Genomic DNA, 72,089 nt, shown 5'->3' with positions numbered 1-72,089 from the left:
TTCTATTTTGAACAGAAAAGAGTATTAAAAAAAGGTAGCATTCATGTGGCATGGATAATCATATTTGTGTACTTGCCTCCAGGGCCATGTTCACTTTCTTGCATCTGGCATAATATTATCTGAACAGATCTAGAGTCTCAGAACCTGCAGAAGACATCGTACTGATTCATTATATCAAGAGCATCATGCTGATGGGACCAGGCGAACATGAGTTGGTTAGTTCATTAGAGGTCTTATAAGGAGATACACACTCCAAGCTTAAGAGATAAACCTTACAAAGATTCAGGGACAGTTCACATTACTGGAGTATTTAGGGTTACAGTGGTGTAGGTCATGTTCAGGCATACCCCGAGTTTAAGGGAAATTGCTTCATGGTGCCTTCCCTACCACAAGGAATGTGATGGCTGATATATATGTCGCTTTGGGTTATTGAAGCAAACATTTCACACCTATGAATACGAGCTGGATGATAATGAAGTGGGAACACAAGGCAAGAAAGGGCCTTGCTTTCTTGCTAGCCTGTGTAAGCAGAAGCCATAATTTGGGCCATAAAGTCTGGCACGGCTGATGTCTTTGACCCTGTGGGAAACTGGTGGTAGGGGTAAAGATGTGGTGTGGAATCTGTGGCAGGCCCCAAAGGAGAATCACAACGTAGGCCATAGGGTTTTGAAACAAGGCCATGCCATCTATGTCATGGAGACTATGGAGAAACAGCTCTCAGTGCGTTAGGGGAACCTGAGCAAAGTGAGCTTTTAGTCCATGTGGCCCCATATGAGCACGTGTCCTGAATCATTGTGTATCAGCTAGGTTTCTCTGGGCCTGGCAATCCATAAAATCAGATGGATCTGGCAGCAATTCACAGAAAACTCAAAATAGAACATCCAATACCAAGCTCATACAAGAGGAGAAGACGTGTACGTTGTATGAGCAGGTATTTGAAGTCATCATATCACTCACCATGGTTTCACCAGTCACTTCACTCACCTTCCATATATGCCCACATGGGGGTTTTGTTCAGTCAGCTAAATGAGGAATAAAATGCCTGACTTTGGTGTATGGATGGGTGGGCTTGGTACGTGGGTTCAAACCAAACATGGAAGATGACTGCATAACATTCCTCTTCAAGGATGACTCTAAAAAGAGAGAAATAAAAAATCATATTATTGGGCAGTTTTATGCCTAGTACCTTGATCGTCTACCCTACGTGGAAGGTTTCTAATTAGACTACTTCAGGTGGCGAAGAGCCTGATGAGCTGGTCAGGGCCTGGAATAAAAAGGACTAGAGCATCAGAGAAAAGGTGTTCTGCGATAGAGCTCTGTGGCTGCTCATATAGCTTTAGTCAGGAAGTGTGAAGATTTTCTTTTTTAAGTATAGTTGATTTACAATATTGTATTAGTTTCATTTGTATAGCAAAATGATTCAGATATATATCTCTCTATAACTGTATCTCTCTATCGCTATACAGTGCAGATTATTTTCCATTATAGGTTTTTAGAAGATATTGAATAGATTTCCCTGTGCTATACAATAAATCCTTTTTGTTTATCTATTTTGTGTACAGCAGTTTGTATCTCTTAATCCCAAACTCCTAATTTATCCCCCTATTCCCACCCTTCCCCCTTTGGTAACCGTACATTTGTTTTCTATGTCTGTGAGTCTGTTTCTGTTTTGTATATAGATTCATTTGTATTATTTTTTAGACTCCACGTATAAGTGATATCATATAACATTTGTCTTTCTCTGTCTGATGTACTTAGTGTGATATTCTTTAGTTCCATCCATGTTGTTGCAAATGGCAGTATTTCATTTTTTATGGCTGACTACGATTCCAGTGTGTGCACGTGTGTGTGTGTGTGTGTGTGTGTGTGTATATATATATATATATATATATATATATATATATATATTACATCTTCTTAAACCAATTATCTGTAGATGGGCACATGGGTTGTTTCCATGTCTTGGCTATTGTAAATAGTGCTGCTATGAACATCGGGTTGAGTGTATATTTTTGACTTAGTGTTTTTGGTTTTTGCGGGTATATACCCAGGAGTGGAATTGCTGAATCTTATGGTAGTTCTATTTTTTTTTTTTTTTTTTTTCAGTACGCAGGCCTCTCACTGTTGTGGCCTCTCCCGTTGTGGAGCAACAGGCTCCGGATGCGCAGGCTCAGAGGCCATGGCTCATGGGCCCAGCTGCTCTGCGGCATGTGGGATATTCCCAGACTGGGGCACAAACCCGTGTCCCCTGCATCGGCAGGCGGACTCTCAACAACTGCGCCACCAGGGAAGCCCTATTTTTAGATCTTTAAGGAACATCCATACTGCTTTCCAGGGTGACTGCACCAATTTACATTCCCATTAATAGTGTACGAGAGTTCTGTTTCTCCCACATCTTCTCCAGCATTTATAATGTGCAGATTTTTGATATAGCTATTCTGACATTTGTGAGGTGATACCTCACTGTGGTTTTGACTTGCATTTCTCTAATAATTAGTGATGTTGAGCATCTTTTCATGTGCCTGTTGGCCATCTGCATGTCTTCTATGGAGAAATGTCCATGTTGGTCTTCTGCCCATTTTTGATTGGATTTTTGTAACACAGGTTCATGCCTATCAAGAAGCATCCATCCTGGAAAAGGTCTTGAACAACCAGGCAGAGAAAATGACTCGGCCAATCAACATTAGACAATCTTCACCGTTGACCCACCATGGAACTGGCACAATGGGCACATGAACAGAGTGGCCATGGTGGCAGAGGTAGTGGCTACACTGAGCTCAATAGCATAGACTCCCACTTGCCAAGAAAGTCAGTCCAGGTACTACCGTCTCTAAATGTCCAACTTGCCAACAACAAAGATCATTGCTGAAGTCCTGAGAAGTCATTATTTCTCAAGAAGACCTAGCAGTTAATTGGTGGGAAGTCAACTACCGTGGGCCCCTTCCAATCTGGAAGGGCCAGCATTTGGTCCTCGCAAGAATAGATAGCAATTCTAGATGTGATAAGTAGCCTTTTGTGCCTGCAGAGCCACAGCCAGCATCAGTATTGGGGGCTTGCTTATGAAATGTGTGATCTTTAACCATGGAATCCCACGTGGCTTAGGATGTGAACAGAGACCTCAGCCTTCAGTGAATGAGGTAAAGGAATGGGCCCATCCCAATGGAATCCATTGTTTGCACCACATCAAATATTCACTGGCAACCACCCGCACACTGCACTGCAATGAGCTACTGAAGGCACGGCCGAAACATCAGCTCAGAAACAATATCCTGGAAGGATAGAGTGCCATCCTTCAGGGTACAGTGTGTATGTTCAATCAAAGACTGCTACATGGTACTGTATATCCATTATGAGGAATATATGGGACCGGGAAGCAAGGAGTAGAAGTTGGGTGGCCCTACTTACCATGACTCTTAATGATCCACTGGTGGTTTTTCTGCTTGTCCTCCCAGCAACTGTGTATTCTCCAGGGCTGTAGGTAGGTCTTGGTCTACAGAGAATGCACTTTTGCCAGGGATACAGCATGAATGCCATGGAACTGCAAGGTACAGTGGCCATCAAGGCCCCTCAGTCATCATATGTCAAAGACTAGCTTGTGAGAGCAGGAGTCACCATTATGGATGGAGTCATTGACCCGGAGTAGCAGGGGAGTTAAGGCTGCTATTCCTCAGTAGAGGCTTGGAGGATTACCTTTGGAACCCAGGTGATACTCTTGCCAGACTCCTGGAACTCCCTTGCTTGGGCAATGGTAACTGGAATGGACTTGTGCAACAATCTTGGCCTGAGAGGTCTCAGACTCCTTGAGGATAAAGATGCAAAATTTTTTAACAAACAATATAGAGAGTCTCCTGTTTTTCCTGTATGTTGTACTCTTCCCCATCTACTTTCTCCTTTCTTATATTCATACCCCATGAGTATCTAAAACTACCACAAGGCTTGCAGAAACAGTTCTCAGCAATAGTGTTCTGTTGGTTATCGGGACTCCTTCAAGGGGCAGGATAACAGGAAAGAGCCTCATGCACTCGTCTTGGTTAAAGGTGAAACTGCTGCTAAAGTTAAAATATAGGACAGTTCCTCCGATTCTTCCTCTTACAGAAACCCTGAGCCTGCTTCAGCTGTGAAGCCACCTGGTCTGCCATTGTTCTCTGATACGCCTCAACTCAATGAAGATTTACCCTCTATTGGAGTCACATAAATCTTAAAAAAAAATAATGTGGTGCCATTGCTTGGGGAGAGGGTAGAAAAATTTCCAACACTGCCTGATGGGGTCAAAAACAGAACCGATCAAAGAACCCTAATTTTCTTTGGTGTGGAGGTAAGTCCTCCTCCTGTTCTCATTTTGTTTTTGTTTGTTTGTTTATTTGTTTTTTCATAGTTTGGAGTTGCAGGGCTGTGGATCTCTTGAAGGTCAAACTTTTGTCAGACTGAGGTCAGTATTCTTCTTTTGCTTTCTGGAGATCTTTGGACGAGCAGAAACTTAGGCATTTTTCCTGAGGTAGGTCATGTCCCTCTTTCTACCTCAGACTTCTTTTACCTGGGAAAACTCCTATTTTACCCAAACTGCTGGTCAGATTTGCTCTAGAAATATGGTCTGCCAGAAAGACCTTTACTCTGTCAATTTCTTCTCAAAGTAGCATGTGTTCATTGAGTACCATCTCAAATTTAGTGGCCCTATAGTTTCTTGGGTGTGTCAGACTTGTGAGTGTGGCACCTTAGAAGAAAGGGCATTAGAATAGCCATCGCACCATGGGCAGCCTACCTCAGTTGGTACAAAGAAGACAAGAAAGGAAATACATTAAACAGATTCCAATATTTTGAGGCCTCTTTAAACGTCAACCTTCTTCTCCTCTCAAAGCCTTTGACCTTCTCTCTACCTCTGTTTATGTCTCTCATAACCCCACTCCTTCCTAACATCGTTACTAGCCTGATCTCTCCTTTCTTTTAAGCTCCCTTGCTTTTCTGCCCTTGTTGGATTGGGAGTAATCCAACCATGTTAACTAGGCTATACTTAATCTATCTCACAGGTCTGGCACCAGTTAGAAACTGCTTTTTAGGAATATTCATCTTAGGCCTTAACATGAGATAGCCACCTTTCCAAAAAGTGTGGCCTAAACCTGAAACATCAAATGTTATTTAGAAGTACAAAATGGACTGACAGACCACATGCATCCTCACAGTGCCCAATTCTGAGGACTTCCAAGCAAAAGATGCTGGAAGCATTGCTGTTGCCCTTGTTTACACTGCACATTTGGTATCCATGATTTCCTTTTTCCTACAAGTGCCCCTCAGATATCCTATAACTTTAAGGGATCTATCAACAGTCAAAGATAATATTAATGACAAGTTGAAAAGGAGGGAGAGTTTCCATTACACCCAAAAGGAGGGGAGAAGTGGCTGTTTGATTACAGTGTCTATCTTCTGAACAAAAATATAGCACAGCTAAGATATCAACATGGACTAGGGACTCCAGACTTGAGGCAAACCCTCCCCAACCTGAAAAACTTCATGGAGCACGGACTAGTGGTCAGGTGCGACAGACATCACACCTCCAGTGCAACCCCTGTTCCAAAGATACAAAGCTCCATATTTGGGGGTGCAGATGTAGGCTTTTCTGGGGGATCCCTTCACCGGACAAAGGACACCGGAAACGGGCTAGCTCAGGGAATGAGAGAAGCGAGTACAAAACCCCTCCCCCCAGTTAGAACTCGGTATTTGCCCAGCCTGTGACCACCATCCCCTCCATGGGAGAATCTGAAAGACAATGTCTCTGTCTTCCTCCTTAGACATCTCCAAAGAAAACAAGAAAAAAGGGGTAGATCTGGGAGACAGATTACATGGAGGCCAAGTGAGTGTGAACACTAGCCAGGAACAGGGACAAGCCCTCTCGGGGTCTCCAGCCAGTCAGCGGCACCCTCCTGCCCAGCGAGCAGGCCGGCTCCTCCAGCACCCTGCTTCCGGAGACGGGGGTGGGAGGGGATTTCCACCCTGGGTCTGAAGCCGAGCTCTGCTGTGCCATGGAGCAAGGGGAAGAGTTCATCGGTATGAAAGCCACAGGCTTCACCTCAGGCAACCAGCTGAAAGCATTTAACTGCATCCCCGTGGACAGTGCCGGGGCAGTGGAGTGTGATGAACAAGTTCTGGGAGAATTTGAAGAGTTCTCCCCAAGGATCTATGCACTGAATGAAAACATATCCAGCTTCCACTGGCCATGCAGGAGTTCTGATAAGTGAAGCGAGAGGACAGACAGTAGGACCAGGGTAGAGTCACTGCTTGAAATGAGGATAAAGCTGCACTGGTCACCCTTTGTAATAATTATGACACAAAATGAATATTAATGAAGGGTATTCCTCAGAAAAATAGACTTTGTGAATCGAGGAGGAACTCAGGATCACTGTGTATCAGTGGGCCAAAGTTAGATTTTGCTTGCAAGATTTGCTCTTCAGGCCTGACAATTGTTTAAAGGCAAAAGTCACTCTCTAGCTCGAGTCACTTTATAGGCATTTGTCTGCTTTCATATTTACACTTCTATGTTATCCTCAGAGGGAAGATGATAATATATAAATAATATAGTGAACTCGCTTTTAGTTTCTCATGAGCATTTGCCCTCACCACAGTTTAGGAAACTTTGGGGAAATCAAATATTCAGTAAAGGTCTCCAGGATCTTTGGCCATCCATTAAGTTGATGAATAAGAAGAACAATGTTCTTCTTATACACAGGCCCACCTGCCCCCGCTCCTGCCCCCAGGCTCCACAGTCAACCTAGCTGTCGTCCCATCTGCACAGTAGATGCTTGTGCATCCTGAGCGACTGAGAACACCACATTCACTTGTTCTTTAATGCCCTCACCATGAACTTTCAGCTCTTCCAGTCAGCCATACCCTTGATGCAGCCCTCAGATTAGATGAAAAACCTCACCTCTGGTGGATCCCAGGGGACCCCCAAGGACCACAAGGTTACTATAGTCAGATGGCATCCAGTTCCACCTGGGAGTCAAAGTTTTATGTGTGCAGATGCTGTTGTCAAAAGCTGGGTGTGTTTTCTGGCAATGCACTCATCATATAGAAATCCCTATATGTAAATCCCATGTTAATTTATCACATTTCAGTTGGAAAGGAAGGCATTGTATATGATGAAATATATGTGGAGAGTCAGGCTGTCCAATGTGCAAACCGCAAGGCAGTTGGATTAAGAGACTAGATGAGGCATAGAATACTACTGGTATGTGTGCAATGGAAGAAATATTAAGTTATGTTTTTGAGGTCCATTTTCATTCCTGGAGCTCAGATTTCATTTGCTATTGCTATGTACTTTATATACCCAAGGACATTGCCTCAGGCTTCCAAGCTCTTTAAGGAAATTTTGTGCTTATATCCATGTATTGTATAGAAGAACACAAATTGAGTTTTCCTCAAAAAAAAAAAGCAGTCCAAGATTTTAGAGATAGCATAATAACCAAAGAGAAAATCACATACACTCAAATGTATGAGACTATAAATTTCATAGCTTGAGGGAAAAGAAAGTCCTTCACAAATACAAACAGATCCATAATGATACCAGCAGTTAATGGAAAAATGGAAGAGAGAAAAAAGGCTACAGGGACCACAGTTATCATGCTTTGGCAAATGGACTGCTCAATTCGAAACCAAAGTGCTCTACTTCTGGGAAGACACAGTTTAGTTTCAACAAGTCCCTTTGGATCAGCAAGAAATAACAGTGTTTGAGATTGGTTCAAGATGGTAGAGAAGGATGTGCACTCATTTCCTCTTGTGAGAGCAATGGAATCACAACTAACTGTTGAACGATCATCGACAGGAAGACACTGAAACTCACCAAAAAAGATACCCCACATCCAAAGACAAAGGAGAAGCCACAATGACACATTAGGAGGGGTGCAATCACAATAAAATCAAATCCCATAACTGCTGGATGGGTGACTCACAAACTGGAGAACACTTATACCACAGAAGTCCACCAACTGGAGTGAAGGTTCTGGGCCCCACGTTAGGCCACCCAACCTGGGGGTCCGGCAACGGGAGGAGGAATTCCTAGAGAATCAGACGTTGAAGGCTAGTGGGATTTGATAGCAGGACTTTGACAGGACTGGGGGAAACAGAGACTCCACTCGTGGAGGGCACACACAAAGTAGTGTGCACATCGGGACCCAGGGGAAGGAGCAGTGACCACATAGGAGACTGAACCAGACCTACCTGCTAGTGTTGGAGGGTCTCCTGCAGCGGTGTGTGGTGGCTGTGGCTCACTATGAGGACAAGGACACTGGCAGCAGAAGTTCTGGGAAGTACTCCTTGGCTTGAGCCCTACGAGAGTCCACCATTAGCCCCACCAAAGAGCCTGGTAGGCTCCAGTGTTGGGTCACCTCAAGCCAAACAACCAACAGGGAGGGAACCCAGCCCAATCCATCAGCAGACAAGCAGATTAAAGTTTTACTGAGCTCTGCCCACCAGAGCAACAGCCAGCTCTACCCACCACCCGTCCCTCCCATCAGGAAACCTACACAAGCCTCTTAGATAGCCTCATCCACCAGAGGGCAGAAGCAGAAGCAAGAACTAGAATCCTGCAGCCTGCAGAACAAAAACCACATTTCACAGAAAGATAGACAAGATGAAAAGGCACAGGGCTATGTATCAGATGAAGGAACAAGATAAAACCCTAGAAAAAGAACTAAATGAAGTGGAGATAGGCAAAATTCCAGAAAAAGAATTCAGAATAATGATAGTGAAGGTGAGCCAGGTTCTCGGAAAAAGAATGGAGATAAAGATCGAGAAGATGCAAAAAATGTTTAACAAAGACCTAGAAGAATTAAAGAACAAACAAACTGATGAACAATACAATAACTGAAATGAAAAATACACCAGAAGGAATCAATAGCAGAATAACTGAGGTAGAAGAACGGATAAGTGACCTGGAAGACAGAATGCTGGAATTCTCTGCTGTGGAATAGAATAAAGAAAAAAGAATGAAAAGAAATGAAGACAGCCTAAGAGACTTCTGGGACAACAGTAAACACAACAATGTTCGCATTATAGGGGTCCCAGAAGGAGAAGAGAGAGAGAAAGGACATGAGAAAATATTTGAAGAGATTATAGTGGAAAATTTCCCTAACATGGGAAAGGAAATAGCCACCCAAGTCCAGGAAGTGCAGAGTCCCAGGTAGGATAAACCCAAGGAGGAACACACTGAGACACATAGTAATCAAAGTGACAAAAATTAAAGACAAAGAAAAATTATTGAGAGCAACAAGGGAAAAAGGACAAATAACATACAAGGCAATTCCCATAAGGTTAACAGATGTTTTCTCAGCAGAAACTCTACAAGCCAGAAGGGAGTGGCATGACATATTTAAAGTGATGAAAGGGAAGAACCTACAACCAAGATTACTCTACCCCGCAAGGATCTCATTCAGATTTGATGGAGAAATCAAAAGCTTTACAGACAAGCAAAAGCTAAGAGAATTCAGCACCACCAAACCAGCTCTACAACAAATGCTAAAGGAACTTCTCTAAGTGGGAAACACAAGAGAAGAAAAGGACCTACAAAAACAAATGCATAACAATTAAGAAAATGGTAATAGAAACATACATATCGATAATCACCTTAAACATGAATAGATTAAATGCTCCAACCAAAAGACACAAGCCCACTGAATGGATACAAAAACAAGACCCATATATATATACGCTGTCAACAAGAGACCCACTTCACACCTAGGGCCTCATACAGACTGAAGGTGAGGGGATGGAAAAAGATATTCCATGCAAATGGAAATCAAAAGAAAGCTGGAGTAGCAATACTCATATCAGATAAGATAGAGCTTAAAATAAAGAATGTTACAAGAGACAAGGAAGGACACTACATAATGATCAACAAGAGACCCACTTCACACCTAGGGCCTCATACAGACTGAAGGTGAGGGGATGGAAAAAGATATTCCATGCAAATGGAAATCAAAAGAAAGCTGGAGTAGCAATACTCATATCAGATAAGATAGAGTTTAAAATAAAGAATGTTACAAGAGACAAGGAAGGACACTACATAATGATCAAGGGATCAATGCAAGAAGAAGATATAACAATAACAAATATATATGCACCCAACATAGGAGCACCTCAATATATAAAGCAACTGCTAACAGCTATGAAAGAGGAAATCGACAGTAACATAATAATACTGGGGGACTTTAACACCTCATTTACAATTATGGACAGGTCATCCAAACAGAAAATTATATAGAAACACAAGCTTTAAATGACACAATACACCAGATAGATTTAATTGATATTTATAGGACAGTCCATCCAAAAACAGCAGATTACACTTTCTTCTCAAGTGCATACGGAACATTCTCCAGGATAGATCACATCTTAGGTCACAAATCAAACCTCAGTAAATTTAAGAAAATTGAAATCATCTCAAGCATCTTTTCTGACAACAATGCTATGAGATTAGAAATCAATTACAGAGAAAAAAAAGTAAAAAAAAAAAAAACACATGGAGGCTAAACAATACATTACTAAATAAGCAAGAGATCACTGAAATCAAAGAGGAAATAAAAAAATACCTAGAGACAAATGACAACGAAAACACAATGATCCAAAACCTATGGGATGCAGCAAAAACAATTCTAAGAGGGAAGTTTATAGCAACACAAGCCTACCTCAAGAAACAAGAAAAATCTCAAATAAAGAATTTAACCTTACACCTACAGGAACTAGAGAAAGAAGAACAAACAAAATCCAAAATTACTAGAAGGAAGGGAATCATAAAGATCAGAGCAGAAATAAATGAAATAGAAACAAAGAAAACAATAGCAAAGATCAATAAAACTAAAAGTTGGTTCTTTAAGAAGATAAAAAAATTGATAAACCATTAGGCAGACTCATCAAGAAAAAGAGGGAGGCGCAGTGGTTCCCTATTGGTGGGGTGGTTGAGAGTTCGCCTGCTGATGCAGGGGACACGGGTTCGTGCCCCAGTCCGGGAAGATCCCACATGCCGTGGAGCGGCTGGGCCTGTGAGCCACGGCCGCTGAGCCTGCGCGTCCGGAGCCTGTGCTCCGCAACGGGAGAGGCCACAACAGTGAGAGGCCCGTGTACCGCAAAAACAAAAAAAAAAAAGAGGGAGAGAGCACAAACTAATAAAATTAGAAATGAAAAAGGAGAAGTTACAACAGACATGGCAGAAATACAAATTATCCTAAGAGACTACTACAAGCAACTCTATGCCAATAAAATGGACAACCTGGAAGAAATGGACAAATTCTTAGAAAGATATAACATACCAAGGCTGAACCAGGAAGAAATAGAAAATATGAACACCCCAATCACAAGTAAGGAAATTGAAACTGTGATTAAAGATCTTCTGACAAACAAAAGTCCACGACCAGATGGCTTCACAGGTGAATTCTTTCAAACATTTAGAGAAGAGCTAACACCCATCCTTCTCAAACTCTTCCAAAAATTGCAGAGGAAGTAACACTCCCAAACTCATTCTACGATGCCAGCATCACCCTGATCCCAAAACCAGACAAGGATACTAAAAAATAAAGAAAATTACAGACCAATATCAGTGATGAATGTAGATGCAAATATCCTCAACAAAATACTAGCAAACAGAATCCAACAACACATTAAAAAGATCATACACCATGATCAAGTGGGATTTATCCCAGGGATGCAAGGATTCTACAATATACGCAAATCAATCAATGTGATACATCATACTAAGAAATTGAAAAATAAAAACCATATGATCGTCTCAACAGATGTAGAAAAACATTTTGACAAAACTTAATACCTATTTATGCTAAATACTCTCCAGAAAGTGGGCATAGTGAGAACCTACCTCAACACAATAAAGACCATATATGACAAACCCACAGCAAACATCATTCTCAATGGTGAAAAACTGAATGCATTTACTCTAAGATCAGGAATAGGACAAGGATGTCCACTCTCACCACTATAATTCAACATAGTTTTGGAAGTCGTAGCCACAGCAATCAGAGAAGGAAAAGAAATAAAAGGAATTCAAATTGGAAAAGAAGAAGTAAAACTGTCACTATTTGCAGATGACATGATACTATACACAGAGAATCCTAAAGATGCCACCAGAAAACTACTAGACCTAATCAATGAATTTGGTAACGTTGTGGGATACAAAAGTAACGCACAGAAATCTCTTGCATTCCTATACACTAATGATGAAAATTCTGAAAGAGAAATTAAGGAAATACTCCCATTTACCATTGCAACAAAAAGAATAAAATACCTAGGAATAAACCTACCTAGGGAGACAGAAGACCTGTATGCAGAAAACTATAAACACTGATGAAAGAAATTAAAGATGATACCAACAGATGGAGAGATATACCATGTTCTTGGATTGGAAGAATCAATATTGTGAAAGTGACTATACCACCCAAAGCAATCTACAGATTCAGTGCAATCCCTATCAAATTACCAATGACATTTTTTACAGAACTAGAACAAAAAATCTTAAAATTTGTATGGAGACACAAAAGACCCCGAACAGCCAAAGCAGTCTTGAGGGAAAAAAATGGAGCTGGAGGAATCAGACTCCCTGACTTCAGACTATACTACAAAGCTACAGTAATCAAGGCAATATGGTACTGGCACAAAGACAGAAATATAGATATAGAACAGGACAGAAAGCCCAAAGATAAATCCACACACCTATGGTCAACTAATCTATGACAAAGGAGGCAAGGATATACAATGAAGAAAAGACAGTCTCGTTAACAAGTGGTGCTGGGAAAACTGGACAGCTACATGTAAAATAACGAAATTAGAATACTCCCTAACACCATACACAAAAATAAACTCAAAATGGATTTGAGACCTAAATGTAAGAGTGGACACTATAAAACTCTTAGAGGAAAACAGGAAGAACACTTGTTGACATAAATCACAGCAAGATCTTTTTTGATCCACCTCCTAGAGTAATGGAAATAAAAACAAAAATAAACAAATGGAACCTAATGAAACGTCAAAGCTTTTGTAAAGCTAAGGAAACCATAAACAAGATGAAAAGACAACCCTCAGAATGGGAGAAAATATTTGCAAATGAATCAACAAAGGATTAATCTCTAAAATATATAAACAGCTCATGCAGCTCAATGTTAAAAACACAAACAACCCAATCAAAAAATGGGCAGAAGACCTAAATAGACACTTCTCCAAAGAAGATATACAGATGGCCATGAAGCACATGAAAAGCTGCTCAACATCACTAATTATTAGAGAAATGCAAATCAAAACTACAATGAGGTATCACCTCACACCAGTTAGAATGGGCATCATCAGAAAATGTACAAACAACAAATGCTGGAGAAGGTGTGCAGAAAAGGGAATGCTCTTGCACTGTTGGTGGGAATGTAAATTGATACAGCCACTATGGAGAACACTATGGAGGTTCCTTAAAAAACTAAAAATAGAATTACCATTGACCCAGCAATCCCACTACTGGGCATATACTCAGAGAAAACTATAATTCAAAAAGACACATGCACCCCAATGTTCAGCGCAGCACTATTTACAATAGCCAGGACATAGAAGCAAGCTAAATGCCCATGGACAGATGAATGGATAAATAAGATGTGGTACATATATACAATGGAATATTACTCAGCCATAAAAAGGAATGAAATTGGGTCATTTGTAGAGACGTGGATGGATCTAGAGACTGTCATACAGAGTGAAGCAAGGCAGAAAGAGAAAAAGAAACACTGTATGCTAACATATATATATGGAACCTAGGAAGAAAAAAAAAATGTCATGAAGAACCTAGGGGTAAGACGGGAATAAAGACACAGACCTACTAGAGAATGAACTTGAGGATATGGGGAGGGGGAAGTGTAAGCTGTGACAAAGTGAGAGAGGGGCATGGACATATATACACTACCAAACATAAAATAGATAGCTAGTGGGAAGCAGCCACATAGCACAGGGAGATCAGCTTGGTGGTTTGTGACCACCTAGAGGGGTGGGATAGGAAGGGTGGGAGGGAGGAAAACGCAAGAGGGAAGAGATACGGGAACATATGTATATGTATAACTGATTCACTTTTTTATAAAGCAGAAACTAACACACCATTGTAAAGCAATTATACTCCAATGAAGATGTTAAAAAAAAAATCAGATGTTCAAATTTGGAAGAAGCCTCCAGTGGTTTGATTTCGTAAGTGAAGTCATCCACCTGCAGCATGCCATGCAGACCCCCATAGCAGGTGTCCAGTGTGCCCATGGACCCAGGAACCCCTTCCAGGTAGCTAAAGTAGTAACAGTCTCGGGGGATAAAAGGGTAGTCCTCCTGCATGGCGCCTTGGTCGTTATCGGTGATTAACAGGAAAATGCCTGGGCAGCAAGCTCTTCTTGACTCTCATGTGAAGCACGTGTCTTTGGCCACTGAAGCGAACCATGTAGGAGAGCTGGCCTTGTGTTGCGGCTCCACGCACTCTGTGGGACACCTTCCTGGGGATCACAATTTCAGAGGAAGTGAAGCGCCAACCTGGGGGGTCATGGGAGCAGCAGGTCGGAAACAGGAGTAGCCAGAGCAGAGGCAGCCAGAGATCACCTGCCAGGTGGGCCTGGGCCCAGGCAGGCCCCATGAGTGAAGAAGCCTGTGACCAAAGAAATCCACTCCAGCGGGAGGCAGGCAAGACTATCCCTGCAACAGCAACTGCTAAACAGCAGTCTAGTCCTGAGGAGAGCAGAGAGAGGCTGGAGGCTGGGCCTCCCCAGAGAGGTGGAGGAGGGAGAGGGAAGCTCTTACATAACAATGGTGTATTCATAAGGGGGAGGGGCTGTGCTAAGTGATCCTGGGGATCCTGGCACAGGGCTCTTAGAGAGGAGGAAACATGGGAGAAATTAGGAAAAACGGAGTGTATAGCTTGGGCTGAGTGGTCCCGTGGCCTCTTGGAGAAGTCACAGGGGAAGAATCAGTGGGTGTCGTGCAATTTTAAGACAGTGATTGACATTTTTTTCCTGAAACCAAAATGAGACAAGGCTTCAATTTGTAATTAAGAAATTACAAAATGGAGAGGAGAATGGAAGCTTCTTTGTGTAAGAATTTTGAGGAAAGAATCAGATTCTCTCATACTTTATAAAAATGGAATGTGTTGGGGGTGATTAACAGAATGAAAGAATAAATAGTGTCACGAGTAGAAAAGGTAGGGTGGATAATAATAGTTTCTAATAAAGTTAAACTTATACTTGCCCTACGTCTCAGTGATTCCAGCCATAGGACGTTCCCCACAGTGGTATGTGGATATTTATAGCAGCATTATTCACAAGTTTATTCCAGAGACTGGAAACAAACAACCAGTACTGAATAGATGAATGGCAAACTGGCATATTCATTTAGTATGATAATCCTCAGTAAATATGAACAAGTTTCCAACATGTGTAAGAACATGGATGTATCTATCTCATAGATATTATGATGATAAAGAAATCAGACCAAAGAAACTTCATACAGGACTTCATGTGTATGAAGTTCTGGAATAGTCCAAAAAATAATATAGGGGAACAGAAATAAAATCACTGTTTTCGTGATGTGAGGGAAGGGAGGGATGGAGGGAAGTTTCTGGAGTGATGGGAAACTTCTGAATCTTGATTGGGGTGTTCTCAAGATGTACGTTTTAAATCCTAACCCCCAAGGTGGTGGTATTAGCAGGTGGGGTCTTTGGAAGGTGATTAGTGCTTTTATAGAAGAGGACTCAGAGAGATTCTTCACCCCTTCTGCCCTGTGTGGTTACAGTGAGAAGGAGTCATCTATGAGCCAGGAAGTGATTCTCACCAGACACTAAATCTGCTGGTGCCTTGATCTTGGACTTACTAGCCTTCAGAACTGTGAGAAATTAAGTATTCTTGTTTATAAGACACCGAGTCTAAGGTATTTTATTATAGCAGTCCAAACAGACTAAGACAGGATGGTGCTTACAAGTCAAAACTCATCAAGCTGCATCCTTAAATCTGTGCATTTTATTGTATGCTGAGTATACCTCAAAAGAATTGATTTATAAAAAAATTCTGACCTTAGCTTCTTTTTAGCTTTTTCCAGAAGAGTGCATCACTATCATGATCATCACTGTTTCCTACTTCCTTTTCCTTGTCTTTCCAAAAATCATTTCTACATAGAACTGCTTGTAAATTGAATCAACTCAAAATAAGGAAGTTACCATGAACAGCTTATCTCACTTGACTAATCCTCTTGTGGATCATATTAACACACACATTAATATTTAGAAAAGAAGAATGTACCACTGTGTAAATGTGTTGTATGCAATACTGGAGGATTTTTTAAAAATCAGTGCACCCAGGAATATTCAAAAAGATACAAGTATGATTTAACTCAGCCTGAAGAGAATTCACCATGAGAAAAAACGTGATTTCTTTTCTTATTTTTAAACTGAAGTATAGTTGATTTACAATATTATATTGTTTTCAGGTGTACAACACAGTGATTCAATATATTTATAGATTATACTCATTTAAGTTTACTACACTTTAAATATATGATGCCAGATGCCATTCTCTTCTGGCCTCTAGCATTTCCACAGAAACTTCAGCTGTTGGCCTTCTGAATTAGTGTTTTCCTTTTCTTTTTATATATACCCAGGTGTGGAATTGCTGGATAATATGGTAGTTTTACTTTTAGCTTTTGATAAATCTCCATACTATTTTCCATAGTGGCTGCACCAATTTACATTCCTACCAACAGTGCATGACGGTTCCCTTTTCTCCACATCTTCGCTGACACTCGTTGTTCCTTGTCTTTTTGATAATAACCATTCTGAAAGTTGTGAGGTCGTATCTCATTGTATCTTTGATTTGCATTTCTCTAATGATTAGTGATGTTGAGCATCTTTTCATGTGCCTGTTGGCCATCTATATGTCTTCTTTGGAAACTCTTCAGGTCCTCTGCCCATGTTTTAATCGGCTTATTGGTTTTTTTTTTCATGTTTAGTTGTATATTGCGGATATTAACCCCTCATCAGATATATCATTTGCAAATATCTGTTCCCATTCATTAGGCGGCCTTTTCACTTTGTCAATAGTTTCTGCCACTGTGCAAAACCTTTTTAGTTTGATTAGGTTCCATTTGTTTATGTTTTCTTTTGTTTCCTTTGTCAAAGGAGACATATCCAAAAATATATTGCTAAGAAGAATGTCAAAGAATGCACTCTCTGTTTCCTTCTAGATGTTTTATGATTTCAGGTCTTACATTTGAGTCTTTAATCCATTATGAGTTTATTTATACATAAGGGATGAGAAAGTTGTCCTGTTTGATTCTTTTCTATGTTCCTGTCCAGTTTTCCCGACACAATTTACCAAAAAGGTTATCTGTTCCCCATTGTATTTTCTTGCCTCCTTTGTTGTAGGTTAATTTCTGTATAAATGTGGGTTTTTCACTACTGTAGTTTTGTAGTATAGTTTGAATTCAGGAAGTGTGATACTTCCAGCTTTGTTCTCTCTCAAGATTGCTTTGGATATTTAGGGTCTTTTGTATTTCCATGGAAATTTCAGAATTATTTGTTATAGTTCTGTGAAAAATGCTATTGGTATTTTCATAAGGATTGCACTGAATCTGTAGACTGCCCTGGGTAGTAAGTTCATTTTAACAATATTAATTTTTCCAATCCATGAGCATGGTATATCTTTCCATTTGTTTGTATTGTCTTCAATTTTTTTCATTAATTTCTTATAGTTTTCTGAGTACAGTCATTTTACCTCGTTAGATTTTATCCTAGGTATTTCATTCTTTGCATGTGATTGTAAATGGGATTGTTTTCTTATTTTCTCTGATAGTTTGTTGTTAGTGTATTGAAATGCAACAAATTTTTGTATATTAATTTTGTATTATTCAACTTTACTGTATTCATTGATGAGTTCTAGTAGTTTTCCAGTGGTGTCTTTAGGATTTTCTATGTATAGTATCATGTCATCTGCAAACAATGACAGCTTTACTTCTTCAATTTGGATTCCTTTTGTTTCTATTTCTTGTCTCATTGCCGTGGCTAGGACTTCCAATACTATGTTGAATAAAAGTGGTGATAGTGGTCATCCTTGTCTTGTTCCTGATCTTCGAGCCTCTTTCACTTTAAGTCTGGGTGTGATTGGCTGATGGATGAGCTGAGCCCTGGTGCTCTTCTCAGTGCATGGGCCCTTTAAGAAATGTCTCCCAGATTACTACAGTCTTGTGGGTCCCGTTAGTTTTCAAAGATGTTGGGGGTCATCTCTCTGGTGCAGGTCCTAAAAGTTGAGGTTACTGATGTGGAAATAAAACCCTTTGCTCCTCAGGGAGAAGCTTCAGGTTTTGAGTTTTCTCTGGGTTGTGTGCCACTGTGCTGGGGATGGGGTTTATGGCCAAGATTGTATCCCAGCCTCCCGCCCAGTTTGAGGTGGTTTTCCTCGTTTGCCTGATGTGGTCATCACTTAGCCAGTCTTTAGGTTTTTTTAAGAGAAAATTGTTCTGTAGGTAGCTGTAGACTCAGTGTGTGAGAAGAAGTGAGATCAGGGTTTTCCTATGTTGTCATCTTGAACCAGAACCCTCTGTTGTTGTTTTGCTTCCTTCCTTGTTCTTGGCTATTTTCTAGATAGTTCTGATTACCTTTGGCTATCTCAGCCATTTCTGTAGGTTTGGGAGTAAAGGCAGAAATTAGAGGGACAGAGATCCCACTATAGTAGTAGTGGCAGTGTAACCAGTGTTTTTTATCTTCTGTATTTTGATGCTTTGATATCTGGGGCCTTCCTGACCCTGAATGGACTACTCCTCCCAGTGTTAGTCAATTTCTAGAGATAGTAAACAACTCTCCCATGAGCGCAGTTTTCAAATACAAACCAGACAATCCAGAGCCCACATTCCAACTACCTCCTTTCTCAGCTCTCACACTTAGGGCCATTATCCACATGCCCTAATCACCCCCAAGGCCAGGTACCAGATAGCTAGGGACAGCCCCTATGACACAGAGACCATTGACATTATTCAAACTAGCCAATCCTAAGCCTGCTTACCTGGCCTTGTCTGTTCCTTCTCATGGAAACCACAATAAAGTCTCTTGCCCACAGTTCCTCCCTCTCCCTCTGCTTTGTGACCAGCATCAGTGCTTCCCTGTGTGGCCCCCATGGCACAGTGTGTCCTCTTTTCTTGGAAACTGTGAGTAACAAACTATCTTTTCAATGTCAGTTTTCTCCTGATCTTTTGGCCTTACTATACCTCAAGTATTCTATTAATGCACAATATTTAAAACAGGTAGGAGAAAACTACCAATCCTTTCTTATTCCCTATCTTTTTTCTGCATCTGAAGAGACACTATTGTGTGTGTGTGTGTGTGTGTGTGTGACTAGTACCAAATAATTTTTCCAGTAAGTTATTTTTCTACACAGATTACTTTCCTCCAAACTCAAAAGGCAAGGACAATGTGGTGGAGTATAAGGAGCCAGAAAATATTCTGGTTCTGGTTTCAAACCTTGACTGTTTAGGTTTTAACATTAACAATGATATTAACTAGAGACAGTTAACTTCACAACTCCAAAGTTCTATCTTTCCATCTTTATCATAGGGTAATAATTTCAATCTAATAACATTATTTAAGCATGGAATGAAATAACTTCCATAAAGTGCCTGGTGAGTTCTTAATATTGTTATAACTTTTATGTAAATCCTTGAATTTTGGATGGTATCCTGGCTATGATGGGTGCTTCATGAAGTCTGACAATGGTCACTCTTCAATTCATTTCCAAAATTACAGCAGGGGAAATTTTCATTCAACTTTCCCTGGCTTCTCTTTCTTGTAGGATAAGAGATTCTTAAAAAGAGCCTTTCCTAGGAAATGTGTCAATGCTCCTCAATTTGGGACTCCAAGGGATCAACATTTGGGAGCTTTCTTCTCTCGTTTTCACTCTTAGAAGTCTATCTCAACCTGCGATAGTCTTTGGCAGCAGTCCTCAAACTATAGTGTAGCAGGACCTCAGTTTTTGTAAATAAAGTTTTACTGGAAAACAGCCACACCCTTTTGCATATATATATTGTCTATGGTTGCTTTCATACCAAAACTGCAAAGACCCAAGGCCTGCAAGCCTAAAATATTTACTATCTTGTTGTTTGAGAAAAAATTTGCTGAACCCTGGTCTTCGCTGTTTGAAGTTGGGTTTCTTCCTCTGTGGATTAAAAATGACCACAAATTCTTTGCACTGCTTCCAGCAAGAGGTGGCGTTTAGGTCCCATCCGACAATGACTCTAGGCTTGGCCATGGCCTGGTCTGGCCAATAAAACATCAGCAAGTGTGACAAGTACAAAGGCTTGACTAGCGCTTTCCACATTGGGACTTGCCTTCTTAGAACAATTCCCTGAGAACCCCCCCTTCCACTGCTATGAAGAGCCCAATCTAGTCTATTGGAAAATGAGAGGCCATGTGGAGAAAAAGCAAGGCACCCTTGGCTATAGCTAGCACTAAGTACCAGACAGGAGGGAGAGGCCATCTTGGACTACTTACCGTTCTTCTGCCATCAGATGAATGCTGTTCCATGTGACTCTAGGTGGTAGCAGAAGAAACAGTCAATTCATAGAATCTCTTTGAAAAGAATTTTTAAAAACTTAAGCCATTAAGTTTTGCAGTGGTTTGTTATGTAATTGATAACTTACATACCTTCTTTGCCCATCAAGGGAGAAAATGGCCATTCTGTACACATTACTGTTAGACACTAGCACTTAGACTCCAGGTCTGGTCTTTGCTTAAGTCATATGACGCAGCAATAATGACTTTTCATATCAGAGTCAGCTATATACAAGGTAACTTGGGCAAAAGTCAATATCCAGTTCTGACAAGTCCTTTCACATCCTGTGGCACAAACTCCTTTCTGTATTCTATGTATCTTGTAAGGTTTTGGGGGATGGAGGGAAGACAAGTCAGATAGCAAATGTTGGTAATTGTTTTCAAACTTTGTATAATGGTACTACTACTGCTATTGTGGTAGAACATTTAACCTAATGCAGTCAATTCCCTATTATCCATAATGGAAGGCTATGCTAGCATGGTTGAACCAAATTCAGTATAATAAACTTTAATTTCCTGGAATGATGGAAGAGAAATGAGACTCCTCACTGGCTTGAAGGAAATTCCCACGTCTGGCGCTAATTAGCAATGTATCTTGAGCAAGTTATTAACTTCTTTAGGCCTTGAGTTACCCTATCTATAAAAATAGAATTATTGATACTGACTCACATAGTTGTGAGAATTCACTGACATTTATAAGTTATGGAAAAGGATGGCCCAATGTAGTGCCTGGAACCATGGAGAGTAGAGACAGCATAGTGTAATGGTTATGTATGTAGGTTCTGGAGCTAAACCGCCTGAGTTTAAATCCCAGCTCTGGCACTTAATAGCTGTGTACTTCAGGCAAATTAATCTATGTCTGACGCTTATCTCATCTGTAAAATGGGGATAACAGCAGCAGTTATAGAGTTGTTGTGAGGCTTAAATAAACACATGTAAAGGGCTTAGCACAGTAGCTAAAATAAGATTAAGATAGAAATAAATTGATGAGAGCTTAATAATTGTTAGCCAATTATTATCAGCAGTACATGATAGAGCCCTTATCCTTATCTCCTAATCTTCTATGTCAAAGCTAAGCCTCAAACTGATCATTTAGATTTCTTTCTTTTCTCTTTCCATTGCTCTGTCAGAGTGTTACCCCAGGAAGTTGGTGGTTAAATAAGGAGATATTTATTCAACAATCCCCAAAATAAGGTGGAAAAGATTGTAAAGATTTACTGACAAATGCAACAAGTTTTTGTTGAATGTCAATACTAAGTTAGGCACAGTTAGATACACTATTATTTCATGTACTGTATCTGGTATCAAATAGAAAAGCTTAAGAGAGATTATTATCTGTTTTGATGGCATCATTAACATATTTAATTTATAATGGTATTCCTTAGAAAATATGGTTTTATCTCCTTATGTCTTCCAAGTTGCTATAGGGCATCTATTTGATCTGAGAAACTGACTGCTCTTTAGATCCAGGCATGCAATATGACGTTACGATCAAAGTAGAAAGGAAGCAAAACAAAATAAGGTTCATAAGGAAAATAATCTTATAAAGACTAACATGTCTTGGGGGTAAAATGCGCATGTATTTCACACAATAAAAACAACGTTCAACGTCAAAAACAGTAATAAGAAACTCATTCAAATCAGCATTGCCAATACAGAATTAAAATGGGATTCAATTTTGTGATTCCATTCGCAAATCTGCAAAGTAGGAAGGATCACCCATTTTCTTGTGACTGGTCAAGCAATTTAATGATTACAGTAAATACAAAGTTCTTTTGTAAATGACTCTGTTTATGATTGACTTGCATTTGAAACCACATTTCAGCTCTCTCCCTTTCCCCCTTTCCCCTGCAAAAAGAAAGAGAATATGAACAGTAAGGAAAACATTTAGAAACAAGACCTAGTGGTTGCTATAATTTGATTCTTTAGACACAACAATGCTTTCTTATCATATAGGTTATTACAGTATCGTCAAGTATATCAGGTAAGCAGATCAAGTGCTTTGGAGTCTCTCTATAAATATCAACATCAGGCAAGAGACTATGGCTGTTAAGGACTTGGTTCTGATCAGAACAGAATTCCTTAAAATACTGTCTTCCTTTTGGTAGCAATTGCCCTTTTGGATGTGAGTGCTTGTCTCAAAAAGATTTGCAGATAAAAACAGAAACAGCAAAAGGGGCTTACCCCAGGATACCAACCAACTGTAAACCTATTATAAATGAGAGGTAAAGAGCTTCACAACTCAATCTACTATTTCTAGGTGATATCAGAAAAATACTTTAACATCAAGATCACCAACAAATACTCCCCCACTTTCAGATAGAGCTATTTCAGCTTAGAGTGACCATATTTAATTTATATTATCAGCACCTAGCACATAGTAGGCACTCATTTGTTGAATGAGGAAAAAAACTCTCATCTGTCCAAAGATAAATTTCAACTAAAATAGTTATAATAAAATGTTTATTGTCTTCACATGAAATTACATGAACTCTACTCCCCCACATAGTTGAGAACCTTATGTTTCATTTTAAAAAATATTTTAAAAATTGCTTATCTACACAACAAAAACAATGTCCAATGTAAAAAAAATACTTTTCTAGTTTTGAACTATTGGAATTAGTCTCAGAAGAACTCATCTGATTGAATTTGATACAAGGTCTTTCTCAGATTACTCTGTGTAATCTCCCAATTCTGCATGATGCTTGCAATACCCTTCAGCTGTCAGTTCTTCTGATCTTTATTCAAGGCCCAAAGAAAGAAGATGGAAGTGGACTGAGATAAAAAGGATAGCTTTGTCTATGTTCATATAGTGGATACATTCAAGACATATATATGAGACAGAAAGGGCACCTCTGCCACAGACTAAGTCTTTGGTCTGGGTTAAGTTAGTTCACATCTCTGAACCTTGATTTTCTCATCTTTAAGACAGATTCATCCTAGAATCTTTTAGCTCCAATGTTCTATGATTTGGTTTTAATTTAATAGAGGCACACACTGACACGCTAATACATTTTGCTGGAGTTTGGTCAGTCCTTAGCAAATCAGAAGCCAAATACTGCTCCACTTCTTATTCCACATCTATACTTGAGGCAGAAGCTAATGAGAGCTGGGCTCCAAAAAGGCCCAAGTGCAATTCTCATTTTTGGCTGGAGCAATGCCCGTATGTAATTCAATAATTTAAATAGTGTCTAGGTTTAAATGCCAGAGCGTTTTTGTTTTTGTTTTTCCTGACACTGCACACTGGAATTACATGAACTCTGTTCTACTGCTGCCCTATTCCCACCCCTAGAGATTCTGCTTAACTGATCTAGGTGCAGCCTGGGCATCAGAATTTTTATCAGCTCTCTGGGTGATTCTAACCTGAGAAAAAGGTGACTATTGGCATAGAGCAGTGATTCTCAAACTTTAATGTGCATCAGTCACCTGGAGGGAGTATTAAAACAGATTGCTGGGTGCCCTACTCAATTTCTGATTCAGTAGGTCTAGGGTAGAGCCCAAGAATTTGCTTTCCTAACAAGTTCCCAGGTAGTGCTGATGTTTTTTTTTGTCCAGAGACCTCACTTTGAGAACCACTGCCAGTAAGGAAATATTGGTGGTGGCACCTGAAGTCCTGAGTTTAAATCCTGATTCTACTATTACCACCTATGTAATCTTAGTAGAACAATTTATTCTCTTTTCTTTAGTGTCTTTTTAACAATACTTAGACTTCAGAGTTGTGAGGCATGAAGAAACAGTGTTACCAATCAGGGTTTAGTTTAGTACCTGGCACAGAATGTAGTAACAGGTATTAATTTCCTTTTTCTATTATACATTCTAGATGGTGTGATTAAGTTAAATCAATAGCATTGGTTAAAACTTGGCAGGAAAAGAGAGACGACTGAAGCAAACAATGTCTTATTAGAATTGTATGTATAATATAGGATGATAAATGTAGCAAAGTGTTTTAAGTAAATGTCTTAAAAAAGATTTTCATTCAATTTTTAAAACTTTGAACATAGTAATTTAGGTGGGAAGAATATTACCTACAATCGATAAAGTGATAGAAATGTTAGTCAATCTATAAATAGGATGCATTTTTTAATGACCTACAATGGACTCCAATACTTCATCTATGATAATAATTTAATTTTCTAGAGAATCAGAAATAAGAATATAATTGAAGTAGCATACTTGCCTAAACCTTTACTATATTGATCTTTAAATGCTATTTAATTCCAGAGAAAACCTGAATTATTAAAGTGCATTGGAATCCCTATTATCAACCAAAGCAAAACTCTCTACCAATGATGGGATAGGTGTTTTTATTTACATATACCAACAAACAAAAAACAAAATAGCTTTCCTTCCTGCTTGCCATTTGCTTCCTTTTGTATGTCTCAAGGTCCTCTCAGGAGTTAATGTCCAAACCCCGAAAGGAATCCTGGGAGGAAAGCAGGCCCACTGCAGAAGCTGCTGCACATTCCTCCAGATACAGGGAGGGCACCCGAGGTTGTGCCTCCACAGAGGGGCTGGTTGAGGTGAGAACTGGAATACTGAATGCAGTTGTCTAAGTGAGTCTCAGAGGTACTGAACAGTTCAGGTCTGAAGGCAGAAATCCTCTTAGGATTGTTTACAGCAAGTTTCTTCTTATACCAATAGGTGACCCAGAGGCAAGGTCTTAACTGGGGTTTTTATTTTTAAAAGCCTTCCCTTTCCACTCTGGCCTGATGCCATTACGTGACAGCTTTCTTTTTCTGAATTCCTAAAAAAAAAAAAAGAAAATGTGTCTGCACATCTTTGTAGCTGCATCATACTCTGAAAAGTACCATTTCTTTTATTATTGTTCTCAACTATTACTTAACGTGATGATATACTTTTAACTTCTCATCTATTTATGAATTCTCTTGACTGTGAGCTCCTCAAGGGTCCTTAACTTGTTCCCTTCCTCCATGCAACTTTCTCAAGTGCCTCTATTCTCAGTAACCGTTCCCTTTGGTTTGCAATATAAATTTGACACTAACTTACATTGCCTTGCCTATGGAGGTAATTGTTTATTATGTGTAAAGGTGTTCTATTCCCAACTGGAACCAAAAAAAAAAAAAAACCCTTTAGGAATGGAGGCTAAGTATTTTGCTTCTTTGTAAAAGTCATAACAAAGCTGATGTCCAATCAACATTTATAAAATTCTTACCAGATGGTCCATGCTAAAAATTGGACACAACTGACTGCCTGAGGGAAAGTCTTCATACTCTTGCTGTCAAGATTATATAAAGCCTATAGCCTGGCCAGTATATTTAGAGGATGGAAATGATTTTCTTTAAGCCAGAAAATTAGTCTTGGTTCAGCTCTCCTTAGTGCTTTAAAACCAACCTTCAATACCACACGAACAGGAGGGTTCCCACCTCATTTATCTCCTTGGTATTCCCTAACATCCATTCATCCGTAAGGCTTCTCCTTGAAACATCCACCAAACTTCCCTAGCCGCTAAAACAAACAAAACTCTTTTCTAAGCCTTCCCCGCAAAATGATTTATTCATTAAAAGCCATAACCAGTGTTCAGAACCTTTCAAAAAACAGTAGCAATCCAAATCCTTTCAACTTAACTGAATTGAAGCAGAGCTGATTTCATGCCCATCCTGCTGGCAGCAGTCCCTTTCTCAGATTTTGCCTGTTAGTCGAAACAAGACTGGTAGATAGCCTGAGTTTTTTCACTGGGTTGGTTTGGCCCCATCGTCATAGTTATAGCTCTGACCACAGTCATTCCAGCTGATCCTTTATCAGGTCTGTAAGGTACCAAAACAGTCACTAGGGTAGCCCAGAGATTAGTAAGGTTTATATTTACATCTCCCGAGTTTTTTAAACAGACTGACTTGCACAAAGCTGGATTATGTCATTTTACCTCAACTTCACCGCAGCTATTATGAGAGGAAATATTGTTCTAAGATTTTTAATTAGCTGCATCCTCTCTTAAGGCTCACTCTCTCACTCCTGCTATGTATCGAATTCTTCAATTAAGATTATCCCTTAATTCTTACATCAGAAACCCAGAAACCAGAGTTATTTCTCTTTAATTCTCCATAAGGCATCACTATTATACTATCATATATGAATATGTGTATGTATGTGTGTGTGTGTGTATTTTTTTTGCTTTCTTAAAAAAGTAGAAATTCTCTCTTCATTCACCTCTGTTTGATACAAAGTAGGTGCCCAAGTAGGTAGTTAGAAATTAAATAAAGGACACAAAAACTTCCCAATGAAGATCATTAAAGAGAAAAATCCTTTCTTCCTCTTATTACAGCTGATCTTTGACACATGCCAGGTAAGAAAAAAGGAATCACGCATGGTGATGGGAAGACTGGACCTCTCCCTCTCTGGGTTGCAGCTGAACTTCTATTGGTGGTCCTAGTAAAATATATAACTCTTCATTTGTTCTAAGCAAGTCCTTCTTTCAGCATTCCTTCAAACAATGCCTTTACTCTCCCACCAGAGTATGAGGATTTAGAGATTTTGAGCAGCAAGGTTCTGGTTGGGTAGCAGTCTCTTTAAATTGTGTGTTGGCTATGTAGAGAGAGGGAAAGTTATGGGAGAATGGCAGGGGAGGAGGGTGAGAGAAAGAGAGAAATGTATCTTCTTCTCCGGGAGCACTGGAAGAAAGTAAGCCTTTCAAAGTCGTTGCCGGTATCTCATGAAGGCCCAGGCTGCTACCATGATGAGGGCAAACACGGGCACCAGCACCACAGTTATGGGAATACCACTTGGCTCCCCTTCACCGTGATGTCCTAGAGGCCCATTCTGCACCTGTAACTGGAAGGGGAAGAAAAATGTTAACTGTAGTGACCAATGTGTGTTTACCACAACTGAAATGTCCAAGTTGACACATTACCTGGGTCTACAGTCTCTATACCACCCAAAGCTGCAAACCCCAAGCACTATCGAACAGGAGTCCTCTCTGTTTGTCCTGAGTTGATACAACAATCTCACCAATTCTTTGGAAACAAAATAAATCTGATGGGGAGGCATTTAACCTTGCTGTGCTACTGACCTAAAGGGACCCCTGAAATAACCTCTTTCTATTTCTGTACTGTCTCCACCAAGCTATATGTGTATCATACCAGGAAAATGAAGATATGAGGTGAAGCCTGTTGATCCTATAGGGAGCCTGGAAATTACTGGCCAGGGGCAGGGTGTGTCCATCTTTCTAGAAAGATTATCAGTCATCAGAGTGCAATAAGAGCAGATCTGAGCAATGTTAACACAGGTGCAATGCCATTATTTAGAAATACTTCCAATTCCCAAAAGGTACCCACTCCTTCCGAAGGTGGGGTCCTGTCCTTCATCCCCTATTCTGTAATACTAGGCAAAGATAAAGGTGAAACCTATATGGAACGGAAGTAAAAGACTCAAAGGTAAATAAGTAAAAATAAATCATATCCTAACAGTTATAATTTTTCATTGCCTAAGCATTCCATTTTGAGGCTGGTGGTCTTTCTTTATTTCAATCAATTTTGTAAAAGGTAGCCTTTCTTAACATTACCTTTTTTTTAAACTGTTTTTTAAAACTGAAGTATAGTTAATTTACAATGTTGTGTTAGTTTCAGGTGTACAGCAAGGCGATTCACTTATATACATATTCTTTTTCAGATTCTTTTCCATTATAGTTATTACACGATATTGAATATAGTTCCCTGTGCTATACAGTAGGTTCTTGTTTATCTATTTTATACATAGTACTGTGTATATGCTAATCCCAAACTCCTAATTTATCTCTCCCCCCTCTGCCCCCGCTATCCCCTCTGGTAACCATAAGTTTGTTTTCTATGTCTATGAGTCTATTTCTGTTTCATAAATAAGTTCATTTGTATCACTTTTTAAGATTCCACATATAAGTGATATCATACAGTATTTGTCTTTGTCTGACTTACTTCACTTAATATGATAATCTCTAAGTCCATCCATGTTCCTGCAAATGGCAATATTTCATTCTTTTTTTACAGCTGAGTAATATTCCATTACACACACACACACACACACACACACCCATCTTCTTTATCCATTCATCTGGACACTTAGGTTGCTTCCATGTCCTGGCTATTGTAAATAGTGCTATGAACATTGGGGTACATGTATCTTTTCGAATTAGATTAACATTAACTTTTAATAGGTAAGTGGCAGCAACTGTGATGCCATCTTTAATTAGATTTAATCTCCTCATTACAATCCATGAAACTCTGATGCCCTCAATCTGAAAGACAAGACTGAACAAACTACCTTTTCTATCCTCTATCCCACCTCTACATCTTTCATTCATTTCCTGATGAGATGTCCTGAGAGAACACACTCAGTAGAAAGACATGGTTTTTAGGGCTAGGCCAATTCCTTGACCAGAAGAATCTGTTTTGTTTGGAGTTATTTATGGAAGTTTCCTAAAAAATGAACCTTGGAAATCACTTCTCACATGCCTTCAAAAAGAACTCTAATCGTATCTAAAGCGTATGCCTATATTTGCTTGCCTTTACCTATTGCATACATTCTCCCATGCTTTCGAAACAAAGAAGAGCCAAGGCAGAAGCAGCTGAATACCAATGTCTCCTATCAACCTGTTTTCTAATCCAGCACGCTGAGATTCTGCTTGCAACCCCAGCTGTTTTCTCAGATATCTTTCGTGCCTTGCCCTCTCCACTTTTTTTTAACTATCTCCTGTTGAACTTTGAAGTCTCACTCAGGAGTTAATGAAGCAAAGACAGCATCAGTTCAAGAGGGAGTAACTTTAAAGGTACAACTAAACTGTGTTGTAAATGCATTCCAAAGTCCTTCGTGCTATGGGAGGAATTATGTCCACTCAGGCTTCTCTTCTCATTATCCAAATTATAAAACACTAGGAACTAAGGAATGGATGTAGAATAGGTGCTAACTTGACTGAATTCTGAATCCCATTTCCTTTTTCCTGGAGCTCCCCTTTGAGCACTAGAACTTTGGTCAAGAGGATCCCCAAGTTGATAAGAAAAGGGTTCGTTGTGGTGATAGGGAAAAGCACATAGTGGGTATCAAAAAACCCACCATCGTTGCACTTAGAGTTTCATAAATAAGAATGTTCAAGGGCAGACATATATTTCCTTCCCTAGTAAGAAATAAAATTGATTCTGGTTGTATTTTTCCCCATTTATTTTAATTTGGTTGTCAAGCTTTATCTTTAGGGCACATTACCTTGAAGCCAGGACCTGGGTTGCAAACATACTGTTATAAATTTCCTTTAATGATAAGCAGAAGTCTCAGAAGACCCCTGCCTGTGCCAGACAGGTTTTTCAAAAGAATGACAGTGAAAGGAAAAAAGCCAAACACACTACTGAAAATTACACCACATGGTTTATTCACAACGTTACAAAAGCCTGGCGGCAGCAAATGACACCTACCCTGTGCTGCACTCTCAGGGACACAGCATAGCCTGCATTACGAAAGAGGTCTACAGCATCCTGGTGCAGCAGGTTCTTTAGGTCTTGGCCGTTTACCTGCCAAAAACAGCAAGGAAAAGTAGTAAGAGACGTAGAATGTGAACTCTCATAAGTCAAAGATTTACTTTCATGTGACCAAAGATTTAAAAAACAAACTCCTACAGAGCAAATCCCAAGGGCTAGAAGAAGGGGTAAAGTTACTTAGAACTCAGAGTAACTTTTTTCATTTTTGAAGCTATGTTTTCCTAGAACTGAGGTTACATGGGCCATCTGAAGAGTACCTAAGTTTACAACAACAACAACAACAACAAAAGGAATCTCTCCTTTTTCTGAGCTCCTACTGCCTGCCCTGTTTTGACACTTGGGATTCTGTTACTGTATTTGTATGTCTTCCACGAGCATCAGCCTGCTTCCCTACAGTTAACATGGTCTCCCAGGTTATCACTCTATCCTTTATATGTCTAATCCCTGGCATGGCCAGCTTCAGCTCTAGAAATACAACTCTGAGAAGCTCTTCCACAATTTAGTTTGATGTGGTACAAATCTACTAGCTCCTTCTATTGTTCTTGTTTTCTTTTGAACAATTTCCCTTGACTCCATGGATATCCCTATCCTCCTCAAATTTACTAAAAACCGTATTTCTGTGATGATACAAACTTCTAAAATGTTTCAGTGAAGGTGAGTCCTACTACTTAAAGGTGAGAGATGTGAAGGACTCTGGTATTAACACTGCTCAGTGTCAGGAGTGACACTGGCCACAAGTGGTATCTATTCTATGCTGCAATCAGTGACACAGCATAGCGTACTTTATGCAAAATCTACGTATCTTTCATACATGTCAATGTCAGCAACGGCAGCAAGAACATCTAATATATTTGGTAGGTTCTGTGCTATATGTTTTACATACATTATCTCACTGAGTAATCACAATAATCCTATGAGGTAGACACTATTTTTATCTTGTTTTCACAGATGAAAAAACTGAAGCTTAGCAAGGCTACGTAATTTACCTAAAGTCATAGTAAGTGTAGAAGCTAGGGCTATAGGGGTTTTATATCCTGGAAGGAAGACTAAAGTGCCCTGGCCTTTTACTGCTCCTTCTGCACGATTATTCCTCCACCTTGACTCACCAGCTATTCTTTCCTCAGCTGAAGATCAAGTCACTGACTTATTCAACCTTCTCATCTTCCTTGTCACAGTTTTCCTTCTCCAAGAGGTTCAAAATTGTCCCTCCACGCTATTTCCTGCCAATATCCTTGTGAATTAATCTATCAACACTTTGGCCTTATAAACTGTCTACCTTTCCAAAGTGAAGAATTCCTGCTCTATTCCATTCTAATCGCCAATTGGCATAAGCCTTCAACTTCAACATTAGGCATGCTACAGCTCCAATATCTCAAATTCTTAAAAAAAAACAATTTCTACTTTCTTCATACTTCCTATACCTCTGTGAATTCCCCCTTTATCCTCATCAAAGCATTTTACACATCTAGGAGTTCCTATTATTTCAAAAAAGCACTTGGAAAACTATTAGAATCCCTCATCCCCACGATCTTCTGCCAGCTTTCCAGTCCTGGGCAACACACTGCATTTACTTTCCTTGTCATCAGTGTGTTTAATATTCCTAGAGAAAGATACACAGTCACATTCTCTACCACAGACGCATACTAGCTGGCTCCTGCTGCATCCTTACAACCCTTCTCATCTGGTGAACTCCCTAATAAATATGCAGTGGTAGCTGTTCCAAGACCTTTCCTACCATCAAACTCCAACTCCAATCACATCTCTCTTCTCAGCAGATTCCTTTGCCTTATCTTTCTTGAGAATACTGAGAACTTCTGACAAACACTTCTCTCCACTTTCTTTCCTTTCCCCTCAGTTCCCTGATCTCTCTTAGTGCTGCTTCCCCCTTACTTCTGAATTAGAGTCCTTTATCTAGGCTAACCCATTTACTAGTGCTCTTGATCATGTTCCTTCCAGCCTCCTGACAGAACTTAAGCAGTCACTTACCCTCTTGACTCCTTAAGTATTATTGTTCTCTGCTCCTTCTTAACTAAAGTTACCCTCATCTATTAAAACACACACACACACAAGTATTCCTTGGAACCCACCATCACCCTCTTCCCATCTTCTTTCTCTCCTCTTTCTTTGCCAATCTTTTTGAAAGAACTGTTTCATGCACTGTCTCCACTTCCTCACCATCCGCTCCCTCTATTTCCTTGTGTTCTTAGTATATGAGGTGGGGGGGGGGGCAGGGAAGAACATGCTGCCCCTGCAGGTCAGCAGTAACTTCCAACCACCAAATCCTATAGCCCTTTTTCAGTGTTCAGACCACCTCCTCCCTTCTGCAGTTCTCTCTTGTCTTAGCTTATGAATACTTGGATCTCTTAGTTCTTGCACTGTTCTGTATCCCTTCCTTCCTTCTTAAGGTAAGTAAATATTCCTCAGTATCAATAGTCCTTTGTCCTCTTCTCTCCCATGGTGAATTTTCACAATTTCAACTATAATCTGCTAGACAACTCCCACATTTTCATCCCTACTTCTACTTCTGGATTTGCCGGTTTCCTGCTGGGTACCTATTCTGCCAGCTGGGGCATATTCTGTTAAGACCCCAACTCAACATATCCAAAGCCTCTTTTTTATTTCCCACAAAACCAAACTATCCTGACTTCTTTCTTATTGACACTACCATTCCTTCAGACTAAAATTTTGGTAATATTTAAAAACTCTCTCTGTCAATCTTTACATACAATATATTGGCAACTCCTGTAGTCTAACATAATAACATTACTCATATGTTATTTTCTTTCTATTGCCCCTCTCTTTAGGTTATGAATACTTTTAGTTGAACTACTGGGATCGCCTTCTCTCTAATTTACTTTCCTCTGGGTCCTCCCTCATTCTAACCTATTCAAACATTACGTCTCCAGATCAATCTTCCTGAAGTATAATTCTGTTCATGCCACTTTATTGCTCAAAAACAAACACAAAACTGGGAGCAGGGGAGGAAAGCGTGCATGCCTGATTTCTCATTCTGATATGCAAAGTCCTCCAGGAAATGAAGGACTGGAAACCTACCTTTCCAGTTTAATCTTTCATTACCCTTTCATACATCCTATGCTTTAGCTAAATCACACAACTCACTGATCCTGGGACATAAAACATATATTCTTACCTTCATACCTGGGCTCAAGCTATACCCATCATCTGAATACCTTTCCCTTTTAAAAAATTCTATTTATCTCCCAAGACTGATCTTAAATACGATTAGTCATGCTACCTATATAGTGTAGAAATGAATACAGGGTTTTCTAGTTGATAGACTGTGATTTCATGCTACCAAGCCACCTTCTGATTATGTCTTGGTTTTCTGGCCGGTAGATTTGTCAAAGGGAAAGAACTGCAGAATTTCTAGAACCATCACAGTGAATTCTCAGACTCAGTTTTCTAGTTAATTCCTGGTAGAGAGAGAATAGGTATGAGATTGCTGATGGTAGTGGGAATACTCACGTAACTAAACTTGCCCATAGGGTAACTGCATTTCTCATTGTAAAGAAATAGGTATTTTCTCTCAGAGGCAGACAAATAAGTTAGTGATGCAGTCTTGTCAACAAATGCCAAAGATGTCATAGCTCCATAACAGAGCCAAGTTTCATAATGATATGAATCCAAGTGGGAAAACTGAGTCACTACATGACATTCAATGACAGGAATACTGAGCTCAAAATAATCTTTGCTGTAGCCGTCAGTTTTAATAGCCGGGAATCACTGTATATTTATTATCATGTCTGGAGCTGTCTATCCATTTTACATGTACTAACTTATTTAATCTTCACAATAGTCCTATAAGTTTGGAACCCCATTTTATAAGTAATAAAACTAGAGAGGCTATGCAACCTTTCCATGGACATACAGAATGGAGGTAGCAAAGCTAGGATTCAAACTCAAGCAGCCCAGCCCCCAAACCTTCACTAACAACACTAAACTTTAGAAATTTACATTGTAAGCAAGAATTTTATTTCTGCAGCCTATCACTATCCATCACATTAATGTTGTAAATTAAATTTTTATTGGTTTTGGAGTTTCAGTTTTATGTGTTATACTATACGTTTAAAAAAATTTAGAGTTGTATGAAGACACATGGTGTTTATATGTTAGTATTTTTATTCATTTTATATATTGAAGTGGCATTCACATTAAAAAAGCAATTTAGTTAAGTGCCACTTCATTGACAAGGCCTTTCTAGATAACTGCACTAGATGTGAATGATTTACTTCCTGAATCTCCATACTATGTAACTATCTTAAAGCTCAAACTGAACTGTCTTGTAACACTTTACGTTGGACTGTAAATAACTTAGGCTGGATCTCAACTCATCATTATCACCCCTATAGTACCTGAATACTGCTCTGAACAACATTTGAGGATAATAAACGCCACACGATTTCCTGAGGTTTGGCTGCAGAGTATACTCTGCAAAAGCCATAACTACACAAAGCCTGGGTGACATTTATTGATATTACACAAAGCTGAAAGGCCTAGACTCTAATAGCAGCTCTAGCTGCCAATGACTCAGTGTGTAATCTTGGTCCTCATGTGAGTTTACTTTTGCTAGCAGGGAAGAAAGACATTGGGTGACATCAGGCAAAGGAGCACAGGCCAATTATACCTTTCAACCCTCCTAGTTAATTCTAAAGGTATCCTAATGTATGAGGTCAGTTACTCTAATTGCTTAAAAAAAAAAAAAAAAGAGGCCTTTTAGAAATGCAAAGGGAGTTTCTTTTTTAAAGAACCATTTCTCATCCTTTGTCAAGTATGCTGGAGGTAAACCAGCTCTATAAAACAAATGATGATTCTTTTTCAACTGACAATATATCTCTCTACTCCAAAGCCAAATTTGCTTTCCAATATTTACCTCCTCTAACTGCTTTTACAGATTCCAGCTCATACTGACTAACCTCCAAGTTCTGTAGATTTTTACCCCTAAATATATGTGGAATCCACTTTCTCTTTATCACCATCCTTACTAATATAGACCAGAGGTTCTCAAAGTATGGTCCCAGGACCAGCAGCATTAACTTGGGAACTTGTTAAAAGTGCAAATTATTAGGTCCCATCCTAGCAATCTGGTGAAGTTTGAGTTAGCTTTAACCTAAACTGCCTGAGTCTTCTCCACACCCAGCCTACTTAATCCACAGATTCCATCAGTGATTTTCCATTTACTGAGTAGTGATTTTTCAAATATAAGTCTGTTGACCCATTCCAAAAGATAGTGAAGTCAATCCAGTGGGTCAAGACCAGTATTTAATTTTAAGTAAGTGAAATTAGAAGAAAACACAAAATATTAGAATGCATCATATATAGAAGAAATAGGTATTATTTTGTTAAACTTTGCTTCAGTTATGTGTGTGTGCATGTATTTCCTATTATGGGTCATAATTCAAAATGTCTGAAAGACACTTGCCTACAGCAGTGCTTCTCAAACTTTATTCATGGGCTTACCCAAGGATCTGTTATAATGCAGATTTTTATCTGAGTGGGTCTGGGTCTGAGGAGCTTCCTGAGACTCTGCATTTGTAATCAGCTCCCAGGCGAAGGCCAGATTCCTTGGACCTCACTTTTACTATCAAGAGCTATTCATTCAACTGAGAAATTTTAGAATACTGCTAAACTTGCTACTTCAGTTTCCTTAACTCATGATATTATAAGTTATATTAAACTTGAGATATGACAGATTTGCAACATGCTAGAAAATTTTGTTAACTGAATGTTCAGAGTGTTGGGATTGTGGTATTCTAGTTAACTGATGGGGAGTCATATAATTTTTTGCTTTAACTGTGGTTGTTATCAATCTATGAGTTTCCTATTTCTTGCCTTAGGAAAGGAGTAAACTGAGTTAAAATATGTTTTCTTGGATGATAAATAATTTTGGATTGCCTTAGGATAATCTAACATTATCTTAGGATAATGTAAGAGTTACTGGAGCACTAACTATATAGGATAATACAAATACAAGTGTATAAAATATAGAAAGAATGGGCTCAATTTAATAAGCACTGACCTCAGATTATACTCTGGATATTTTCATTTTCCCCCAAAATCTTGAAGTGAATTACAATTTGGGGGGAGGGGTCCTCTCTTTCCATTAAAGTTGAAGGAAGAAAAAAAATAGATTATCTAGCTCCAATTAATCAAGCCAAACCAAAAAAGTTATAATTCATTCACAGAGCAAATAATTTACTAGATGCTTACTCTGTTCCAGCTACAGGCCTACATGCTGCAGATAGAGATGAGAAGACAAAGACTCTTCCTTAAAGGTACTTGGTCTAAAGGATTCTGTATATTTCAACGTCTCTGTAGCTGATTGGATGAGGGTTTCTGGTGGGTCTTCCCCATTGATCTAAGACCACAGACTGGTCTTTCATTTTCTTTTAATTTTCCATGGCACCTGGCAGTGCTCTGCAGGCCATCAAATACAATAGTTAATATATGTTGATGACTACTCAACTCTTTTATTCACCAAAGTAAGAATTCTGTTTGAAGAGAATAGGAAATGCAGCTGACTAATGGCCCAATCCATGCCATTCTGTTATATAACAGGTTTGGTCAAAATGGAACATTAATCTGTATCCTATAATCAGCTACATCACCCTGAAGTTATAAGTTTCATTAAACATGTAGAGTTCACTGAGAATTGACTATTCTTGACTATCTACCTCCCTTCATTTAGGTAGACACACAGGAGAAATGAGAAACCTACATAGTTTATTTTTTTACAAAAATATAATTTTCCCAGGTTCTCTGATAGCCTATATAAATATTAAAGCATTCTCACCATCACACACACATACAAATGAACTTTGGGTAAGGACTCTCCAACCCTCATCTCAACTTCAGATCTTTTCTTCTATTGGTAATATCTGTTTTTGTTTCATGGTTGTCAGATACAACAGGGTCTTAAAAATCATTTACATTCATCCACAGTGATCACAAAAAATTAAATTTCACTTTTGATGAGAAAGGAGAAACTGCATGATAAATCATGCAGTTATTTAATTTTAGAACTTGAAATTAAGATAAAACATGGGCATTATTTAGGGAGAAATGGAAAGATTAAATTAATAGTCATTAATAACTCACCTGAAATCTAGACCACTTAATGATACTTCTATTAGTTACCCAAAATGGATATGCACTAAGGAAAGGACATATTATTAGTCTGATTATCTGGCAACAGTTAAAAGAAAGAGTTGGAGCAAATTTTACAACATGGAAAAATAACCATGTGAGGAAACTAGGGAATCCTGTAAAGAATAAATGAGAATATAGGCTAATAAATAATTTAGCATCATTTTACAGAGATTCCAAAGCCAATTATAAGTGAGTACTTAAGTACATCAAAGAGATAAAGTGAGCTCAAGAATAGATGGAACAATTTAATGGTTAATACCTAACAAGTTCACTTAAGGATACAGTGGAAATAGGATGGTGAGGCAATATTTCTTAAGAAACAGGATCTAGAATTTGAATTTTGGAGCAAACTCTTGGCAGGGAAACTGGAGTCAGGGAATATAGCCCTAGATAGAATAGAGAATATGCTGGCCTTTTCCTCTTGCATAAGCTCCATCTTTTTCTCTTTCTGTCGTCTTTTTTTTCTCTCCGTTACCTGTCTTATATTTTTGCCTTTTCTTTGCCTGGCATTTCTTCCTCTCTTCTTTCACATACTTTTTCCTTAATTGGCTAGAACATAACCTTGAATCAATGTCGTACATATATTTGTAGTGTTTTATATCTTGTAGAGATCTTTGTAATAATTCTTTTATTTTGATAGTCAAGTCCTCTTCGCTAAAAATTTTAAAGACAAATGAGCTCAGTTTCTTAGATATCTACTTTTCTTTTCATTAACATTTATCTCCTACCATACCTTTTTAAGAAACTTGAGTGGCCTTCAAATAATTTCTTTTCTCTCTGAGGTGATGGCTCACATAAGAAAGGCTCCTTATCTTGGCTTGTGTCTAATAAATTCTCTCACACTGAGGTTTATGTCTTTTTGTTCCCTAATTCTACCCTTAATAGAAAAGACTAATTTCAGTTTTTATACAGAACCATACATAAACTCTATTATTAAATAACCATGCAACTTTCTGTTTAGGATAACGAACCCTAGCTCCTCACTTATCTTTTAGGAGGCAATATAGTATATGGGTTAAGAGTAGAGGTTCCAAATTCACAGACCAAGTCCTCTGCCATACACTAGTTGAATGACCTTGAGCAAGCTGTTTGACCTCACCAAGCCTCAGCTTCCTTAGCTGCAAAACAGGCATAATAATTGTACCACTTCATAGGGTTGCTACAATATTAAATAAGTTTAAAGTTCTCAGCATACTGCTTGGCACAGAGTGCTCAAAACTTTCTAACCATTCTCATTTTTCAATAATTTACATTTAACCAAAACTTTTTGAGTAATATGGCTCTCTTCTTAACCCCTGTATTTTTCAAGTCCTTCACCATAGAACCTAGTTCCCAGTGTTCTGGAGAGAATGCAGTTATCTGTCAAAATATTAAACTGCATAGTTTCTAACTACATACTATACTTTAATCTTAACCCATTCTCAAGTTTTCCTTACTGTATTTCCTGATCCAAAAGGGCAGGCAGGAATCTTCCCAAGGAAGGAGTTGGGGGTAGGGACTAGGGTCTAGGGAGCCAGGGACAGTGAAGGAGGTGGAAGCCAGTTCTCACCGAGAGGATCTTATCACCCTCCTGGAGCCGCCCATCCAGGGCTGCAGCCCCGTTCTCTTTGATGCGGCTGACGAAGATGCCACTGTCATTGGAGACATACTGCTGATCTGTGCCACCGACGATGTTGAAGCCCAGCCCTAAGAAAATCATGGAGGAGTTGTAAAGGAGATAGGGGTGAAGAAGAAGGAAAGGGATTAGAGAAGAGGAGAAGGAGAAAGGAAAGGCCATGTGGCAAGGGTGGGGGTTGGGGAGTGGGGGGGTAGGAGGCGGGGAAGTTAAGACTGTGATGTAGCTGGTGGCTAGTCATGGGCAAGGTAAATGATTAGTATCACCAACAGAGGTCAAGAGTACCGAGAGTTGCCCACTCAGACCAGGCAGGACTAAAAATACAAACACAATGATCAACATGGTTAGGTGAATATAAAAAGAAAGATCTATACTGAGCTCAGTGAAAAAATAATGCTGATTCTTTTAAGATGTACTTCTGCTCACATTTGATTTTGATTCTGTTGGTGGCATTCAGAGGCCCCAAATCTTGACTTTCCTGCTTAGAAGAAGCTATGCTTTAAACTAATCGGCAAACGAACGGTTCCTTATTTAGTAGGAGAGAGATTCTTAAGCAAACCATCCCCTCAATACTTCTCCTAACGTCAGGAGAGTTTGTGGATGGTGGTGCTTTGGAAGAAATGACCTTGGGAGTTCATTTTTTTTTTTTTTCCTAGTTTGAATTGAGGGGGCAGTACTGTAGGCGTTGGCAGAAAACCTGGGAACTAAAAAGGTAACTTATGCTTCATGACAGGACTAAATCACCAAATTCACTCTTCTTTCCTTTTATACCTCAAGTACAAATAACCACATTCTTGGGTACAGTGATTGCCAAGTTTTATTCACTATAGATAACTGATAACCTATTGATTAGCAACTACCCATTTCCCCCTTTAACTAGCCCCCGGCAATTACCATTCTATTCTTCACTTCAGTGCGTGATTATTTTAAACAAGGATAAAATTTCAGTTATGCAAGATGGAAGTTATGGAAATCTGATGTACAACATTGTGCCTTATAGATAACAACAGCCTTATTAGACACATAAGAATCTGTTGAGAGCAGATCTCATTTAAGTGTTCTTACCACAATAAAATAAAACTGAATTTAAAAAAGAACGAAAATTGACTACCAAGGTAATTTTTCCATGGACCAAACACTAAGTTGTGGGAAGGACTTCATTTTACAAAACCATTTATATAGGGATTTTATCTATGCAATAAAAAGAAATGAAAGAAAAGGGAACTTCCCTAGAGCTTTCTTTATGTCAGGTACTGTAGAATTCAAAGCCACAGTGCAAAGAGAAAGGAGATAGTTAGGAAACAATTGAAAAACAAATATCTGGTGGTACAACTGGAAAAAACAGCCATAATCAGTAGCCTCTTCTACTGATTTCAACAGAAAACAGATACTTAAAAAGGTGAGAGGAAAGCTTATAAGTGACCCTCACAATATTAACATAAGCAGTAGCGAATCGATCTATGATTTATGGAAACACATGGCCAAAGAAGGAAGCAGCAGGAAATGTCTAATTGAAATATCATACCTCGTGTACAGTGTACCTATAGCTAGAGAATAAAAAGAAGAATACATAATAGAAAGAACTTCCACTGGAAGATGACTATTTCAGTTTCTTTAAAGGGTAGGGTATGAAAATTTTATGTTACTAAATGGTTTCCCTCAGAAAACTCTTAATTTGAATCATAGTGGGTGGGAGGTATTGGAAAGGGGATGGGAGGTAGTTAATTTAGATCAGATGGAAAGGTAGGTGGACCTTGATTATAAAAGGCTTTGAAATAACTTTAAGACTGTGACAGGTTTGAGCAAGGTGGTTGAGGCCAACCAGCCTCTCTCACTACTGGAAGAAACTATCTGGAGAAAATCTTTCAATGAAATTCAATATCCTCACCAAACACTAGAGCTGCCTCTGGGGATCCTGGGAACAGGAAGTATGTGTTAAGCAGCTGAATGCAACATAGTAATTAGGGAGAAAAGGGACTCTGCTACTGCTTATTTAAAGCTACAGAACAGTGATTAAAAAAGGAGAGTGGGGCTTCCCTGGTGGCGCAGTGGTTGAGAGTCCGCCTGCCGAGGCGGGGGGCACGGTTTCGTGCGCCGGTCCAGGTGGATCCCACATGCCGCGGAGCGGCTGGGCCCGTGAGCCATGGCCGCTGAACCTGCGCGTCCGGAGCCTGTGCTCTGCAACGGGAGCGGCCACAGCAGTGAGAGGCCCGCGTACCACAAAAAAAAAAAAAAAAAAAAGGAGAGTGGATGGTGACCTAAATTGGAAGGAAATCCAAAACAGAGTATGTGTATAGCTGATTCATTTTGCTGTACAGTAGAAACTAACACAACATTGTAAAGCAACTATACTCCAATAAAAATTAAAAAGAAAAAAAAGGAGAGTGGAAAAAAATGTTACCAAAATTTTCTATAAACAAACAAGTGTAGTCTATTCCCCCCATCACATTATATAGGCATGTTTATAACCATGTTTATTGCTACTTCAATTGTAAATGAACCACACCAATTAATATGAGAATTTCTGGACTGACATGAAGTCCCTTTCTACGGTTACAACATTTACAAACTGAACTTATCTATAATTTGAAGCATCGCTGCAATAAACGGGAATCACCGAAGAACTGAGTACCAATACTACCAGTTTAAACCTGGGCCCCATGGATACCTACGTAATCCTCTATCCACTTACTCAGTAAAAATTATTGATCATTTACTGTGTGTCAGGCACTGCATTATATTCTGAGGAAAACATAAAGCTAAACTGGACAGTCCCTGCTTTAACAACAAATAGAAATTTATCCTTTTTCCTGTACCTTTTAGATTCTGCAGAAGTCAATTAAAGTCAGAAGACCTGGCCACAAATTCAACTCCATAACTTACTTGGTATGCGGACTAAAACAAGTGAGTGTATCTCTGATCCTCAGCTTCTTCTGTAATGTAAGGATTATAAATTCTGTCTTCTCTATCTCAAAAGGTAGTTGTTAGCATCCAATAACATAAAATCTGAAAAACTCCTTTATAAACTATGTAGTGGTTGCTATATGGAGTAACTGCACTAAGAGTAGTTGTCAATAAACTAGTAGTTCCTGGAAGATGGCGGAAGAGTAAGACGCGGAGATCACCTTCCTCCCCACAGATACACCAGAAATACATCTACACGTAGAACAACTCCTACAGAACACCTACTGAACGCTGGCAGAAGATCTCAGACCTCCCAGAAGGCAAGAAACCCCCCACATACCTGGGTAGGGCAAAAGAAAAAAGAATAAACAGAGATAGAAGAATAGGGACAGGACCTGCACCAGCCGGAGGGAGCTGTGAAGGAGGAAAGGTTTCCACACACTAGGAAGCCCCCTCGCGGGCAGAGACTGCGGGTGGCGGAGGGGGAAAGCTTTGGAGCCGTGGAGGAGAGCGCAGCAACGGGTGAGGAGGGCAAAGCGAAGAGATTCCCGCACAGAGGATAGATGCCGACCGGCACTCACCAGCCCGAGAGGCTTGCCTGCTCCCCGGCCGGGGCGGGCGGGGCTGGGAGCTGAGGCTCGTGCTTCAGTCGGAGCGCAGGGAGAGGACTGGTGCTGGCGGCGTGGACACAGCCTGCAGCGGGTTAGTGCGCCACGGTTAGCCAGGAGGGAGTCCGGGAAAAAGTCTGGACCTGCCTTAGAGGCAAGAGACTTTTTCTTCCCTCTTTGTTTCCTGGTGCGCGAGGAGAGGGGATTAAGAGCGCTGCTTAAAGGAGCTCCAGAGACGGGCGCGAGCCGCGGCTAAAAGCGTGGACCCCAGAGACGGGCATGAGACGCTAAGGCTGCTGCTGCCACCAAGAAGCCTGTGTGCGAGCACAGGTCACTCTCCACATCCCCCTTCCGGGGAGCCTGTGCAGCCCGCCACTGCCAGGGTCCCGGGATCCAGGGACAACTCCCCCGGGAGAACGCACGGCGCGCCTCAGGCTGGTGCAACGTCACTCCGGCCTCTGCCGCCGCAGGCTCACCCCGCACTCCGTGCCCCTCCCTCCCCCGCGGCCTGAGTGAGCCAGAGCCCCCGAGTCAGCGGCTTTAACCCCGTCCTGAGCGAAGAACAGACGCCCTCCAGCGACCTACATGCAGAGGCGGGGCCAAATCCAAAGCTGAGCCCCTGGGAGCTGTGAGAACAAAGAAGAGAAAGGGAAATCTCTCCCAGCAGCCTCAGAAGCAGCGGATTAAAGCTCCACAATCAACTTGATGTACCCTGCATCTGTGGAATACATGAATAGACAACGAATCATCCCAAATTCAGGAGGTGGACTTTGAGAGCAAGATTTATGATTTTTCCCCCTTTTCCTCTTTTTGTGAGTGTGTATGTGCATGCTTCTGTGTGAGATTTTGTCTGTATAGCTTTGCTTCCACCATTTGTCTTAGGGTTCTATCCGTTTTTTTTTCTTTTTCTCTTAATAATTATTTTATTTTAATAATTTTATTATATTTTATCTTTATTTTATTTTACTTTATCTTCTTTCTTTTTTTCCTCCCTTCCCTCCTTCCTCCCTCCTTTCTTTCTTTCTTCTACTAATTCTTTCTTTTTACTTTTTCTCCCTTTTATTCTGAGCCGTGTGGATAAAAGGCTCTTGGTGCTGCAGCCAGGAGTCAGTGCTGTGCCTCTGAGGTGGGAGAGCCAACTTCAGGACACTGGTCCACAAGAGACCTCCCAGCTCCACACAATATCAAACGGCGAAAATCTCCCAGAGATCTCCATCTCAACACCAACACCCAGCTTCACTCAACGACCAGCAAGCTACAGTGCTGGACATCCTATGCCAAACAACTAGCAAGACAGGAACAAAACCCCACCCATTAGCAGAGAAGCTGCCGAAAATCATAATAAGTCCACAGACACCCCAAAACACACCACCAGATGTGGACCTGCCCACCAGAAAGACAAGATCCAGCCTCATCCACCAGAACACAGGCACTAGTACCCTCCACCAGGAAGCCTACACAACCCACTGAACCAACCTTAGCCACTGGAGACAGACACCAAAAACAACAGGAACTACGAACCTGCAGCCTGCAAAAAGGAGACCCCAAACACAGTAAGGTAAGCAAAATGAGAAGACAGAAAAACACACAGCAGATGAAGGAGCAAGATAAAAACCCACCAGACCTAACAAATGAAGAGGAAATAGGCAGTCTACCTGAAAAAGAATTCAGAATAATGATAGTAAAGATGATCCAAAATCTTGGAAATAGAATAGAGACAATGCAAGAAACATTTAACAAGGACCTAGAAGAAATAAAGACGAAACAAACAATGATGAACAACACAATAAATGAAATTAAAAATACTCTAGATGGGATCAATAGCAGAATAACTGAGGCAGAAGAACGGATAAGTGACCTGGAAGATAAAATAGTGGAAATAACTACTGCAGAGCAGAATAAATAAAAAAGAATGAAAAGAACTGAGGACAGTCTCAGAGACCTCTGGGACAACATTAAACACACCAACATTCGAATTATAGGGGTTCCAGAAGTAGAAGAGAAAAAGAAAGGGACTGAGAAAATATTTGAAGAGATTATAGTTGAAAACTTCCCTAATATGGGAAAGGAAATAGTTAATCAAGTCCAGGAAGCACAGAGAGTCCCATACAGGATAAATCCAAGGAGAAACACGCCAAGACACATATTAATCAAACTGTCAAAAATTAAATACAAAGAAAACATATTAAAAGCAGCAAGGGAAAAACAACAAATAACACACAAGGGAATCCCCATAAGGTTAACAGTTGATCTTTCAGCAGAAACTCTGCAAGCCAGAAGGGACTGGCAGGACATATTGAAAGTGTTGAAGGAGAAAAACCTGCAACCAAGATTACTCTACCCAGCAAGGATCTCATTCAGATTTGATGGAGAAATTAAAACCTTTACAGACAAGCAAAAGCTGAGAGAGTTCAGCACCACCAAACCAGCTCTACAACAACTGCTAAAGGAACTACTCTAGGCAAGAAACACAAGAAAAGGAAAACACCTACAATAACGAACCCAAAACAATTTAGAAAATGGGAAGAGGAACATACATATCGATAATTACCTTAAATGTAAATGGACTAAATGCTCCCACCAAAAGACACAGATTGGCTGAATGGATACAAAAACAAGACCCATATATTTGCTGTCTACAAGAGACCCACTTCAGACCTAGAGACACATACAGACTGAAAGTAAGGGGATGGAAAAAGATATTTCATGCAAATGGAAACCAAAAGAAAGCTGGAGTAGCAATTCTCACATCAGACAAAATAGACTTAAAAATAAAGACTATTAGAAGAGACAAAGAAGGACACTACATAATGATCAAGGGATCGATCCAAGAAGAAGATATAACAATTGTAAATATTTATGCACCCAACATAGGAGCACCTCAATACATAAGGCAAATACTGACAGCCATAAAAGGGGAAATTGACAGTAACACATTCATAGTAGGGGACTTTAACACCTCACTTTCACCAATGGACAGATCATCCAAAATGAAAATAAATAAGGAAACAAGCTTTAAATGATACATTAAACAAGATGGACTTAATTGATATTTATAGGACACTCCATCCAAAAACAACAGAATACACATTTTTCTCAAGTGCGCATGGAACATTCTCCAGGATACATCACATCTTGGGTCACAAATCAAGACTCGGAAAATTTAAGAAAATTGAAATTGTATCAAGTATCTTTTCTGACCACAACGCCATGAGACTAGATATCAATTACAGGAAAAGATCTGTAAAAAATACAAACACATGGAGGCTAAACAATACACTACTTAATAACGAAGTGATCACTGCAGAAATCAAAGAGGAAATCAAAAAATACCTAGAAACAAATGACAATGGAGACACAACAACCCAAAAGCAATGGGATGCAGCAAAACCAGTTCGAAGAGGGAAGTTTATAGCAATACAATCCTACCTTAAGAAACAGGAAACATCTCGAATAAACAACCTAACCTTGCACCTAAAGCAATTAGAGAAAGAAGAACAAAAAAACCCCAAAGTTAGCAGCAGGAAAGAAATCATAAAAATCAGATCAGAAATAAATGAAAAAGAAATGAAGGAAACGATAGCAATGATCAATAAAACTAAAAGCTGGTTCTTTGAGAAGATTGATAAACCATTAGCCAGACTCATCAAGAAAAAAAGGGAGAAGACTCAAATCAATAGAATTAGAAATGAAAAAGGAGCGGTAACAACTGACACTGCAGAAATACAGAAGTTCATGAGAGATTACTACAGGCAACTCTATGCCAATAAAATGGACAACCTGGAAGAAATGGACAAATTCTTAGAAATGCACAACCTGCCAAGGCTGAACCAGGAAGAAACAGAAAGTATGAACAGACCAATCACAAGCACTGAAATTGAAACTGTGATTAAAAATCTTCCAACAAACAAACGCCCAGGACCAGTTGGCTTCACAGGCGAATTCTATCAAACATCCAGAGAAGACCTAACACCTATCCTTCTCAAATTCTTCCAAAATGTAGCAGAGGGAGGAACATTCCCAAAATCATTCTACGAGGCCACCATCACCCTGATACCAAAACAAGACAAGGATGTCACGAAGAAAGAAAACTACAGGCCAATATCACTGATGAACATAGATGCAAAAATCCTCAACAAAATACTAGCAAACAGAATCCAACAGCACATTAAAAGGATCACACACCATGATCAAGTGGGATTTATTCCAGGAATGCAAGGATTCTTCAATATACGCAAATCAATCAATGTGATACACCATATTAACAAATTGAAGGAGAAAAACCATATGATCATCTCAATAGATGCAGAGAAAGCTTTCAACAAAATTCAACACCCATTTATGATAAAAACCCTACAGAAAGCAGGCATAGAGGGAACTTTCCTCAACATAATAAAGGCCATATATGACAAACCCACAGCCAACATCATCCTCAATGGTGAAAAACTGAAAGCATTTCCACTAAGATCAGGAACAAGACAAGGTTGCCCACTCTCACCACTATTATTCAACATAGTTTTGGAAGTTTTAGCCACAGTAATCAGAGAAGAGAAGGAAATAAAAGGAATCCAAATCGGAAAAGAAGAAGTAAAGCTGTCACTGTTTGCAGATGACATGATACTACACACAGAGAATCCTAAAGATGCTACCAGAAAACTACTAGAGCTAATCAATGAATTTGGTAAAGTTGCAGGATACAAAATTAATGCACAGAAATCTCTTGCATTCCTATACACTAATGATGAAAAATCTGAAAGTGAAATCAAGAAAACACTCCCATTTACCATTGGAACAAAAAGAATAAAATATCTAGGAATAAACCTACCTAAGGAGACAAAAGACCTGTATGCAGAAAATTTTAAGACACTGATGAAAGAAATTAAAGATGATACAAACAGATGGAGAGGTATACCATGCTCCTGGATTGGAAGAATCAACATTGTGAAAATGACTCTACGACCCAAAGCAATCTACAGATTCAATGCAATCCCTATCAAACTACCACTGGCATTTTTCACAGAACTAGAACGAGAAATTTCACAATTTGTATGGAAACACAAAAGACCCCGAATAGCCAAAGCAATCTTGAGAATGAAAAACGGAGCTGGAGGAATCAGGCTCCCTGACTTCAGACTATACTACAAACCTACAGTAATCAAGACAGTATGGTACTGGCACAAAAACAGAAAGATAGATCAATGGAACAGGATAGAAAGCCCAGAGATAAACCCACACACATATGGTCACCTTATCTTTGAAAAAGGAGGCAGGAATGTACAGTGGAGAAAGGACAGCCTCTTCAATAAGTGGTGCTGGGAAAACTGGACAGGCACATGTAAAAGTATGAGATTAGATCACTCCCTAACACCATACACAAAAATAAGCTCAAAATGGATTAAAGACCTAAATGTAAGGCCAGAAACTATCAAACTCTTAGAGGAAAATATAGGCAGGACACTCTATGACATAAATCACAGAACGACCCTTTTTGACCCACCTCCTAGAGAAATGGAAATAAAAACAAAAATAAACAAATGGAACCCAATGAAACTTCAAAGCTTTTGCACAGCAAAGGAAACCATAAACAAGACCAAAAGACAACCCTCAGAATGGGAGAGAATATTTGCAAATGAAGCAACTGACAAAGGATTAATCTCCAAAATTTATAAGCAGCTCATGCAGCTCAATAACAAAAAAACAAACAACCCAATCCAAAAATGAGCAGAAGACCTAAATAGACATTTCTCCAAAGAAGATATACAGACTGCCAACAAACACATGGAAGAATGCTCAACATCACTAATCATTAGAGAAATGCAAATCAAAACTACAATGAGATATCATCTCACACCAGTCAGAATGGCCATCATCAAAAAAACTAGAAACAATAAATGCTGGAGAGGGTGTGGAGAAAAGGAAACACTCTTGCACTGTTGGTGGGAATGTAAATTGATACAACCACTGTGGACAACAGTATGGAGGTTCCTTAAAAAACTACAAATAGAACTACCATATGACCCAGCAATCCCACTACTGGGCATATACCCTGAGAAAACCATAATTCAAAAAGAGTCATGTACCAAAATGTTCATTGCAGCTCTATTTACAATAGCCCGGAGATGGAAACAAGTGTCTAAGTGTCCATTCATCCGATGATGGTGTAAGTGTCCATCATCGGATGAATGGATAAAGAAGATGTGGCACATATATATAATGGAATATTACTCAGCCATAAAAAGAAACAAAATTGAGCTATTTGTAATGAAGTGGATAGACCTAGAGTCTGTCATACAGAGTGAAGTAAGTCAGGAAGAGAGAGACAAATACCGTATGCTAACACATATATATGGAATTTAAGAAAGAAAAAATGTCACGAAGAACCTAGGGGTAAGACAGGAATAAAGACACAGACCTACTAGAGAATGGACTTGAGGATATGGGGAGGGGGAAGGGTAAGCTGTGACAAAGCGAGAGAGAGGCATGGATATATATACACTACCAAACGTAAGGTAGATAGCTAGTGGGAAGCAGCCGCATAGCACAGGGAGATCAGCTCGGTGCTTTGTGACCGCCTGGAGGAGTGGCATAGGTAGGGTGGGAGGGAGGGAGATGCAAGAGGGAAGAGATATGGGAACATATGTATATATATAACTGATTCATTTTGTTGTAAAGCAGAAACTAACACACCATTGTAAAGCAATTATACTCCAATAAAGATGTTAAACAAAACAAAAAAAAACTAGTAGTGCCTGCGACAACCCCAAACTAGACAGTCTGATGGAGAAAGGATGAATAAATATAAAGTACAAATGTGAAAAGTCTTGAAATACAGGAAGACAGATTAAAAAGTCCACCCATCTATTAATAAGACAAGAATGGATTGGAACTCAAACTTATTGAAATGAAGGATGTCTCTTACCTGTGACCTACACATCTCCCTCAAGTGTAGTTTCTAGCAATGGTGGTATTTAAAATATGCAGTAACCAGGCCAGCACATGCACCAACCAGATGCCAGCTAGAAACAACCAGAAGGGGGAAGGGCTATCCCAGTATATAACTGCTGATTATTGGCTACGTCCTAGGAAAATCTTCTATAAATAGGGTGGATCACATATCTTGGTTTGTTTGGGAGTCTTGATATACGCCTGTTGTCTCTGTAATTAAAATAGTCCCCTTCAATGTCAAAAGCATCTGTTTGGACCAATGTGATCATCCTATCAAGGGTAATGTAAGAATATGTTAATTGCCGCATGTTTTGTGGTATTGAGGAACTGATGGTAATTTAGGTGTTCATCCTTTGGGGCAGGGGTCCCCAACCCCCAGGCCGTGGACTGGTAGTGGTTCATGGTCTGTTAGGAAACGGGCCACACAGCAGGAGGTGAGCGGCGGGCAAATGAGCAAAGCTTCACCTGCCGCTCCCCATCACTTGCTTTACCACCTGAAGCCCCCCCCCGCAACCATCTGTGGAAAAACAGTCTTCCACGAAACCGGTCCCTGGTACCAAAAAGGTGGGGGATTGCTGCTTTGGGGAACAGGTAACTGAGAGATAATTAAAATTCAGAAGCACTGAATAATTATACACAAAGTAACAGAGTTTTAAAATGTAATGTTGGTATTAATAGTATAAAATCTTCTTAAAAACACATTCATGCAGAACAGTATTACCTATTTACAAAAATGCATGCATATTTAAGGACATGTAAAGACACATTATCTGTGAGGGAAGGATACAGGGTGAGGTTTAGGGATGAAAGGTAAAAATAAAACCAAAGAGGGACCTTGCACGTACTGATGAGGACAATGTATTATGGAGCTGAAGAGTATAATTAATTCAGTTCTTGGCATCTACTATCCAAAAGGGGTTGAAGGGAGAGGGAGAAAGAAAAAGACGGGGACTCAATAGACTTTTTAAAAAAGTGAGTGAATGAAAACGTACTCCACAGTGAACCCTGGTTATAACGTGCCAATAAATTTTTTAAATGTGGCAAGATTAAAATGGATTGCTTGGCCTCTAATTTGGAAGAGAAGTCTAACCACAAAAAAGTACAGATGGCGTAAGAATGACACCATCATAGGACTGGGAGAGAAAGAAAATGTGCCTAGTATAAGAGCCCTGTAAAATTAAACAAGACATGCCATCTTGTGGACTCCTCCTGTCTCCAGGTCTGGATCTTGAGCTTGTTTCCAAATAAGAGCAGCAACAGCAGCAGCAACAACTAATATTTATTAAGAGTTTAATATGTACCAGGTACTATGCTAGGTACTCTATGTATATTATCTCATTTAGTCTTCTCAACAAACACATGAAGTGTTTATCACTCACATTTTACAGGTGAATTTAAAAAGTGAGGCAGGAAGAGATTAAGTAACTTTATAAAAGGTCACACAGTTAACTCTTTGCAAAGCCCAGACACTAAGTTAGGATGTTTGATTGCTAAGTGTAAGTTTTAAACCATCTTGCTATACTGTATCTTTGTAGAAAGTATGAACAACTGCTTTAGAAAAAAGTCTGTGAATTCAACTTGTTTGGGGGCTGGCTGGAATAAGCAATGCTGGGATAATGGTTGTAGAACAATCCTCAGGGATAATATATTCCAGAGGAAGAATTGGTCATTCTGTAGTTCTGCCACCATAGTCAGGGTCCCTATTTCTTACTATCATGATAGAGAACAAAAAATCCTTCATTTCCTTCAGATTCTTCTCTTTAAAATCTAAAGGTTATAAAGTAAAAAAGCAGTGTTTCACAATCTGTTATTCTGGAAAAAATAATTTATTAAAATGAAACAAAACAGTCGATTAACCCCAATGATGATAGCCACTGTTATGAACACTAGATTGACAAACACTCTACTTTCCCCCTATCTACCTGCAGGGTTTTTCTATCCCAAGATAATCTCACTAATTTTCCCTAGACACCAGTCAAGCTCTATTGGTCACACAACCCACTATTCATCTAATCATTTTGTGGTAAAATATATGTAACACAAAATCAAGCACCACTGGACAAACAACTTACTGTCTGTGTAGAGGTAAAATATATGCAACATAATATTTAACACTTTAACCATTTTAAAGTGTATGATTCAGTGGCATTAAGTACATTCACAATGTTGTACAACCATCACCAGTATCCATATCCAGAACTTTTTCATCATACCAAATAGAAATTCTATATACATTAAACAATAACTCCTCGCTCCTCCCCCCACCCCCCAGCCCCTGGTAACCTCTATTATACTTTCTGTCGCTACGAGTTTGCCTATTCTATATACCTCATATAAATGGAATTATAAAATATTTGTTCTTTGTGTCTTGCTTATTTCACTTAGCATAATGTCTTCCAGGTTCATCCATGTTGTAACAGGTATCAGAATTTCATTCCTTTTAAAGGCTAAATAATATTCCATTGCATGTACATACTACATTTTGTTTAGTCAACTGTCAATAGATATTTGGTTGTTTCAACATTTTTGCTATTGTGAATGCTGCTGCTACGAACACTGGTGTACAAGTGTCTGTTTGAGTTCCTGTTTTCAATTATTTTTGGTGTATATCTGGAATTGAATTGCTGGATCACATGGTAATTTTATGTTTAACAATTTGAGGAACTGCCCAACTGTTTTCTACAGCAGCTGTACCACGTTTTAAATTCCAAAAAGCATTGCCCAAGGTTCCAATTTCCCCACATCCTCATCAATGTTTGTCACCTTCATTTTTGGGGGGTTTTGGGATAGTAGTCATTCTGATGAATGTGAAGCGGTATCTCACTGTGGTTTTGATTTGGATTTCCCAAAGGCTAGTGATGTCAAACATCTTTACATGAGCTTATTGCCCATTTATATATTTCTTAAGAAATGTCTCTTCAAGTTCTTTGCTTATTTTTGAATCCGGTTGTTTTGTTGTTGTTGTTGTTGAGTTGTAAGAGTTCTTTATATATTTTGGGTGTTAATCCATTATCAGATATACGGTTTGCAAATATCTTCTCCCATTCTGTAGGTTATCTTTAACTCTCTTTATAGCATCTTTTGAGTCATAAAATTATTAATTTTGGTAAAACCCAATTAATCTTTTTTCTTTTGTGCCTGTGCATTTGGTGTCATATCGAAAAAATCATCACTGAATCCAATGTCATGAAAAAATTTCCCTATCTTTTCTTCTAAGAGTTTTAATCTTAGCTCTCATATTCAGGTGTTTGATGCATTTTTAGTTAATTTTTGTATATGATGTAGGGCAAGGATCCAAATTCATTCTTTTCCATGTGGATATCCAGTTTTCCCAACATCATTTGTTGAAAAGACTGTCTTTCCCCTCACTGAATGGTCTTGGTACCCTTTCAAAAATCATTTGGCCATATATGAGAGGGCTTATTTCTGGGCTCTCTATTCTGTTCCACAGCTCTATATATCTGTCCTTATGTCAGTACCACATTGTTTTGAATGCTGCAGTTTTGTACAAGTTTTGAAATCAGGATGTTGTGAGTCCCTCAACTTTGTTGTTTGTTTTCAAGATTACTCTGGCTAATAGGGAGTCCTTTGAGATTTCATATGAGTTCTAGGATGGGGTTTTCTATTTCTGCAAAAAGGCAGATGAGATTTTGATAAAGATTGCACTGAGTCTGCAGATCGCTTTGGATAGTACTGTCACCTTGACGATATTAACTCTTCTAATCCATGAATGCGGAATGTATTTCCACTTATTCATGCCTTTAATTTCTTTCAGCCAAATTTTGTAGTTTTCAATGTACAAGTTTTTGTCTCCTTGGTTATATTTATTTATGAGTATTTTATTATTTTTGATGCTATTGTAAATGGAAATGTTTACTTAACATCCTTTTCAGATTGCTCATGTATAGAAACTCAACTAATTTTATGTGCTGGTTTTGTATCTTGCAACTTTGCTAAGTTTATTATTAATTCTAAGTTTTTTTGGTGGAATCTTTAGAGTTTTCTACATATAAGATTGTATCATTTGTGAACAGAGACCATTTACTTCTTCCTTTCCTATTTGTATGCCTTTAATTTCTTTTTCTTGCCTAACTGTTCTGGATAGAATTTCCAACACTATGTTGAATAGAAGTGGTGAAAGCAAGCATACTTGTCTTGTTCCTGATCTTAGAAGAAAAGCTTTCAATCTTACATCATTGACTATGATGTACCCATATATGGATTCTTCATATATGACCTTTATCATGTTGAGCAAGTTCCTTCTATTCCTAGTTTACTGAGTGTTTTTAATGTGGAAAGGTGTTGAATTTTCTCAAATCCTTTTTCTGTATATTGAGATGATCATGTGGGCTTTTTTGCCTTTATTCTATTAATATGTTGTATCACATCAACCAGTTTTCTTATATTGAACCATCTTCACATTCTTGGAATAAACTGCACTTTGTCACGGTATATAATCTTCTTAATAGGCTGCTGAATTAAAACCATGTACCTCTATGATCACCATAGCTTTCTGTGTGGAGACAATTTCTAAATCACCACCACAGGGAATAAGACCCAAATAGAATCTAGCAGCTTCACTGGTTGGAGGAAATGGGGATCAGAGTTTGGGGAGGGTGAGGTTGCTGGAAGTTGCAGGGCAAAGTTCTGGAAAGGAGGAAGTTAGACAAAAAAAAGAAAAAAAAAAGAAAAAGAGCTCCAGGTATTTTTGCATGAGTCTTTCCAAGAGGCCATGTATACATTGAGTGGAACTCCACAAGGCTAGACAAATAAAAACTAGTAAGTTATAGGCTGAACAATTCTCAGAGTTCAGCAAGGCAGGGAGACTTTCAACTTTTGACCAACCAGAATTGAAATCCTCAGCGATTCACTAGGAAATTCAGTGGAGACCCACTTAGAACATTTGGAGGGCTCAACTATCGCCGAAGTGAACGCTACTTTCGACTCACCCTAGGAAAGCTTACAAACAGGTCTAAAGAGGTGAAACTGACCTGCAAGTTACTTAACTGCCTACCAAAACAAATTCAACAATGTAATATTAAAAATGTTAATGTAAGAAAACAAAATGCAGACACTGAACAATGTAACAATCACAACATCCAGAATCTAATTAAAAAAATTTAACATGCTAAGAAGCAAGAAAACATGACCTAGAATCAAGAAAAAAACTGGTCAATAGAAACAACCAGAAATAACAGAGGATGAAACTAGCAGACAAGGATGTTTAAAAGGCTATTATAACTATGTGGAAATAACTAAAGGAAGTCAAACATAATGTGAAAATGGAAGTTTTTCCCCCAGTCTTGAAGCAGCTTTTGACTTCATTTTGAGCTGATTTTTGTGCATGGTGTAAGACAGTAGGCCAGTTGCATTCTTTTGCATATGGCTGTCCAGTTTTTCCAACATCATTTACTGAAGATACTATCCTTCCTCCACTGTATATGCTTAGCTCCTTTGTCATAAATTAATTGACCATATATGCATGGGTTTATTTCTGGGCTCTCTATCCTGTTCTACTGATGAAAATGGAAGATTTTTTTAGGAAAATGAAACTTATAGGTTTGAAAACTAGAATATCTGGAAGGAAAAATATACTAGATGTGAGTAACAACAGATTTGATACCACAGAATAAAAGGTAAGTGAGAAGACATAATAGGGAAACCACAGTAACACGTGGGATAACAGGACATGGTTTAATATATATGTAACTAGAGTTCCAGAAGCAGAGGAAAAAAGGGAGATAGAAAAAAATGTCTGAAGAAAACAATTAGCTCAAATGTGATGAAAATATAAACAAACAGATCCAAGAAGCTCAACAAACCCCAATCAGGATAAATACAAAAGAAAAAAACAGTAAGACATATCATAATCACATTGCTCAAAACCATGTATAAAGAGAAAATCTTAAAAGTAGTTCACAGGGAAAAAGGACACCTTAAGTACAAAGGAATAAAGATAAGAACGACAATAGACTTCTCCTCAGAAACTATGCAAGCCATAAGTCAATGAAGCATCATCTTTAAAATGCTAAAAGAAAAATACAAGTTAACTTATAATTCTATGTCCAGTGAATACAGCCTTCAAAAAGTAAAGTAAAATAAACACTTTGTGAGCAGAACAAAAGCTGACAGAATGTGTCTTAAGCAGATTTACATTATGATAAATATTAAAGGAAATTCTTCAGGCAAAAACAAAATACTGAATGGAAACTTGGATCTCTATGAAGGAATGAATACCACCAGAAATCATAAATACACGGGTAAATGCAACTTAAAATAAAAAGAATGAACATAGATATACTAAGCAGCTGGATTGACCGTATTAGTAAGTAAACTTTGGAAAAAGGAATATTACAAGGGATAAAAAGGGGCATTTCCTAATAAAAAAGGAGTCAATTCGTAAGAAGACGAAACACTAGATATGAATGTACCCAATAACAGAATTTGAGTATCAATGAAACAAAAACTGAAATGAGAAAAAGGCAAGTCAAAAAGGACTATTGTAGATTTCAACATTTCTCCCTCAGTAATTGATAGAACAAGTAAACAGAAAAGTCAGTAAAAATATAGAACACTTGAACAACACTAAGAATGAACTTGACCTAATTTACATTTACTGAACAACATACTCAGCAACTATAAACATTCTTTTGTAGTGCAAAGGGAATGTTCACAAGGATTGATGGTAGGTCAAGAAAGTCAGTCTCAATAAATTTCAAGACAGAAATGAATTAGAAATCAACAAAAATAACTGTATTAGTCTTCTTGGGCTGACATAACAAAATACCACAGAGTGACTTAACAGAAATTCTGTTCTGGAGGCTAAGGAAGTCCAAGATCAAAGTACCAGCAAGACAGATTTCATTCTAAGGTCTCTTCTCTTAACTTGTAGGTGGCCACCATCTTGCTCTCTGGTCCTGTGACTGCTTTGTTACACACAAAGAGAGAGTGAGCTCTCTGGGTCTCTTTCTATAAGGACACTAATTCTATAGGATCGGGGCCCCATCATCATAACTTCATTTAACCTTAATTACTTCAGTAAAGGCCCTGTCTCCAAATGCAGTCACATTAGAGATTAGGGCTTCAACATGTGAATTTTGGAGGGACACAAACACTGTCCTCAAAAATAAGATATCTAAAAAATCCCTAAATGTTTGGAAAACAAATAACCTATGAGTTAAGGATGAAATTATAAGGGAAAATAGAAAACATTTTAGTTGAATGACAAATCAAAATATATTAAAAACTGTGGGAAACAATAAAAAACTAAATAAATGAAGATACACCATGTCCTGGACTAGATGTCTTAGTACCTTTAAGATATAATTCTCTCTAATTCAAAATGGATTTTTATTTATTTATATATTTTTATTGATGTATAGTTCATTTACAATGTTGTGTTAATTTCTGCTGTAAAGTGATTCAGTTATACATACATATATATATATATATATATATATACACACACACACACACATTCTTTCTCATATTCTTTTCCATTAGGGTTTATCACAGGATATTGAATATAGTTCCCTGTGCTATACAGTGGGATATTGTTGTTCATCCATTCTATGTATAACAGTTTGGATCTGCTAATCGCAAACTCACAATCTATCCCTCCCCTCCCCTCCCTCCCCCTTGGCAACCACAAGTCTGTTCTCTATGTCTATGAGTCTGTTTCTGTTTCGTAGATAAGTTCATTTGTGTCATATTTTAGTTTACACATATAAGTGATAGCATATGGTATTTGTCTCTTTCTGACTTACTTCACTTAGTATGATAATCTCTAGATCCATCCATGGTGCTGCAAATGGCATTATTTCATAAAATGGATAATTTTAATGCAATCCCAGTCAAAATCCAACAGAGATGTATTTGTAGAAACTGACAAGCTGGTTCTAAAATTTACATGGAAATTAATACTCTGGGGTGGTTTTTTTTTGAAACTTATATTATTAAAGTTCTAGAACAGTCAAAACATTTTTGAAAAGAAACAAAATTGGAAGACTCACACTTTATTTCAAGGTTTACTATAAAGCTACATTTGTCAACATACTATGGTATTTGTATAGAGAAAGACAGGATAATGGAATCAAATTGAGATCAATATTGGGCCCACATATAAATGGTCAACTGATTTTTGATACAGATAATAATGTATTTCAATGGTGAAAGGATGTTTTCAATAAGTGTTGAGACAACTGCGTATCTATACGAGATAGAGATAAAAATGAATTTTAATGATTAACTCAAACACAAGCAAAATAAATTAATTTGAAATGTATCTTGGAACTAAATGTAAAAGCTAATCTATAACATTTCTATTAGAAAACATAGAAGAAGATGTTCTTTACCCTGGGGTACTTAAGATTTCTTAGACATTACACAAATAGCACAACCATAAAAGAAAAAAAAAAAAAAACTTGACAAACTGTTCTTCATAAAACTTAAAGCCTTCTACTCTTCAAAACACAAACCCTACGTCCCAAAAAGGAAAGGCAAGCCAAACTGAAAGAAAATATCTGCAACACATATACATGACAAAGGACTTGTGCCCAGAATATATAAAGAACTCTTACAATCCAATAATAAGAAAACAAACAATCCAATAAAAATGGGTAAACGACTTAAACAAATACTTCAGAATATATATGAATGGCCAATAAACATATAAAAATATGCTCATCATCATTAGTTATCTGGGAAATGCAAACAAAAAACCACTCCACAACCCCTACGATGGCTAAAATAAAAAGGAATGATAATATCAAACGTTGGCAAATGTTGGATGTGAGATAACTGGAACTGTCATACACAGCTGATAGAATTGTAAAATGACACACATACTTTGGAAAAGTTTGGCAGTTTCTTTTAAAGCTAAACACACACTTACCCATAAAACCCACCAAACCCACTCCCAATTATTAGGTATTTAATCAAGGCAAATTAAAACACGTGTTTACACAAAGAGTTGCATATGAATACTCACAGCAGATTTATTTTTAATAATCAAAACCCAGAAACCCAAAAGTCCATTAATAGGTAAATGGATAATCATAATGTGGTATATTGTGGTATATTTACACAATGAAATACTACTCAGTAATAACAAATAAATGCATAGATGAGTGAAAGAAGCCTAAATACACTCTATATGATACCATTTCTATGACGTTCTATATTAGGCAAAACTCATCTACAGTGTTAGAAATCAGATCAGTGGTTGCCTAGAGGATGGGGTGAAAGGGCCCACTGCAGGAACACACAGAGAATTTTCTAAAGTGATGAGTCATGATTACACATGTGTATATTATTCGCCAAACTCCTTAGAACTTTACACTTAAAATGAATGCACTTTATTACATGTCAATCATACTGCAATAAAATTGATTTAAAAATGAATCTGGTAATTCTTAAGTGTGAAAATGCAAGTATCCTAAGCAACTATCATTGACTCTTATTATTAATCAATAATAAAAGACAGTCTAAAGTTACTTGAAGCACCGATTATTTGGTGATAATTGGGCAAAAAATGTGATTACAGTACCCTACTTCTCACACAGTATCTTTTCAATGCAAATATGATAAAATGATTTTGTTTTAAATTCTAAGCACAGTCTCAAGATGTTAATGTGAATGAAAGTTGAAAGTTAAAAAGAACTGAAAAATGCTGATATAGAAGATGAAGTTTAAACTCAAAATCCTTATAACCTACCTTTCTAGCCAGCTTTGGACCCTCCCTGCTCTACACTATACAGTAACAACAAAACTTAATAATTGCCCTCACCAAAGAAGATCTACAGATGTCAAATAAGCACATGAAAAGATGCTCCACATCGTATGCCATCAGGGAAATGCAAATGAAAACAACAATCGGATACCACTACTCACCTATCAGAATAGCCAAAATTCAGGACACTGATAACACCAAATGCTGGTGAGGATGTGGAGTTACAGGAACTTTCACTGACTGCTGGTGGGAATGCAAAATGGTACAGCCACTTTTGTTTCTTACAAAACTAAACATACTCTTACCATATGATCCAGCAATTGCGTTCCTTGGTATTTACCCAATGGAATCAAAAACTTATGTCCACACAAAAACCTATGCATGAATATTCACAGCAACTTTATTCATAATTACCCAAACTTAGAGGAACCAAAACTCCTTCAGTAGATGAATGGATAAAGTGTAGTACATCCAGAGAATGGAATATTATTTAGCACTAAAAATAAATGGACTATCAAGCCATGAAAAGATGTGGGGATCCTTAAATGCATATTACTCAGTGAAAAAAGCCTATCTGGAAAGGCTACATACTGTATGATTTCAACTATATGACACTCTGGAAAAGGCAAAGATCAGTGGTTACTAGGGTTAGGAGGGAAGAGAGGGATATATAGGTGAAGCACAGAGGATCTAAGGTAGTGAAAATAGTCTGTATGATACCATAATGATGGACATAGGTCATTATACATTTGTACATTCCCACAGAATGTACAACACCAAGAGTGAACCCTAGTATGAACTATGGACTTTGGGTATTTACAATGGGTCAATCAATGTAGGTTCATCAATTGTAACAAATGTACCTCTCTGGTGGGGGATGTCAATAATGGGGGAGGCTATGCATATGTGGGGATGGGAGATATGGGAAACCTCTGTACCTTCTCAATTTTGCTGTGAAACAAAAACTGCTCTAAATAAAGAAAGTCTTAATTAAAAAAAAATAATAATTACCACCTCCCTGCTTTTCACCCTTACACACACACAGCTGTTCCATGTCTCCAAGATTTTCGATGTCTTCTTCCTTTTGCCTAGAAACATATTTCACTGAAATTACTTGTTTAATTAGCTCTTTACACTATTGCAGTAATTATCAATAGTTCCAATGATGAATAAAGTTGCTATAAACATCCATGCACAGGGGATTGGCTTTTTTTCATTTTTGTATCTCCTGTGCCCACCCAGTACCTAGGACACACCAACTGAGCACATACTTGCTCAGTTGGTGGCAAGCGACTGTTAAAGCCATTGGAAGTAACACCTAAGCCAGGAATTCCTAACATTTCTAATTCTGGGGAAATGCAGCAACGTTAATAACGTCTCTGTGAGCCTCCAGTAGGCTTTTTCATAACCTGAAAAAGAAGGCACAAAAGGAAAGGAGGGAAATATAGAAGGGGAAACCCAATGTCCCTAAAATGCCTATGACATAGGTTACCCTGCCTTTCCTGGATGACTCAACTCTTGCTCCTCTGAAATCTATTTTCCACACAGCAGCAGTAATGACAGGCACCATTTAATTAATTAAATGAGTTATCTTTGGTAAACTGATTAGAAGAGTGCCTGATACAGAATCAACACTATAAAAGTATCTGTAAAACAAAACAAAACAAAACCCCCATTTAATTCTCACAAGTCTGAATAGGTGCTGTTAATACTCTCATTTTATAGCTAAGGAAATCAAAGTATATAGAAGTGAGGTAACTTGCCCAAGGCACATAGCTAGTAACACAGGTATTCTGGCTCTTAATCACTATGCTTTACTGCTCACTGCAATTATATTAAAATTCAGTTCTCTTTGTATCCACAGTGCCTGGCACAGCAACATGCGCTACAGTCATTGCTCAATAAATATGGAGATTGAAAGAAAGAAAGAGTGAATGATTCAAACAAGTGATTCAAGAGGTTAAATGACTAGGCATCTTTTCACCCAAAACTATTATATTCTCTGGAGACTCTCTGGTCCAAAGATGAAATATGTCAGTTGTTATTTGTTACTTCTCCCAAAAGAGAGTAACATGACAAAGAGAGAAAGAGGGAAAATCTTAAACCTCAAAGGAACAGAAAGACAGTGCAGCAACAAAAAATGTATTACGCCCATGGTCCGTCTCTGTCCATCCTGGTGCCCCATCTGATGGAGGCGACAAAGAATATGGCCTGTGTGAATGAAAAAAATACTGCCTGCAACACTGTAAACAAAGGTTGTTGCAGCCATCGAGCCATCACATTATAGCTGCCCGTGACAGTGAGCCCTGAGGAAACTCAGGATGGAAGCAGCACGCCTGCCATCAAGCAGTCAGCCACCACAGCCACCTCCAGTGATGTACCCTGAGGAGACTCCGGGTGAGAAAGCCCAGGATACTGGCCCCAGATAGCTGAGGTGCATGTCAAAGGAATGATTTCAATGAGCCCAGACTTTTGCATCTTCCCATACACAGAAAAGCACTAAATTCCTTAACTTGAGATGTCTGGTTTTCTTTACTTAACAGTAACCTTTTGATGTTCTGACTACCTGGTCTTTGTTGCAAGAACTCCTATGTGTCCTGGCTCCTCCCTTACCCCTTCAGAGCAGACTCTCAGAGCTATCTGAGAGGCTGTGTCCCAGGCTTAAGTCCAATTTTGTCTGCTAAATAAAACTTAACTCTCGACTTTTAGGTTGTGCATTTTTTTTTTTTTTCAGTCAATACAGACCAAAGATGTTTCAGGCAGTACATGCCAGGACATACATCTGGGCCTCTTTTTATTGCTCCTAAGTTTCTCTTTCAAATATCTAGGTAGGCATTTGATCTACCTATTCCTGATCCCTCCAGAATTTGGCTTTTCCAGCTGGCTCTCCTGTGGACTTGATGGTTTATTGCCACCAGATTACAACTAGTTATACTAATTATCGTTTTAATTTGTTCTCTGTTTCCAAATTATTTGTGCTTTTTGTCTCTCTGCTGCAGTATGACTTTGTTAATGTTACTAGCCGTATTACTTATATCCTGTCTATTTTATAAGATTGTTGTCTCCTGCATTACCCCAGGCCCCCAACAAAATTAGTGATGTCTTGAGAGTTAAACCTATATAACTCTATACAGAATAATTGTAATAGTGCAACTCTAGGTATGGGAAGAAGCAACAAGGGAAAACATTTCCTGGATCATAATAAACTAGTAAGACGGCGGATCCAGAGAATTTTAAATTATCAACAGGGCCTAATCCAGAAATTGGCACCTTGAGTGGCATATCAACAGAATCTTTGCCTGATCTAGGAATGAGCCTTCCTAGCACTGTGGGACAAAAATCAGTCATGAAATGTCTCCCAAACGTTGGGAATTTATGACCAAGGGGAGGGACTGCGTGTGAAAAGTGTTGCCTGCCATTTTGGTAAACAAAGGATGTTGTAACCATCAAGCCATCAAATCACAGCTGCTCCTGACAATGAGCCCTGAGGGAACTCAGGATGGAGACAAAGGGGCTGACCCACCGCCAAGCCCTGAGCCACTGCAGACACGCCCAATGGTGCAGCCTGAGGGGACTCAGGATGGGAAAGAACAGGATACTGGCCCTAGATAGCTAAGGTGTGTATCAAAGGAACGCTTTCAATGAGCCCAGACTTGCATCTTTCCATACATAGAAAAGCCCTAAATTCCCTAACTTGGGATATCTGGTTTTCTATCATTAACGGTAATCTTTTGATGTTCTGACTACCTGGCCTTTGTCTCAAAACCCCTATATATTCTGGCTCCTCCCTTACCTCTTGGGAGCAGTCCCTCAGAGGTATCTGAGAGGCTGTCTTCTGAGCTTGAAGTCCTCAGAAAGAATGCCAAATAAAACATTTAGATTGTGCATATTTTCTCAACATTTAGATTGTGCATTTTCTTCAGTCGACAGCATCCTTATTCTCTCACTCCAGGATAAGCCCTTTTGCAAGCACTGAATTTGTATATCCGGTCTCTACTAGATCAGGTCTCTACTTGCTCCCTTGCTTTCAAAATGTTTCGATCTCTTAATTTTTGCCTGATATTACAATTTATACCCTATCTGTTGCCCTCTTATCAATTTTCTCTTATTCTGCTGCTTCTTGCCCAATATATGGTAAGCTGTGCATAGCAACAGGCATGAAAACACCATAGTTTTGTACAAGGGGAGAAGGACATTATCTAATTCGTTTCTAAGACACTTCCTAAAGGCACTGAGTATTTCCTTTGGTCTTCTGTCTGAAATGTTCCACTGAGTCTGACTCTACTGGGAACGTATCTTATGAAGGTCCATAAGTCTCTGGATATTCTACCTCTTGAGGATAGTTAGCACATGCCTACCATAATTATCCTCCTACTGAACTGCAAAATTCTTAAAAATAGGGATCGTTTCTTATTCTTTATCCTAGTATCAATGATTCCTAATCATAGTGTACATAGTAAACACTAAATGAATATTTTTAAAAACAGCTTCCCTTTATTTCTGAGCCTCCTGAAACCAAGTTTGTTCTGATTCAATCAAGCAAGTATAGATAGTTTTCCTCAATAAATAATTGTGCATTTACTCAAATACAATCATTGGCTACTTTGTTGCCTAGTCACATGGCTTTACAAAATGTTTCTATAGTTGAGCATCTATCAGCTTGCCTTTCTACTTCTATCTTGAAAAAATTCTCAGTAAGATTGATCCTTGAAGCAATCTTTAGAGACACATTCTTTGTATCATATACTTTTCTCACTCTCTGTGTTTTTCCACTTATTCCATCTCCTTGTTTCTGGAATGTTAGTCAGTTTCCTACCGTTATATCACATTAGGACCAAACTGATTCTTCTTTCTCAAATTGTATTTAGTGGAGAACCTTGTTTATGACTTTTTGAAAGCTGAAATAGACCATGTTACTGGTTATCTTTATATAACAACATCCTATTATACTTTTCTGATATTCATCAATTTGCCTAGTCCTTTCAAGAACATTTACTGACCACTTTGTGTCATGTACCAGGCAAGGCATTAGGAAAACAAGAGATGAAATATACATATCCTTTTAATCAGAAGAGCTCAGACTGAAGTAGAGGGAAGAGGAGACACAAGTAAGGAAGCAAATATAGAAATAACGCTATTTTTTTCTCTCTGTGTTCCCACGGGACTCTGTGATCTTTCTAGGATCGTTCAGAGCCTGGATTTTTAAGTCACATAGACCTGGATCCAATTCTTTTTTTTTTTTTTAACATCTTTATTGGCGTATAATTGCTTTACAGTGGTGTGTTAATTTCTGCTTTATAAAAGTGAATCAGCTATACATATACATATATCCCCACATCTCTTCCCTCTTGCATCTCCCTCCCTCCCACCCTCTCTATCCCACCCCTCTAGGTGGTCACAAAGCACCGAGCTGATCTCCCTGTGCTATGCAGCTGCTTCCCACTAGCTATCTATTTTACACTTGGTAGTGTATATATGTCCATGCCACTCTCTCACTTTGTCCCAGCTTACCCTTCCCCCTCCCCGTGTCCTCAAGTCCATTCTCTAGTAGGTCTGCACTGGATCCAATTCTTAACTCTGCCACTTAAAGAGTTGTGTGATGAGAGTCAAGGTTTTCTCCTTTGCAAAATGGGATAATAACCATTTATTCCTTGCTGGGAGTAGATGAGACAAAGTGCTTAGTTTGGCAATACATGACAGACAATAAATGGTGTCTGAGATTCATAATAAGGGGGCATCTAGCCTGGGTAAAGAAGGCTTCCTGGAGGAGGTGACTCTTGAATTGAATCTTAATCAATGAATGAATAGGAATCAATGAATAGGAAGGGGAAGGAATCAAGATGGAATCTTAGAGAAAGGTTAAGTTTTCACACCAGCATTGAGAACTTTTCATGATCCAGTCTCTACCTATCTTAGCAACCTCTTCTCCCTTAACTCTCCTAAATGAACCCTTCCTTCTATCCAGGCTGGTTTATTCACTCATCTCAGAATATGCTTACTTATTTTCTTTTCTCTATTTCTCCTTAAGCCATCCTTGGTTGTGGCACTAGCCTAAAGCTTGTCTATAAGAGCAACATAAGTTCCACCTTCTTGTAATTGATCAGTCTGGCCCCCACCAATGCCTCCATTCTTTCACCTTTTCTAGCACAGGGTTAGATTAACATACCTCTCTACACACTTCCTTTGTCCTCCTATTACATTCATGCTCATCACAGTCCTTAACCATCTGCACCTCTGCACTGAGATTTAACTTTTTACATGTGAATGTCATATCTCCATCAGAACATAAATTCAATGAGGGCTAGACGTCACATAATCAAAAGAGAAAATAGGGGGCTTCCCTGGTGGCGCAGTGGTTGAGAGTCCGCCTGCCAATGCAGGGGACACGGGTTCGTGCCCCGGTCCGGGAAGATCCCACATGCCACGGAGCGGCTGGGCCCGTGAGCCATGGCCACTGAGCCTGCGTCTGGAGCCTGTGCTCCTCAACGGGAGATGCCACAGCACTGAGAGGCCCGTGTACCGCAAAAAAAAAAAAAAAAAAAACCAAAAAATAAAAATAAAAAGAGAAAATAGGGCAAGGATACAGCACTTTATTCTCAGCTCTATTTGGCATATGAAGGGTCAGAAAACTGTTAGCACCAGTCTCGGGGTTAAACACAAAGCACACGGCAGGTCTGTAGAGGCTTAGATGCTTGGACTTTATGAGGTTTTTGTTTTTAGGTTCTCACCTTGATACGCTGTCAGCTCTGTCAATAGAAAACTATAAAAACTTTCCACTGCGGATTGTGTTAGTCATAGGATGCCTCAAATCATTCTGGAAATAAGGCATGATATAACAAAATAAAGGTCAGGAGAAAGGCTGGGAGCCAACTCCTTAGACATAGCTACTATAGTGGGAGGTAGTATATGGAACACTATAATCAACAGATCTGGGTTAAATTCCTGGCTTTTGAAACTTACTGGCTTTAGAACTTGGGCAAATCCTTAACCTCTCTGAGAGACAATTTCCTCAATTAATAATGTGGATTAATCACCATTCACGGTGGTTGTGAAGAAAAAAAATTTATATATATATAAAAAGTAACTAGCACACTGCCAGAAAGAGAATACTTCCTTAATTATTCATTATTAAAACACTGTACCAACCCATTACCCTCTGCAACTCCTTTAAAGAAAGTAGAAAAATAGAGATTCTGTTCCCTCTTTAAAGGTGGTAATCGGGAGCAACTTGCCGAAACTCACTGATAACTCAGTCCTGAACAAGGAATCCTAATATCCAACATGAAGTAGGGTTGTCTTTATGGCCAATATGTACCTGTTACAGTGAAAAAAAGCTAAATTAGATTCTTGTCATACTTCTTAGAGTAACTGAGTCTTTCCAACATTAAAAACTCTCAATTTGATAAAAGTGGGAGGCTTCGAGACTATAATCAAGCTGGATGCCCATAGAAAGAAGAGTGTTCCATAAAGGATAAAAAGTAAACTCTTCAAACCCTTGAGGGCATTTCATTTGAGATTGTGATTGATTCTTCAGACCACCTACTGCTGGTTCAAAATGGCAGGAACCATAAAACAACACATGGCCAAAGAATCATGAACTCTTGGAAGTGGAAGAAACTTACAAAGTCGCCCAGCCTAAGCCTCTCCTTACATGGCTGAGGAAGTAGGCATAGGATAGATGTCAAGCTATGTACCAAGCTTTCTTTTGCCTCACCAGATACTCACTTCATAGTCATAACTTCCCCAAGATTTTATTTCCCTTGCAGTAAGCAAGATCAGACAGAATAGGTTCATTTGCCTTGCAAAATGGGCCTAAACACTGGAATTACCCAAGACTCTTGCCCCTGACAGAACACTGACACAAAAAGGCAAAAGTATGTACATCCTTGCAGTTACCTGATTAAACTATCAGGTCCCTACAAAGGACACTGTACTGAAACAAAGAGTGACAATGCTGACTACAAACAGAGATGCATACTTGGAACTATAGGCTTTTCATATTTCTTCTATAGAAAGAAAGAACACTATGGGACTACCAAAATTACTGGAAGCTTCTAGTGGTGATAACTGACTTCTTCCCTATGCATCTTCATGATGGCACAGTGAGGAAAAGCCGAGTTAGACTGTGAGACTTCTTAGGAATACCACATACCAGGTAACTAGCTTTGGGAGGTGATAAACAGAAACTTGGAACCTTGTTAAATGAACCAATCAAACTTCAAATGACTGTTTTTATCCAAGTTTGTGGCTCTACTCATCTAAACTTTTAAGTTTATCAACTTATATGAGTAAAACATGAAAATGCTTAGAAAAAATTAAAAGTCACTAGGTGAATAAATTCATTCATTTTTGAATAAATGCACATACAAAACAGAAATGAAACAACTCTGAGGTGAGACACATTAGCATATACAAGTATTCTTAATCAGTCCTTTAACGTTTGTCCTAATTCTAATAATGCAGAAAAATGGTAACACTAGGAACTTCAGGTCTGCAAGATCAATAGGATCAGAAATTTCAGTGAATAGTGAGCTGAACATTAATCAACACTGTTATGTAAATACCAAAAAAGGTGAAGTGATATTACACTAAACTTTTAAAATATTTAGTGACTGGAATATGCAAGAGAATATCAGAGTTCTGCTCTGCTCCAGTCAGGAGATCCTGAAAATACTGTGGATACTGCAGCAAAAGGACCATGTCAAAATACATTAAATCCTTAAGCAAGAGACAAGAATCAAACTTCAAATCACATCACAAGAGAGCTAATGTAACAACTAGGGATATTTAGGCTGTAGAAGAGACAAAACAGGAGAACAACCAGATGCCTTTAAATACTTGCAGGGCAATCAGAAAATGAACTACCATTGTTTCAGTTGGCCCTAGGAGAAGAACAAGTACCAATGGATGAAAAGTACAGAAAAACAGATTCTGGTTTAACAATAATTTTCCATGTTAGCCTCAAAAGTCAATAACCATTAACAGGGAGAGAAGGAGAAATTTACATAAAATAAGAAAAATGTACCTAAGAGACTTGGGCACACTGAATGAGCCTTTGACAAAAGTTTAGGAGATCGTATGAAGCATGACATTAAACCATGCAGATTAGTAATAAATTACACTCTCATAAGTAAAGCTGATTTCCAATTTTTTTATAACAAGCAAGAAGACAAAGCATGGATGATTCAGAAAGCCATATTTGGGCTTCCCTGGTGGCGCAGTGGTTGAGAGTCCGCCTGCCGATGCAGGGGACACGGGTTTGTGCCCCGGTCTGGTAAGATCCCACATGCCGCGGAGCGGCTGGGCCCGTGAGCCATGGCCGCTGAGGCTGCGCGTCCGGAGCCTGTGCTCCGCAACGGGAGAGGCCACAACAGTGAGAGGCCCGCGTTAAAAAAAAAAAAAAAAAAGAAAGCCATATTTTATGAAAAATAATCTATGAGTGGTGGTCAAGCTACTGCAAAATTCCAGATGGGAAAAGATAGACTGGTCTAAGTAGTGACGATGGAAACAGAAAGGAGTGAAAGACTTAAAAAATTATTTCCGATAGAGTTCATGGTACTTGATGAGTTGTTGGAGACTCTTGAAATAACAGTATTTAGCAGTATTTACTGTGTTAACCTAACCATTTATCTACTAACAATAAAAACAACAATAGTAGTGAACACACAGTGCTTAGCACACAATGTTCTAAATATTTTACATAGATTAACTGATTTCATTCTCATAACCAGAGGAAGCGTACTCTATTATCATGCACATTTTACATATGAGAAATTAAGTCTTACATCAGTAAAGTTAGTTAATAAATATCAAAGAACTAGTAAGAGGTTAGATACCATTTTTGGACCTACATAAGCCCAAAGCTAAAGCTCTTAATTGATACACTAGACAGCTGTAAAGGAAAGGCAACAAAAGCCAAAGTGGGCAGCATGTAGTACTATTAAGAGCCTAGTGGAGTGAAATGCATCAGGAGATAAAAGCACTGTAGGTGAAAGTGAGGATTTGGTAGTATCGGAATCACATGACGGGCTTGTGGGAAGGAAGGAAGGGATGAAAAGGACCAAAGAAACATCTGTATTGAATCCAAATTCACAGAGGTGGGTCCTAGGAATTAACCTTTTTTTAAAAAAAAAAAAAAAAGAAAAACCAAAAAACCTTGGATAATTTTGAGGCGAAACCAGCTTTGGGAACATCTGTAGCAGATCTCTAAGGTCTCTTTCTGGTTTAACATTCCAGTTGACCGTCTAAATGAATTTCCCAGAAATGAAAGGAGGGAGGGAGGGATACTAGCACCAAGAAAACGGCTATGCATTTACAGTACACCCCGTTTATGCTCCCATTTTTACTAAACTGTCTCTCATAGAAACAAGGATAGAGCAGGCAAACGGAAGGAAGGGTGTGGTGTTCATGGGTGCTGGCTAAAAAGCAGGCTTTCCCCCAGGATTTTCTAGTACCGTTAGCAGAAAGAAACTTCCTGACTATAAATATATGTGGTAACCCGACTGCAAAATGAGGTGGATCCCTCAGATCCGTCTCAGGCTAACGCTGGATGCCAATATAGCCTTCTATGTGCTCACAAGCGTAGCAGGAAATATCTTGGTTGGGGCCTGCCTTCTCCAAGGCCAAAAGAATCTGGCTCTGCAGAAGAGGTGTCCGCTCTGCAATTACAGCCTCAAGTACCCTACTCCCAGCGATGATCATTTCTGCACATACCTGAGGGTCCTCTAGTGAGATTGATCTCCTCCTCAGTAACCAAGCAATTCACTCTTCCGTTCATATTTTACTCTTGTCTGGCTTCCCAACCTGGGTCAGCGAGGGCTCGCGCAAGCGAAGGTGAAAATCACCCCGGCGGCGGCCACAGCATCGCACTTTCGGTTTCAGTAGCCCCTGAACCGGAAGAGGAAGCAAGGAGAGCGGCGAGCGCCAGGAATGCTGGGAGTCGTGGTTCTGGCTGCCGTTCTGAGGCGTTATCTCACCTGGTGGTCAAAACAAACTGTGAGGTGAGTAGGGAGCGCATTTCTATCCTGGGTAGGGATAGGGAAGGTAAGAGACATAAATGAATTGATATTGTCAAGGAAAAATGAAAACTAAGATCTCCTGCCATCTCAGAAAATCTTACCGAATGTAGAAAAAAAATTATTCAGTAAGCCCTGAACCAGACTGGGATGGGTGTCACAGGCAATTGCTAATGCGATTGCAAAGAAAGAATCTCACCCTTTTTTATAGACAAGCAGATACAATCCATTACGTGCATGTTCTCATGTAAGAGTACTACGTAACCACACCGGTTGCTATACCTTCTTTGGTAGGTCACGCTTGGGGTAGCCATTTGTGTTCGTTAATTGCCATTATCGAAGGGAAAAAGAAAACTTTTCTATTTCTCTGACAAGAGGGTACTTTTAGCTTGGAGCAACGAGCCTAGGCTAACTTCCATGGTGCGAGGATATGGGGCACTATCTTCCTGGATGTTTAGATTTCAAAGAGTTGGCTCCCAGGACCTTAAGAAAAACTTTACTGAGTTGTACCTGGTAAGAGGCTTGTTTAGCTTTTAAAAAGACTTATATACATATAAAAGAGACATAGGAAGGATTTATAATTACAAATTTGTTCAAGAAAATTCTCTATGAAAGGGGAGAGGGGTAAAGGTCTCTTCCTTTTGGTAACAGGGAAAATTCAATCTTTTTTTTTTTTTTTAAGTCCCTGCAGTAAGACTGGTAAACACAGTAGCTTCTGGTTTGATTATTTAATCTGAATTGGAATGCCTTAATTGGAATTGAACTTTTCAATCTTCCATCAATCCCTGTGGTCTGACTCCAGGTGATTTCTCAAACCAGAAGCTACTGTGTTTATCAAACAAAACAAGAAAGAGGCAGATTCAGCAGGAAGGCCTCTTATTTGCCAATCCTGAGAGAAGTTAATATGCAATAGTGGAAAGAACACAGGAGGTGATGTTAGAAGACCTGATCTCAAGTTTCAGCTCCATCTTCCAGTTGTCTGGCTTTGATCGGGTAACCTAGTATCTCCCAACTGTGTTTCCCCATCTTAAAAAGGGCATGATAATAGATCTTTAAAAATGTTTTTGAAATGAGTAAATGAGATGAAAATTTTAAAAATGACTTCTCAACTTCAAACTCAGATTCATGCCATCCTCAACTTCCAGCCCTCCTAACACGTGTTAATTGAATGAGTGAATAAAGTGAAAAACAAAGTATGATAAGTGAAAAAAAAAGTAAGTAGGTGATATTGGAATGCCAAGAGAGAAGACATCAGATAGAAATAGGAAAAGAAAATCAGGAAACTTATTAATGAAGAAATTTTGAAGAAAAATAAAAGTTTCTTGTAGACTATGTGGGGGTAGGGGAGTCACTAATCTGTACCTGGGAAGATTGCCCTTTTCATCTGAGCCCTCAGTTTCAAAAGAAACACAAAGAGCAGTAAAAGAAAAAAGGTCACCAAATAAGTTTAGGAAGTGCTGGTAATAAGTGGAGTGACAGATAAGGCATGTAAATTGTCTTTATACCTTAATGTAAGTATAGTTTTTAAGAATGAGGAAACTTTAATATGTAGGAAGGCAGATAACAGAGGAAATAGGAGTTTCCACTAAGAGAAAACAATTGAGAAAAGCTATGGAATCAGGGTAATCACGGTGTTAATGAACACAAGTGCATGTGCCTGATGACGCACAGTGAGGCCAAACAATACCAAAATGTCGGAGCTTGGAGCAGAGAATGGTTTATTGCAGGGCCATGCAAGGAGACGGGTGGATCATGCCTTAAAAAACCCAAACTCCTTGAACGCTTTCAGCACAGCCCCTTTATAGGAAAGGTGAGGGAGGGGCGTGGTTAGTTGTTGCAAACTTCTTGGTGTCAGATCCTTTGTTCTTGAGGTCAGGTCATGGTCAAGTGATGGTGTTCCTGTAAATCTCCACCAAACAAATGTTATTCTCTGTTCTGACAAGAAAGGGCAAGGTCCCAAGGCATAACTTTCACCTTTCACCTTCCGAGGTCCAGGTCCTGGCTAAGGGGAGGGGATCCCTGCGGGGGCCAGTTTCCCTGCCCAGGAGCGTTCGTCTAGC

The 72,089-nt window shown here is 39.0% G+C and overlaps 1 protein-coding gene and 1 pseudogene across 1 annotated transcript; one reads left to right on the top strand and one right to left on the bottom strand.

The window, feature by feature from the left end:
- The first annotated feature begins 5,093 nt into the window (after positions 1-5,093).
- LOC137221743 (UV radiation resistance-associated gene protein pseudogene) lies at positions 5,094-6,444 on the top strand (annotated as a pseudogene).
- A 19,182-nt stretch (positions 6,445-25,626) lies between these two features.
- Positions 25,627-69,892, bottom strand: SYNJ2BP (synaptojanin 2 binding protein). The gene is made up of 4 exons (XM_067731947.1): positions 69,728-69,892; positions 38,762-38,898; positions 29,983-30,078; positions 25,627-27,376 (listed from the first exon to the last, which is right to left on the bottom strand). Exons 1-4 carry the CDS (start codon positions 69,789-69,791, stop codon positions 27,236-27,238), a joined length of 438 nt encoding a protein of 145 aa, XP_067588048.1. The 5' UTR covers positions 69,792-69,892; the 3' UTR covers positions 25,627-27,235.
- Positions 69,893-72,089: the final 2,197 nt, after the last annotated feature.

Source organism: Pseudorca crassidens, chromosome 1 (genome assembly GCF_039906515.1).
Source record: "Pseudorca crassidens isolate mPseCra1 chromosome 1, mPseCra1.hap1, whole genome shotgun sequence".
Taxonomy (NCBI): domain Eukaryota; kingdom Metazoa; phylum Chordata; class Mammalia; order Artiodactyla; family Delphinidae; genus Pseudorca; species Pseudorca crassidens.
The sequence above is the reverse complement of the archived record's forward strand: the minus strand, read 5'-3'. Positions and strand labels throughout refer to the sequence as shown.

What these genes read in the sequence shown, in the direction of transcription:
- SYNJ2BP (XM_067731947.1), bottom strand. Translation starts at nt 69,791, where the DNA reads ATGAACGGAAGAGTGAATTGCTTGGTTACTGAGGAGGAGATCAATCTC. An exon ending in AGGGTGATAAGATCCTCTCG is followed by an intron (nt 30,079 to 38,761) that starts GTGAGAACTGGC and finishes TGTTTTTGGCAG; the next exon opens with GTAAACGGCCAAGACCTAAA. An exon ending in CCCTGAGAGTGCAGCACAGG is followed by an intron (nt 27,377 to 29,982) that starts GTAGGTGTCATT and finishes TTCCCCTTCCAG; the next exon opens with TTACAGGTGCAGAATGGGCC.